Source organism: Hemibagrus wyckioides, linkage group LG15, assembly GCF_019097595.1.
Source record: "Hemibagrus wyckioides isolate EC202008001 linkage group LG15, SWU_Hwy_1.0, whole genome shotgun sequence".
NCBI lineage: Eukaryota > Metazoa > Chordata > Actinopteri > Siluriformes > Bagridae > Hemibagrus > Hemibagrus wyckioides.
In genome coordinates this window covers 19,900,123-19,972,211 of record NC_080724.1, presented here as the reverse complement: position 1 = coordinate 19,972,211, position 72,089 = coordinate 19,900,123, and the positions used below count along the sequence as shown (strand labels likewise).

The following is a 72,089-nucleotide window of genomic DNA, read 5'->3' as shown; positions in this document are numbered from 1 at the left end:
CCCCTGAGAAAAATCAATATGGTAAACATGACAAGACAGTTTTTAGCACAAGAAAAGGATAGTTGTGAAAGCTCCTGTGAATGTTGATATAGATATAGCAATGTGCCTTTATAGGCATTAGCAACTAGAATAATGTTACAGTTCTAGTCATATTTTTTGCCATCGCACATCTAAACAGTGTCTGAATTTAAATGAATAACTCCACAAGGCGGTGTGTGATGATTTTGTTGTGCTAAAGCTAGATTCGAAGCCCCAGTGCTCCAGTTTGTGCTTTTGTTATGAGAAGGAAAGACAGGTGCCTGCCAAAGCTAGCTATCGACTGAAGCTAATCTAGCTTATCTAGCTAGCTGTTTATTTTAATACTTTTATACAGACAGAAAAGCACACTGATGGTAGAAATGACACAACCTTGTGAATATCAATATTTAACTCAGATGTGATAGTAAATGACTAAGAAAGAACTCTGTAGCATTTGCATCAAATGGTAACCATAGATAACCATCCATTGAGGAAAACCAACACAGTGCTAAATATTACAACAGTGAGGAATTAAAAATATGACAAGATTAGCAAATTGACTTCCCTTTAATTCTGTTTTAAAAATTATAGTTTGTGTGACAACTCCTGTGAATATTGATAAAGATATAACAGTGTGACAGTTATAACGGTATTAGCTAGCATTAACTAGAATTAACATTACAGTTGCATTTTATTAGCAGGTGTTATTAGCATGACTTATCTAAACAGTGTCTGAATTTCCTCCAATAACTCAGCAAAGCTGTTCAAGGTGAGTGTGTAATGATTTCCTATGCAGTCAGCACCATGTTAAATGTTTTGTTGTAAACATCTTAGCTATGTTAGAAACCCCATTAAAGAAGCCTCATTAAAGAAACAAACTTCAAACATATCTTGGCTCTGGACCAGGACATTGTGTTCCAGGTAAATGCTCAGCCATTATGTTCAATATCTTGACGATTAAACGTTAGCCGTAACCAAATTCTGCCCAGATCTCAATAATGGGCACATGGCTACATTTATAATTGGTCTAATCTCACTGAGAGTGTCAATGTCCCAATGTTCCATTTTCATGAGTAATACAGAGTGCTCATATTCAGCCATATTTAATGATATGGGAACAGACAAGCCGAGTCAAAGTGACAGCAATTAGACAAGATTCCTGACATGCCATGTCAGCCCACAGACTCCTGCAGGGCAAATAGGGACTTCTTATTCACACACAGCCATGTTGCCCTTTAACCACATGCCTTTTCTTTCTTTCTCTATGAGGAAGCAAAGAAAAAAAGTCTTCCACTTGATTGCCCATAGTTGTTTGCGGATGTTTTGAGAAATGGATAGGGAAATGTGGTTAGCATTTAGACAGGGAGAAAGTCTGTAATTCTTTGCAATTCCATGAATACTTCAGTGCTCAGTGTTACTGTGGGACATGACCGCACTTAAATCTGCCACCTATTCAATGCTTATTGATCCTTTAATGTTTTTTTTTAATGTCCTATTATTAGTGTGACACATCTAATAATACGATAGCATGTTAAGCCTTAAGTGTGTGTTTGAACTACTAGCCATGCATTTCTATTTTTAGCTAAATTTCTGGCTGTTACTTGATTTTAATTGTTAGCTACAATGCTAACAGGCTACATTTAGAGAAAGATGAATGCTGTGTTACATTCACAGGTAAATGTGTAGGTAGTGATAACAGTCTAATGATTCTATGAAGAATCTTGTCATAAATATGATTAACATGACATGATTAATTAGAAAAAAATTAGAAACTAATGTTGAACAGAAGACAATTCATTGAAAAATTAAGCCTAATTTTTATTATACTATATCACTGCTGAATTCTGATTGGTCAGATGGTGTTGACTGATTTTCTGTAACCTCAGGTCTGACTATACACTCTAAATGAAATGTTCCCTTTCGAGAGAACTCGACACTACGTCATGTCTGACGCTATGGGAACACTCCTTTACAAAAATTATGTCTGGACCTCTGTGTAAAATCACGCTGATTTACCGGCAAGTGTCATGTGACGAAGCGGAGTGTGCCAGCAAGACCATAAAAGGGCATCTACGTCACATTACTTCAGCTTCTTTGTCTTCAGGCAGGGAAAAAGATTGTTTTTCAAAAAGATCAAAAAGATTGCTGCAGATTGTTTTTCCTCTGCACACCCATTAGGGAAAAAGAAGATATATATAAAAGATTACAGGAAAGATGGCAAGTAAACAGTTCAGAAAGTGTGTATATCCGTACCCCCGCTACATTACAGAGGACAACTCGCATTTTTGTTGTGTTTTTTGATTGGTAGCTTGCACTCACGGCTCTTGAGGGAGCCAACTGCGTACACTGTGAAATTTTTCCTTTCCGTAAGCTCTGCTCCCGCTTAGCTGTTTTCTCCAGCCAAGCACCTGCACCTCATGGCTTGGGTCCCATGTCTGCTGAGGCAGCATGTCGACGGGTCTTGTAGATCAAGTTAGCGGAGGCGGAGCAAGAGATGGGTGATCCCCTTTCTCTTGTCTTCTCTCCCAACTCGGATTTCCCTGCTTCAGCTCTGGGAGCTCACTTTGCGATTTCTTCTGACCTGAACAAGGAATTATTATTGTCTTCCTTGAACTCTGAGGAGCTCGATGTGGGCGATGGTGAGTGGTATGCCAATGATTTGCTTCCTGAGAGGAACAATCAGTGGCATTTGTGCTGTTGAAAGCAAATTCGGCTGCTGTCGCTAAGCTCATTCCTTGCTCGCTTGGCTATATTTCCAGTCAAGCGCCTGTGTTGCGTGGCTTGAGTCCATTGTCTGTCGAGGCAGTGTTCCAGCTTCAGTCATGGAAGTCGCAGGTTGAGTTAGCAGAAGTCAAACAAGAGACATCCCTTTCTTTCGTACTCTCAGGTAACTATAATGCCTCCATCAGTCGAATTGCCACCACATTCTGTAGTGTATTGTTGCTAAGCTTACATTAGCCTGATGAAAAGATTAGCATTGTCCGCTCTAAGCTTGATGACCACTACCAAACTTTATGGAATCCCATGAATGCACGAGGGCTACTGTTTCTAGGGATGTCCTTTTAGGACCATCTCCACTGCTGCCTACCCCACCACCTCCAGTGCATCGGGGGTCAGCCATGCCTACCCATGCTCCTGCTCCTTATGTTTAGCTGCATCCTGGGTTAGCACCTGACAGCTCACTGTTCCAGGACATCGGGCGAGGTGAGAACAGTGAGAGGCTAACACTTCTTTCAGACCAACTGGCAGCCTGGTTAGTTTCTGTCAGGTGTCTCGCAGTGGGTTCTGGATACTGTGCTACAGAATCCAATCTCCCTTATGTCCTCCTTCCTTCTCCTTCCACTGTTGTTGGCACAGACTAAACTTCACATCTGAGAAAGAGGCTGTAGAGCATATTTCCCTCCCAGATTGAGTCTCTGGCTTTACAAAAAAAGCTTTTCTTTTTTTCCAAGAAGGACATTGGGCTGGGCCAATGCCTCTCTGCTACCAAGATGCAGAGGGTACTCAGATCATGGCAGTAGCAGCCAAAGCTATTCATTTGGTTCTGCTACACGAGACCATATCAATTCTGGCTCAGGAGCAGGGTTTTTTTTTTACCCCTGCAGACATTTTCAAAGTCACAAGGTTTACACATCACAAACATATTTTGCATCACAAATATATTGCAATTTTTGGCCAGGGCAGAAGTGGCTTTGCTCACTTCTGAGGACTTGACCACGGTCCCCGTTGGCTTTCTCTTTTCAGCAGACCCTCTGGGGCTGGATGCCATGGTGAAAATGTAGCCAAGGCTCCATCTGTATTCTTTCCCCAATAGCTCTGCTTACACTGTCCTAGCCAGGGTACACCACAACTGTTATTGATAGCTCCTCATTGGCCTACCTGAGTCTGGCTTGCAGACCTATAATTTCCCTTCTGGATGGTGCTCCTTGGGAGATTTCTGTCAGGAGGAACCTCCTCTCTCAGGTGCAGGGGGCGATTCTCCACCCCCACTTCAGACCTCTTGGTCTGGCCAATGAGTGGGACCAGCTCCTAGACACTGGTCTCCCAAAAGAGGCTGTGGGGACTATGTTGAACTTTCGCCTCTAGTGTACTCTGTGTCGTCAGGATCCAGATCCAGGCTAAAGTTCTTGCAGACACACCTTTTTGAGGGCCTAGCACCCTCTTCATTGAGGTGTATGTGGCAGCCATTGCTGCGAGGCACATTCCTGTTCTATGGTCTCTCGCATTCTGCGTGGTGCCAGGCTTCTGAGGCTTTATTGCAGACCATGTCTCTCAGTGTTCCTGGAGGGGCTGCTCTAAGCCACCGTATGAACCAATGGAGTCAGCCCTGTCTCTGGAAACAGCTCTGCTATTACTGTAGCATTGGCCTCCCTAAGAATTTGTTGCCCCCTCATGCATAAAGTCTGCTCCTGGCATGGAAAGGCTGCCCTTCATCTCAGGGTGGGATACATTCCCAAAAAGCTCCTTTATGGCTGCTTGTTCAGTCTTACTGCAGGCCTTCTGCAGACTGCACCTGCTGTGCACAGTTTGGGTTCTCAGCACTTATGGCCATTGCTTAAGCTTGTGGTGTAAGCCCTCTAACCTTTCCATCTGATTTGGTGGCTGCATCAAAAGCAATCAGGTCACCAAGCAGCACCTTGTGCTGGGTAGTGGTAGCTATCTCCGAGGTCTACAAGGGGCCTATGCTGTGTGGCTTCGCCTCTAGGGATTTAAGCTCACTTCACTAGGTGTATTGCCTTGTCCAAGACTTGGGGCATTTCCCTCCAGGATATTCGTGCCGCTGCAGATTGTTTTTCCTCTGCACACCCATTTCAGGTTCTACCTGGACCTGGATCCCACTTCTGGCTTCTAGGTCTTACAGGGCTAATAGTACATATGTAAACCAGAGACATAGATGCCCTTTTATGGTCTTGCTGGTGCGTCCACAACGTCACATGACCTACCCAAGCTGATAAATCAGTGTGATTTCACACAGAGCTCCAGACACAACTTCCACAAAGAAGCTTTCCCATAGCACCCTCCATGACACAGCGTCTTGTTCCCTTCACATGGAACCAAGTTACATACGTAACCTGGTGTAGATTATATATAGGGTCTAAAATGGTAAAAATGATTCTTCTAAAATATCTCATTCCTAAACACACCATCCCCCAGCGTTATCTACATAGATATACAACTTGAAAAAGTAATAGCACTGATTTCACCTTATGCAGTATGCTACATTTTAATATAAAATCTTGTACAGTAAAAGTTCCATTGTACAGCCCAGTACAGAGCCACAGGGTTCTATATAGTAATAAAACAACTATAAACAATGGTAACCATAGCAACCAAAATGTCATTTCAATTCTTTTGTTATTTTCTTATTACAGCTCAAGCCTGACATTTTCATCTGAATTTCTAGACATTTCTAAACTGACTTAGTCCAACTCCAAACCACATCTCAGAGCAAAACCCAAGAGACGCAATGCATTACAGGTACACATTATGGATTATGCAATCTCTCACAAGCTGAGAATAAATCTATATGAACAGAACCATAAAGAAGTTACTAAAAGTAAAACATTTTCAGTTCACTCCAGCATTTGGGATATTTCTGAAAAATACTTTAAGTCTAGGAAGAGCTCAAAGTAGATGTGTAGCCTGAGCCAGCAGCATTACGTTTCATTTCCTTCCTTAAGCTGAAATAGTTTTCTCTTGAATTCTCAGTGTCTATTTTTATCAAATGAATCTCTCATACTCTTTATAGAAACAAGTCTCCAGAGCGGGTGTGCTCTGCTTTCTTGCACCCTTGAACCTCTTGAATTGTTTTAGAACAGGGCCAAGTTTTGGCATTAAGATATTCAACCCATGCTCCCAGCCTTGTACACACAATAATGCGATTTTCCCTGAGAAAGTGCAGTTTGCGAGTTAAGGCATCTTGAATGAATTTGAGGATTGGGACTCAGCCAAGAGAGGAAATAGCAGCCTTTGTGATCTGTAGCTCCTGTATGTGGTGTTGTGACAATGCTGGAGTTTCGACACATGCATGCAATCCAAGCTGTCGGTTGTATTAAAGAGCTACAGGTGAGTTTTACCTGTTCTGAGTCAAATACTGAGGCCAGATGCATACAACTTACAGTTGAAAACACAAACCTTTATGTTTTTGTTTTTCATAAAGGTCATTTTTAAGCTAAAATAAAAATGTCTATTTGTCTATTTTGTGGTGGTAACATTGACTTGGCTTACTTTATATTGAATCACAACAATGTCATTCCATCTTAGGGTTTTGTTCACACACAGAAAAAAAAATCAGATTTCTGTATCATAAATTCTATTATAAAAATTACATTCACGTTACAAGCTTCTTTGTACAATTCTGCTCAGATCTGATTGTTGTCGATGTTGATGGCTGACATTCATTCCCATAATATCCTTTATTTTTTCATTATAACCATATACATTTTTTAAATGAAGAAAATTCATTTGTTTTATTTTATTTTATTTGTTTATTTATTTTTAATTTATTTATTCTTATTCTTTATTTTTTATCCTATTTTTATGACAGTTGAAAAGCATTTCAGTACATGTCACGCTGAATATGGGTGTGTATGTGAACATCTAAATTTTGAATTTGAATTCAAAGTGAATATTATTAATGAGAACTCACTTATCCCCTGAAGCTATGGCTGAAAGACTCGAGTCTGGTTTCTCTTTTGACTTGGATTAGTAAATGATTGGTATTTGTACTGCAGTATGTCTCAATTTTAGGTGTTGGTCTTGATAAATAGAACAGAAGTCATTCTTTCTTTCTGAAAGCATATCATTGGCAGAGTGTACAAATGAAGACACCTATTAGAAGTAAAAACTTCGGCCTCATAAAGGATTTGATGGTTTTCTGTCTTGATCATGTTCTTGACTCAGTCTTACATTCATTCGGACTTGATCTTGATTTGACCTCCTTAAAAAACAGTCATGACTCAATTTTGGCTAGTCTTGGACTTGGATTTGTCAATGCCGGCCTTGACTGCAGCTCTATCCAAAAAATGGTCCGTATCCACATATTAGTGTCTTGTGAAATTGTTCCAATACATTACTCAGTTTTGGGAAATAAGAAGTTTCTCCTAGTTTTGCCAAGTAAATCGTTCATTTTCCCATCCTTCCTCTGAGAATTGTTACTGCTTATTGCTGCAGATGCTGTAATACACTCAGACTAAAGCACTTTTCTACTTGGATTATCTCATAGACATCCATAATTATCTAATTCCACTGTGATGGACAGGAGAGAGAGTGCATGCTGTCCTTTCCATCCAGACCACATGGTCAATTTTGCTCTTTCGGACTGATTTATCTTCAGCTTGGTAACATGAACAGATCTTAATTGACCAAATCCTGTTGTTTCAGTGAGTGTAGCTAGAATATGCTTTCATACCTACACTGGTTCCTGAAGACAATTACTAGTTGGCAAGCAACTAAAGTGGCGGTTTAGCCATAGATTACTTAATCTATAAGCAAAATCAGCCTGTTTAACACAGACAACACTGATTAAAAAATAAGTAGATTCTTCTTCAGACTTCCTTTGTTACTGCCCCACACCCAGGCTCCTTCACTGACCTGACTTGCCCCTTCATGCTGGCTCTCATTTAAGATGTGGTTCTTGTTACAAATGTCTGACATCTAACAGGAAGCACATAAAAGAAAAAAGGCACAAAGCCTGATTTTACAAGTAATCGGATTTGAACCACATTCAGATGTGGCTTGGATCTGATTGGAAAAAGGATTTCTTGTGTTTTGATGCTGTTCAAAGGAAGGAGGCTGCTCTTGAGTTTTCGTTGATCTGGTGTTCCACATTTGTAACAGGTTTCATTCATGCTGTCGGAACGAATGGCAAGAATCATGAAGTGTGGTGCAGCAATTTAAAAAAAACATGAAATCTGATTTTACAGCAAGATATTTGAATCGTTTGACTTTTTGCTGCAAAACCATCGTGCTCAAATCAGGTATGAAAAAACAACAGATTCTAGTCACTAATCTGATCATAACCGTATTCGTCTCATTTCATCATCACTATGTAGGTTACTACTACAGAGCATCTCAGTTTCCATAAGCACTGTTTCGATTGATCATCACCACGAGGAAAAGCTCGATCGATACGGCCTGCAGCGATGCGGCAAAACATTACGTGGGAAATACACACACACAATGTATATGATGATCTGGTTCCTCCACTTGCTCGTGTGTTATGGACAGGTGTGACGGATCCGAGCTTTCATCAGCCCTGTGCGTCAGCATCGTCGCCATAGTTACGGTGCCAAACACCGGAGGAAGTGTTTATGACACGCCTGGAATAAAACAAAGGATACCGTGCAAAGTCGGCCTTGAGAGCGAGCCGACAGCTGGAGCGCTTCACAGGTGGAAAAAGCATATTAAAGAGCCAATACATCCGAACTGTGCATTATTTCATTTTCATTTTCAGTTACGTTTCTTTATTTCTTACATCAGTGTGAAACTCCTAGGCATATCCGACTAACTGTTTATCTATGACAATGCTAGGCATGGAATAATGGTGAGAAATTAGACAGTAAATTGCTTGAGTTTTTAGGCTGCTTCTGCATGAATACCTGACTGGTTTTATATATATATATATATATATATATATATATATATATAGATATAGATATAGATAGATAGATAGATAGATAGATAGATAGATAGATAGATAGATAGATAGATAGATAGATACTTCTTCTAATGCTTCTGAAGAAATCTCACGTGTTACCTTTATTTTGGTACCAGTAATTATTCAAATACACCTTGTAGTTTTATAATATCATTTTAAATAGAGCATGTCTCAAAAATAGGCATAGTTGAATATTTTCCTATAACATCAAATTTGCAAATGGTTTTTTATCCATTTATTGTTACATTTTACATTATAACTAAAAGCAGTTGTTTACTAACTTGTTTCCTTTCTCCTGAAGTTTTTTTAAAAAACAAACAAATACCTTAAATATTAAATGAATGCCTACATATAAACAATTCCACGATTTTAACCACAAGTTTATGTACAGCATCTGCCTTATAAGCTCTCATTACTATAGAAACACTAACATTATTTTAAGTGTGTTAAAATAAACCTGTGATATTTTGTTTTCTTGCTGCCAGAAATTCTGTCAGAGCTACAACCCCTTCTGACCAATCAGAATTGAGAATGCGATAGCACTTTGGTAAAATCTCTAGTGTCATGAAATCTAACTAACTAATGCAAGCTAGCATGATATTCACAGCCTGTGGCAACGCTTGCTGGATCACATTATGGCAACTAAATAAATAAAAATAAACTATCTATATAAAAATGATTAGCCTCCTTTTATTTGCAGTCCAATATTTTTGAATCATTCATGATTTCTAGATTGTGTCTTCAGTAGCATGGACCATACCATGAAAACACTATGTCTGATCAGTTGCCAGATGTTTATTATTTGCTTATATTGTAAGAAATGCTAAAAAAATAATTGCAGTTCTAAATCCATGCAACAATTGGTAAGTAAGAATGAAATTTAGCATTAAAGCTTTTTGTTAGACTTACAGTATATATACACGTACTGTGGAACCTCAGCATACGAATGCAGAGGATTTATGAATTTTAGCCTTAAGAATTAAAACTGCATCGACACAAAGTATTTTCAACATACGAACTGAACCAAACCAAACACCAACTAAGTTGCGCGTATGTCCGGGAGCTGTTTCACACTTGTTTGCGTCAGTGGAAAGCCAAGCGAAGCCAACCTAAGTAAGTTTACGAATTTTACACATTTTTTGTCAGTCAGTGAAGGCTGTTTAGAAAGAATCAAACCACGATAACAATGTTGCCTTCGGCATGCATTCAAAAGCTAGGTGATTTTTCGGGCATTTTTTTGTTGGAAGATTGGTGGCTTGGTTGGTCTGATCTATTTTTAGCCCAAGCTTGGTGGCACGACTTCCTGTGAGGAGCCTTGACATGGAATGTTTGGCTTGGGTCAGATCTTTGTAAGCAGCCATACAGTTTACATACACCTCGTATTTGGAATATTGGTCATATTTTTGGGTGGCTGGAACGGATTATCTGCATTTACATTATTTCTTATGGGAAAATTAATTTCTCAAAACTCACCTCCAGAACGAATTAAATTCATATGCTGATGTTCAAATATGAATGAATTATGGGCTACAGTGCATGGAAATGTTTTAACTGAAAGCAACAAAACCCAAAGCAACTAAAGCAGAACCACAGCAATAACAGGGCCGCAGGGAGGAAACACTGATATTGTTAATTCTATAGAAACAGCCTCAGGCAATAAAAAACAAAATTGCTACGGAGTGAGAAGCACAGGAGGGATTTCGGAAAAACTCTTTGCAGATAGGATATGTAATACAAGCTATGTTAAACATCTATACTTCTTATACGGGACTGAAAATCGGTTGTATAGTTGCCGAGTGCTTGTGTTGAGCCTCCTACACACAGGACCGAGTGAAAATGTGAAATATCACTCCCTCCTCTTCACTCATTCACTCCTCAGCACCATCCTCCCACTGCACGGCACTTCAGAGCCGCCATTGTCCTGTCAAGGCCGAGCAAACATCCACACAGGGACGAGATGAGAGAGGGAGAGTAAACACTATGATGGAACAAAGGGAGAAGGACGAAGGGGGGAAAAGATCAGTATGAAGAAGCTGTTACTGTTGCTGTCTATTTGTCTGACTGACTGTCTGTCTGTCTGTCTGTGAACTTCATAAAAGTTTTGATTTTTAATAGACATGTACACCAAGCCTTTAAGCCACATTTAGTCTTTCATTATTATCATCTTTTTCGCAAGTTCACATACCAGATCTGGTAGCTTTGAAAGTGTAAAGTTACAATCAGCTCTTATTTATCCTGTCCATCAGTGGAAATAGGATCACCGCTGACCAGATGTTATGTAGGTGGTGGATCATTCTCAGCACAGGAGTGACATTGAGATGGTTTTGTGTGTGTGTGTGTGTGTGTGTCACTGGGATGAGTGTATCAGGCACAGTAGTGTTTCCGAGATGTATCACTGTAATGAGAACAATCCACATTTAAAATTCTCTGAGGTGATACCGAGAACATAAACTGAACCTCATGTGCAGTTGAAGCTCATCAGCCTCATATTTTAACATGACGTTCTTTCTGGGATCCTTTTCTGCTCTGTAAGATTGTAAAAAGTGTTTATTTGAGTTACCGATTACCATTTTCTTTCCCTTGCAGAATTAACAATCTCTGGATGCTTTTGCACCATTCTGTTGAGAATGCTGTATGAAAATTTCAGGAGATCAGCAGTTTATGAAATACTTAAACCAGCTCATCAACCATCAACCATGATAAGGCCAAAGTTACTGAGAACACATTTTTCCTCTCACTGATTTGATGTGAAAATTTGATGTTCTGATCTTGACCTGTATTTGCAGGATTGGCTGATTGGATAAATATGTAAAAAGTTCCTAATGAAGTGTCAGATGAGTGTAATTTTTTTCAGGTTGGAGGGGTGTTTCTCCCTCAAATGGAGGAGTTTAAGTATCTCAGGGTTTTGTTTACGAGTGAGGGAAAGATGGAGCGTGATGTTCCGGTCTGTTGTGGTAAAGAAGAAGCTGAGCCGAAAGGCGAAGCTTTCAATTTACCAGTCAATCTACGTTCCTGCTCTCACTTATGGTCATGTGCTTTGGGTCATGATGGAAAAGATGAGATCCCGGATACAAGCGGCCGAAATGAATTTCCTTCATAGGGTGGAGGGGTGTTCCCTTAGAGATAGGGTAAGGAGCTCTATCACCCAGGAGGAGCTCGGAGTAGAGCCGCTGCTCCTCCACATCGAAAGGGGCCAGTTGAGGTGGCTTGGGCATTTCGGATGCCTCTTGGATGTCTCCCAGGCGAGGTATTCCGGGCATGCCCCACCGGGAAGAGACCCCGGGGAACTTTGTCTCTCGGCTGACCTGGGAATGCCTTGGAATTCCCCCGGAAGAGTTAGAGGAAGTGGCTAGGGAGAGGGAAGTCTGGGCATCCCTGCTTAGACTGCTGCCCCGCAACCTGGCTCCAGATAAGCAGGAGACAATAAATAAATGAATGAATGAATGAATGAATGAATGAATGAGTGTAATTTTAAAAGTGTAATTGTTTTCTTTATAACTATTTATCAGAGCGCACTGGTTATTTGCTTTTCCGGTACCAAAAACTACAATAGGTTACCTGGTTCCCTGAGAAGGGAACGAGATGCTGCATCATGACAGATGCTATGGGAACACTTTGTCGAGGAAGTGTGTCTGAAGCTCCGTGTGCACACACGGCAATTCATTGGCTCGGATAGGACACGTGACGGAGGAATATGCACCAGCATGTCCATACAAGGGCATCTACGTCACATCCATTCAGCTTGCCTTTTGTCTGAAGGAAGTGCCAGAGGATGCTCGGGGTGTAGCCAGTGATGCAGCATCTTAGTCCCTTCTCAGTGAACCGGGTTACATACGTAATATCCAATACCCACGCCGCCACACACCAGTCAGTGTCTGTCCCAGGGGCTGTGAGAGAGCATGAGCAGAACACCCATTAGCCCTGAAGGACCTGAGACCCAGGAGTGGGGTCCAGGTTATAAAACCTGATAAAGAAAGCAAGAGACCAGAGGGTGTCTACCTAGGGAGGCACTGATGACAAGGGCGTGATTCGTAGCAATGGCGGCCAGGTACACCTTTAAAGTAGAGGGGGTCAGGCCCCGAGAAAGGCGAGACTGTAGGAATTACATCACCCAGTGGAGGGAGCCCTAGCATTCAGCAGAGTCTCCACAACCTCTGATGTGTGGCCTGCCTCTAGGAGCTGGTCCCCCTCAGGGGCCAGACCCAGAGCTTCCACATCTCTGGGCAGGGTTGGAGAATTGCCCCTCGCACCTGAGAGAGGAGATCTTTCCTGACAGAAATCTCACAAGGAGTGCCGTCTAGGAGGGAGACAAGGTCCACGTAAAAAAAACAGCAGGGAGCCACTAGAAGGACCCCGTCGTGGTGCACTCTGGCAAGGACTTCTGGGAGCAGAGCTACCGAGGGGAAAGGTGTAAAGACGCAGCCTCGGCCAGCTCTGTACCAGAGCATCCAGGCCCAGAGGGGCTGGATGAGAGAGGGAGTACCACAGCAGACATTTTGTCAACTCCTTGGAGGCAAACAGATCCACTTCCGCTTGGCCATAAATCCGCCAGACTCAGGTTGGAGCCACCACTCACTAGGCCTCAGCACCTGTCTCGACAGGAAGTCTGCCTCCCGATTTCTGTGCTCTGGAACGAAAATCACTCTCAGTGAAAGAAGTTTGGTCTCTGCCCACAGCAGGATCTGCTGCACCAACTTGAACAGAGGGCGTGGACGTAGACTGCCCTGACGGTTGATATAAGCAACCACTGTCATCTCCAGGCAATTTATGTGCCACGAGAGTCGAGGGCCTTCCCAAAGACCGTGGGCAGGGCAGGGCAGCCGTCCAAGACCGCTCCCCTGCCTGAAAGTGAGGCGTCTGTCAAAGGAGTCCCACGACGATGACGCACCTCTAGAGTGGGACCCAAGGTCAGAAACCAGGGTCTTCCACATAAGAAGGGTACAAAGCCCACAGCGCGTAACTGTTATGGCACCGAAGGGATGCCCGTGGGGATGAAAGCCTGCACCTCTGAGCCAGAACTGGAACAGCCTCAGCGACAGAGAGGCTTCGGTCTAGCCAAATAGCATTCACTGCTAACAGTATGGAAAAGCCTGAGTCTCGGGCTGGGGAACATGTTCTATGGCCCCTTTTCTCAGAAGAGAGAGAAGTTCCTCTTGAAGGGACATAGTTTGGTGTGTACCGACGACTGTGGGCAACACTGCCTGAAATGGAGGAAAGAGGATGGGTGGATAACTGGATACTGTACCCTTACCCTACAGTATCTAGGACCCACTGAGAGACAGCTGGCAGAAGTTTCCACGTTTCCAGGCTGTCAGAAAGAGGTGTCAACCTTGTGTTGTCCCCCCTGGCATCCCGAAACAGTGAACTGGAAGGCACAAACCGGGGGAAATAGATTGATGAGGGGAAAACGGGAGCCCTACCAACCCCCAAAATGCAAGAGGCTAGCCCTCAGGCATCAGGATTCCTTGATGGCCCACCTGACCGAGATGCAGATTTCAGGCCTAGTCTCGCCTGATGGGCCTGGGCCCGAGCGCAGGCTTTTCGCTGCAGCATGTCCTTAATCCCTGTAAGATTAAGCCACAGGTGCCTTTCCATGGCAACTAGTGCAGCCATTGAATGGCCTATGGCGCAGGCTGTGTGCTTCGTGGCATGGAGTGCAAGATCTGTGGTTCGAAGCAGCTCAGAGACTGCATCAAGTCCCTCGCCGCAGTCAAGCTCCCTCAGCAGGTCAGCCTGGTAGGCCTGCAAAACTGCCCTGGTGTGCAGGAACCCTGGTGTTGCTTGGACCACTGCTGTGTAGGCCTTCCCCCCAAGGGCTGAAGTAGAGTGGATCTACATGTTTTAGAAGGGAGTGCTGGCCTCCTCCATGCCAGTGATGTAGGGGAGAGATAGCTCGCAAGCATCTCTTCCACCTTGTGCATAACCATGTTCATCCAACCACATAATGGCTGAATAAGTAGAGGAGGCATGGGGAAAAAAGGCGTACCAAATATGGTAGGACCTTGATACCTCAGCATTGTGGTCCGGAAAAAAATGCATGAGGGGGCACGCGGCCCTAAGTCAGGAAGCAGTTGTCAAGCTTAGAACAGATGGTGCTAGCTTCCTGCCCGGGTCAGTTTAAATTTAAATTTAACTTACCTACAATACGCAAGGAGCTCCTTTACATCGAGGAGCTCCTCGGATGACACTGATTGTGGTGGCAAATTAACAGAGGAATTCCCCTCATTGTATATCCACTTCTGGGTCGGGAGAAATCGCGGCACAAGCTCCCAGAGTCGAAATGCAGACATTGGAGTCAAGAGAGCGGACAAGAAAAAGGGAAAGACCCGTCTCTTGTTCCGCTTCCAAAGTGCAGAAGCGTGGCTGGTAAACAAAGCCAAATGGGATCGGAGTTTGCAAGGAGGAAATCTCTCACAATGCACGCAGCCGGATTACTCAAGAGCCGACAAGCGCCTCCTGAAGACTCCTTCCTCAACAAAACGTTCCCATAGCTTAAGAGTCGAGTTCCCTCAGAAAGGAACAAACATTATGTCCAAAAATAATCAGATTTTTTTTTATCTAGTATGCTTTAAATTTATTGGGTGTTTGTTTTTTTTTTTAATTAAAAAACTTTATTTACTTTTAATTGTTATTGATTTTCTTAGGATTTGTATCATTTTAATTTATTATTTATTTATTTGTAAAAACAAATAAACCCATAATATCACAATGCAGTTGCATGCAAATAAATTTGTAATTAGCTAGCTACTCCCTGTTGTTCTGATAAAATGCTGTTATTATCATGTGACCTACTTCATGTTGCTTTACATTACGGTACAAGAAATTGTATGTTATTTCAGCTTATGTTTGCAAAACAATCTAGTTATATTAGGTCTCTTTTTTTCTCTTATTTTTAATACAGAATTTTTCAGAATCGAGAATGATTAGTGGAAAATAAAGTCCAATGTCATTAGATTTGTCAGTAATTTGTCAGGCGTCTCATTTGATATGAATGAAGTAATTAAACTTAATCAGGTAACAAAACGATGAGCTCCTCCCCCTCACCGTAACTCTAGTCATTCATAAATTTACACACCTAAAGATACACAAGGCCAGGACTCACACTAAGCAATATTTAATTATTTATAATAATGATCTCTATTTTTAAGGATTCAAATTTAAATGACTGCATTAAAATGATTTTTTAAAATATACATTATTCAAATAGAATAGAATTAATTCAGGTTTTAAATGAAAGTTGGTCCTTTTTCTTGTCATAGAAAATAAAATGAATAATACGTAAAAGATTTTACCTTTAAATTAACAGAGAAAAGAAACCGAATCTGTCATCTGGTATCTTCCCACATTCCGTAAACTGCCTTTAGCTATTTGGCAACACTCCAGGAAAGGGAAAACTTCAAAACATCAGTGTTACCACACCTGGATGATGTAGAAACACACAGACACACACACACACACAGACAAGACTATGTGTTCCTAGATTAAAATAGTGATACAAGGTACAGTGTGAGATTAAGATCAAGATTCCACCCAAGCATTAGAAAAGGCATTTAGCCAAAATCTAGCTACAGGTAGCAATTAAATAGTAAAACACAACAGTGTTGTTATTGCAATAACACCCCTAATGTCTGTCAGGATTAGGCAAGTTCATACAGCAGCCATGCCTTCGTTTCTGTAGAAAATGATAGGTGAAGGTAATATTACAGAACATCTTTCGAGTAATTTCATACAAGAATTCGAAGATGTAGTCATAGACTAGAAATGAGTCACAATAGATAGTGAAATATTGACATACAGTATAACAAGGAAACAGGCAAAAACAAACAAACATAATGGAAAGCTTAGATTTGTACAACGGACATATAGCAAGAAAAAAAAAAGATTTAGTAATAAACTAACAAGTATTATATATACAAAGCTAGTAAATAACAGGTAAGATAACTGACTGGACTCGTGGTTAGTTAGCCAGCATATAAGAGTGCTGGAGTCAAAAGTAGGACTGGACTGGAATGTGACATTACCCCCTACTCCTTGCCGTGTGTCCCCAGACACCCCAACCTGGGGACTAGCTATGTGACTGGTTCAAGCTGACAAAAAAGAAAATGTATGTCTCTGATAATATACCTAGCCTGTCTGAATTTGTGAATTTAAATATAACATGAATTAGCCATTCATTTAAGAAATTTAAGACTGTGCAACAGCTAATTGATAAACACTTCTCAAAGCAGTTCATAATTTATTTATGGGGGAACGTGGTAGCATAGTGGTTATGGCATTAGACATTGGAAGGTTGTAAGCTCTAATCCCAGGTCCACCAAGCTGCCACAGCTGGGCCCTTGAGCAAGGCTCTCAACCCTTTATTGCTCAATTGTATAAAATGTCAGTAACTCTGTATAAGGGCATCTGCCATGAATTTAAACAAAAACAGCATTTTCTTAGTAAATATTAACTATATTTATTGTAAGTTGATACAGTGGCCAGAATCATGTGGGCCATTTAGGATGTCAAGCATAACGTCAACATTAAGCAAGAATAATAGGGTGAAATCAGGCCAAGCAGACATGCCCATTATTATACATGACAACCTGTCCAACCACTTTCCCTCAATGAGCACAAATACACACATGGATTAGCGCAAACAGGAAAACACGAGATTCTACTATCAAAGCCATTCTATTGAAAATCCTTCATCCACTTAGCTCTGGCATGGCCACTCTTATTCAAACATGAGTATCTAAATAAATATCAGCCAGCTGGAACAGGAAATAATGGTCTGTCTCCTTTACAGAGAGAGTTAGCATGTGTAACCTCAGTGAAGATCAATGGTTTCTGATTTTGCTGCCATCACAGGAATGTGTTGCTCTGAGATGGCCCACACACCGGGTGAAGACGCACCAAACAGACTGCGTAGGTGTGTTATAGTTTGATGGTCAGGGATCAGTAGGAGATCTTATCACAGACTTTAAGGAATTTTGAAAAGAAAATTGAAATAGAATTGATTTAAAACAAGCCTAATTTACACGGCTTTTGCATGAGGTTGATTTAAAGCTGATAAACGTTCATCAGAATATTTGAGAGGAGATCGAAAATGCCACATTTTGTTTTCAGAGCATGTTTTGCACCTGATCTGCCTATGGTCTTGTTTTTTGGTTTAATTTTTTGTTTAAATAAAGAAAAACCCACCTGCACTTGCATCCACAACCTCTATCCGTCCCCGAGCACCATGTGGCATAAGGTTATTATAAAGTAAAAGTGTAGGAGCTTGATATTTTTGCACTAACAAATTTAGCAGAACGTTCTTGTGCACATCTTATGCATGAGCGGCATATTTTCAGATATTTTAGCATAGTAAGGATGTCTTGTTTGTAGAGACCGCTCTCTGGTGCGAAGGGTGTGTGATACGTAGTTGTGCAAATGTGGTCAAGTACCAGGACATTTCTCTGAATTCTGAGTAGAAACAAATGGCATTATAAAATACATTCTGAAGATGCCTGACCTTCAGAAACCTCAGAGGTGCTACAGTTGGAAGTCAAGAATTTTTTATTAAGTGTACAGTGGAACCTCAGCATATAAATTTATTTCATTCTGGAGGCAAGTTCTTAAGGCGAAAATTTGTATTGCCTCTACTGTATTTGAGTCATGTCTAAAGGATTATTAACAGTAGTAATACAGTGGAACCTCAGCATACAAATGCCTTCCCTTATGTAATTTCGCCTTAAGAATTGAAATTTGCATTGGCACACGAATGAACGAAGTTGCACGTACATCCAGGAGGCGTTCAAAACTTGTTTGCGTCAGTGGAAAGCCAAGCGAAGCCAACCGTCAGTGAAAGCTGTTTCAAAAGAGTCAACCCACGATACCAACATTGCCTTCAGCATGCTTTCAAAAGCTAGGTGATTTTTCGGGCGTTTTTTTGTTGACAGATTGATGGCGTGGGTGATCTGTTCTATTTTTAGCCCAAACTTGGTGGCACGACTTCCTGTGAGGAGCCTTGACATGGAATGCTTGGCTTAGGTCAGTTCTTTGTAAGCACCCATACAGTTTCCATACGCTTCATATTGGGAATATTGGTCATATTTTTGGGCGGCTGGAACGGATTATCTGCATTTCTGATGGGAAAACTTGTTTCTCAATACAAATTTTCGCCTTAAGAACTCGTCTCCAGAACGAATTAAATTCGTATGCCAAGGTTCCACTGTATTACCTGAGGCAGTTAATTAAGAAATTGATACAAATCTGTGTGAAAATTTAGAAATGAAGTCAGCATGCAGGTGATACTGCATAAAGCATTCTTCTCTCGCACATACACGTGTCTTTGAGGGAGGAGCTAACAGAAAGTCGGTATAAATAAAGGCTTTAGAAGTGAGGCTGAGTGTGCATTGTGTTCAGTACAATAAACTTTGGGTGATTTGCGGTGGTGATTTGCGCTATGCCTTTCTAGTGTGTATTCACTACGTATTTCACTATTCAATGTGTTGCCAGGTGTATCACACAATTCGGGTGGTGAATTCTGACAATGCATAATAATATGAGATCAAATTAAGACCTCTGGGGAAACTCTTAAGGGAAACGATGTGTGTTTTAATATGGCTTAGAAATTGGGAGGATTTTGCCAGGAAAATCTGGCAACTCGGCAGTAACACATATCAATTTCCTCATGTCTAACCACAACTCTAACTCAGAGACAGGACGTGGTGATGTTTATATAAGAAGTGGTTAGAGAACAGTCAAACTAAAAAAATTGCATAATTAAAGCCTTCTCAACAGTTTTCATCATCAATTTTATCAGAAACATCATTATTTATCACATTAACTTGAAATGAAATTACAATTAGTCTGTCATCCTGAGATTTCTGACATCTCTGTGGAAGTCTACCAGTGCTGGGAAGTTCTGGAAACTGATCCAATGAGGAGAATATAATGAATATTACACAAAGATATTCACAATATTCAGATTATTCATCTTAACCACTAAAGCAGTGGTGGGTCAAGTGGTTAAGGCTCTGGGTTGTTGATCAGAAGGTCAGAGTTCAAGGGACTCAAGGGAGCCCTTAACTGTCTTTGCTTGAGGGTGGCTGACTTCTTCAGCTGAGATAAAGCACTCCACTCTTCTGTATTGTATGTGTGGCAGTAATAAAACTTTATCCTGTCATAGTCACAGTCTATCCCGGGAATGCTGCCACTCCATCGTAGGGCATCATAAGCACATTCACAACCCCCCGCCCCCCTTCCCACAGCCACCATCCACCCCTCACACACCCCCCACAGACACACAGTGTGCATACAGGTGAATCGAATACTTCCTGTTTCATTGCAGTTCCTATTTAAATGCCATTAAATTAAATTATTTCTAAACATGAAAAAAAACGACTTGTCCAGTGAGCATTCAAGTCATAGAATTTTTGTACTGGACTGAAAGAAAAACTTGTTGGTCTTTTAGTCACTCCTGAACCATTTGATATCTCGTAATGAGGTATATCTCCAAATCCTGTTCTCTCTTTCCTTAAAAAAAACAGCAGTCAGAAATGTAAAGTAGGCGCAGAGAGGTTTTGTTGTGTTGTGTAACGTGAGCAGTGTGTGTTCAGTGTTTAGCGCTGGGTGTGGTGCGACAGCACTCTATAGATCAGTACATTAAAGCTAACACACTGAAGACAAGGGATTAAATGCAACCGCACAATAATCCTCAGTCCCATGACATCCGGTGTAGGGGATAAGTACAAACTCTACACCGATGGACAAAATATAACGAGACGGTGTAGTGAAATACGGGAAAATTTCATTTATCAATTTCATTTTTTATAATAATATAGTTTTAGTGCATATATTCACTTTAAATATCTGACTTATGACTTTGTAGTTATAAACATAAACAAAAATGTATATTTTCACAAGCATAAATAATATGTTTAATCAATGGGGTATAGGGAAAATAGGAAAAAAAATATGTACATGCTGTAAATTTTTATTAATAAATTTCTAGATATAAAAATAGTGGAAAAAGAAATATTCTCAGACAAATTTCGTCTGGTGCCATTTTTTAAAAAATGTTACATTTTGTATGTTATATTTTTCACGCAAATGTTGATACCAAAACCATTTAGGCTCTCTGAGAAGTGCTTGTTCATAAACAGCAGAAATTGATCTTCAACCATTAAGATTCTGTGTATGGTTATCCAACAGAGGGAAAAACGCACGTTTAAAACACACTGAAAGCCAACATAAAGCAATAAAATAATTCATTTCTTTAAACTGATTAAAAACATCCCATAAGGCATTTCCATTCCATCACCAGAACTCGACACCGGTACTGGTAAAAAGTGTTAAAATCACCAAAGTCTTCCCCAGACAGGTTTCCATACCACATTTCAGAACAAGCTCTTCGACTAATGATGAAGAATTTAAGAGAGAAAGTCAGCAGTCACAAAAAAAGACCTGAGAGAAGCAGGAGGAACAATCAAACAAGCAATCATCTCTGGTTCTACAGCTCACACTAAGCTACGCTCCTCTGCTAAAAAAGAAGCACAGAGATACTTCTGTGTGCCTGAAATGTACACCACAAGCATTTAGACAAATCAGATCAGTTACACAACTGAACACTTCAGGGTTAAGGGTCTTGCTCACGGGCCCAAGTGGAACTCTGAGTCAACATCTGAGCAACTGAGTTACTGCATCCTCATGTCATGTGTCTGCTTTGCACCAGGTTCATGTTTACGTTAATTAGCTCTAGCACTTAAGTCACACCTTGTACAATTTACAACACTCACACACGTGTCTAGATTTTTTTGTCTTCTGTTATCAGGATCACACCTCATTCTCGCCAAACCTCACAATTCCACAACTGGTGGTGGTAGAAGCTCGAGTGGTTAAGGCTCTTGGTTGTTGACCAGAAGATCTGGGTTCACTGCCAAGCTGCCACTGTTGGGCCCTTGAGAAAAGCCCCTAACCCACCCTACTCCAAGGGCGCTGCATTATGGCTGACCATGTCCTCTGACCCCAACAATTAAGGATGGGATATGCGACGAAAGAATTTGACTGTGCAGTAATGTAGATGTGACAAATAAAGACAACTTTAACCTCTCTGTCTTTGTACACTTTGCTCACAAAATAAACAAAATTTGCTCTCACATCCGTATCCTTAACAATTACCTGACACCAAGAAATAAGGGTTGCACATTAAATCCACACACAAACACACACACACACACAGACACACAGTGCAGCACAGAAGTAAGACGATCATGATATGGAATGGGTCTGATTCTTTATAAACAGCACCGGGGTATCAGACATCATCAGCGGAATCCCATGATGAAAGGAGTCATGTACAAGAACTTAAAGCCAGCTTTTGATTTTGGAACACAGTCGATGAAATATTCAGAGATGCCAGAGATGTTTAGTAATCCTGCATTTAGTAATTGATGATTAGAAACAGAGCCGATCAAATATTCAAAGGCTGGATGAAAATGCTACAGCCATTAGGAGCCTTGAACCCAACCAGAGGATTTTAATCAATGGGCTTTCACTGTCTAGTGTGAGGAAGTTTCTTGTGTAAGAGCTGCAATGTTGTAAGAGTAGCAGTAACAGTAGCAGAAGACCATCTACAGTCTTGCTTTTGACAGGCCTAATGATATTTTCTGCATATATTAAAGATATTAAACTTTTTTTGCAGCTTTTGTGATCAAATAATAATCACAAAAATCACATCCTCAGAACAAAAGGTGGTTCTTTGAGTCAGAAGCAATACAGTGTCTATAGAATATAGTTAAAGTTTATGGAAGGGAACTCATTGATTACATACACTATATGTCCAGAAGTATGTGGACACCTGATCATCACATCCATATGTGTTTGGATGTCACTTCACTTTTCAATTCTATTCTCTGAAGGCTTTCCACCACATGTTGGAGTTACATCAGCTACATGAGCTTTAGTGAGATCAGACACTGATGTTGAAAGGAGGTCTGGGGTTCAGTCATTGATCCAGCTCATCCTAAAGGTGTTCAGTGGGGTTGAGTCAGGGTCAGGACTGAAGGAGAACACTCCAGTTCTTCCAGTCCAACCTTCACACACCATGTCTTCACAGAGCTCTGTGCTTTGTGCACAGGGGCATTGTTATGCTGGAGCAGTGTTTGAGTCTCTTAGTTGCAGTACAGCATACAATTTTGCATACAAAAACTACAGCATACCATAAACTTATGGCTGTATAATGTACCGTGATCTGAAGGGACGTTTTAGACAAGCTTAAAATGTCTGTAATATTCTGCATTGAAGAAAAAATATGTTTAATAAATAAATAAATAAATAAATAAATAAATAAATAAAGTTGTTTTGTTATTTTTATTATTATTATTATTATTATTATTATTATTATTATTACAATTGTTTCAGCTTTTTCACTGGAGCTTCAGTGCCGACTTTAAAACAGCTTTAAAACAACCATTATTTCAAATGAAACCAAGTCTGATGTAACCAATTCTGATTAGTCTGTAGAATTCTCAGAAGACTTCCTACATCAGCAGCTATGACCACCTGCAAAGCACAGCTTTATATTAATGCACTGATTTAGATACATAATCATATCTGGAATCACAGAGAACATCTGATGCACCACAGAAACACATCAAAATAAAATGTGTATTCGCTGATATGAAGTTTTCTGGGATGTTTAACATTTATGGAAGGAGTCTCCAGCGTTAGAGCTTTGTAAAAATTAAAAAAAATCATAGGTTTGGGGAGTAATTTGTCAAACAGTGGCGTTTACACCTTGTGGTTTCTCTTTGTGTTTTGCCTTAAGTGAGAAAAGGATGATAGACTGGTGAGGAAACGGTTTGTAACGGCTGTAACTTAAGTGATAACAGGAACAAGTTTGGTCACAGATGCTCCAAAACATTCAACGTAAAAGAAAATTGATAAAATGTGTTTAATATCTAAAACCTGGGAAATCGCTGTGGTGTAAGAGGTCTAAAACATTCGGGGACATGCTGTTAGAGGAAAATAATCAGCTTCATGGTGGTAATTGTAGTTGCTTCACTTTATCACAACTGCTGTTGGTTGGTTTCCTAGAACAGCACGCCCCCAAGTGTTTTATTCCTTACATACTTCAAGAAAACATGTAATCACATGATAATTGCTTGAGGAATAAGTGTGTGTGTGTGTGTGTATGTGTGTGTGTGTGTGTGTGTGTGTGTGTGTGTGTGTGATTTAGTGCTTAAGGCATCTATGTTCACTTCACGTTTGTCGCTAAATGTGAGCATAAAAATAATTTTAAAAACTACCGCAGACACCACTCCATCTTTCTGTCTGTTGATTTTCATCCTCTCTTCTACACTCAACTGAAACCGAGATGAGAGGAACAAAAAAGCCCGGTGTGGCGATCGGTGAGTGTGTAGAGCTTCGAAATAAAACTCTGTCAGAGTTCAATCAATGTGAAATGATGAGCTGCGGGAGGGGAGGAGCAGCTGAAACAGAGGGAGGGAAGAAGGGAAGAAGGGAGGAGGAGGAGGAGAAGTGAAGGCATTAGGACCTGCTGGCTCATTCTGTGCAAGTTCAGAGAGGAGAAATGTACGAGTGCAACTTTCGCAGCCATCAGTTTTCCTAAAGAGACAGAGAATCGAGCCTGGATAATCAGATTATTGATTATAGAATAGGAAAAGAAAGAAAGAAAGAAAGAAAGACAGAAAGAAAGAAAGAAAGAAAGAAAGAAGCACACAACAAAAAAGAGGATTCTGAGTTTGGGATAAAATAAAAAGAATAAATATTTTAAAAAAAAATTAATAATCAAGCTGGACTATTATCAACTTTGGGACTTGTTTTAGTTTTTTAAAAACTTGCAAGAGAGGAAAAAGAGAAGAGATCTGAGAGATCTGAGGTAAGGGACGACGGCTGATCTGTTCCTCGCTGAGGTTCTGTGCGTGTGTGTGTGTGTGTGTGTGTCTGGACAGTGTTTTGGCTGCTTTCTCTACCTGTCCGTGCAAAACGAGACGTCTGTCATTATGTGCATGAAGCAGAAAGACCTGAAATGCAAGAAAGAAAATAATATAATAATATCAGAAGTATATGGCTACAATAGTGTGTGTGTGTGTGTGTGTGTGTCAGGTTGATTGATTTATAATGCAAATGTTGGAGTTTAAAAATGAGATCTAAAGTTCTAGAGTTGTTAAGGAGGCGTGTAAAGCTGTGCTGTTTGTTCATCTAATTGGAATAAAATTCCACAGCTTAAACAAGAATAAACTGCGGTCTGGGACAAATTCCCTCCACTGTTTAAGTACGTGTGTGTGTGTGGGGGGGGGGGGGGGGGGGGTTTGATGGTTTCCAAGGTAAAGTGGGATCTTCTGAAACTTTTTATTTTTTCATGGGAAGAGAGACCCCCTGAAACATCAACCATCAAATCCTCCCTAACCCCCTTCCCCCCTCTCCCACTACCACCCCCCCCCCACACACACACACTTTTTCTGTCTTTCTCTCTTTTTCCTTCTATATGTGCTGATCGTGTTACACAACCAGAGAGGCTCGCTTTCATTGCAGACATGGAACACGTTACACGCTCTTAGCGTTTTGAGCTGGGCGGAGTCGAGGGTTAGCATGTCAGCCGGATGACACCGGACAAGCAGCCGGGGGAAATCAGCACCGGGGGGGGCTTTGGATCATCTACTAACCAAATGTAACCCATCAGCATGAGCTCAGGGTCTCATCAGAGGTGGCTTTGAGACAGGAAACTAATCATTTTGTAGTCATTCATTTAAAGGTTGAATAATAATAATAATAATAATAATAAATATATACTGTATGTACATATTATACATTACACATGTGGCTCAAAATATGTAACAATATGAAGTAAATGATGTGTAAATAAATACAGTTTATTATTATTATTATTATTATTATTATTATTAATAATAATAATAATAATAATAATAATAATAATAATAATGACTGTAACAATATAATGCAAATAATATAATTTGTAATCTGTATAAAAATGGAATAAAGATACAAGAATTGAATGTAAAAATGTAAAAATAACTAAACCAAAGAAAAAGCAGTAAAAGAAATCAGTGAAAAAGTCTTTAATGTCTTTAATGCTTCATGCAAGAATAGTATGTGTATATATATATATATATACATATATATATATATGAATACACACAAAACACCAAAGACTAACATGACAGCAAAAATGATGTGTGTGGGGGGGGGATTATGTGATAAATATTATCAAATTATTTAACAAAAAAAAAGAATAGAAAAGTAAAGGAAAGGAAAAAATGAATAGAAAACCTAAATAAATAATACTTGCTATTAGGAAATTGTGGTAAAAACATAATAATAATAATAATAATAATAATAATAATAATAATAATAATAATAATAATAATAATAATAATAATGTATAGCTGGGATATTTAAGCTCTGAAAATTGATCTCAGTACTTTTTTGTTACATCATTTTCTAAACCAATTTAGACTCCAAGCAATTCTTATGTTTTAAAAGTTGCCAAAATACATGATGGTCAGAAATGTCTGTAATGTCAAAATCTGACTTTAATACTTTCATCTCTCTGAGAAAGTTCCACATTAATGAACTAACACTGTTCTGAAAGCAGCATTGTGTGTAGAGGAACCTTGAGAGAAACCATGTCATAAAAATACTAAAAAATGTTATTAACATTATTAGAAATATAAAGTGTAACTACACAGGTTAGGGATGCTTAAAGCCCACACATCAAAACCCATGAGCTTTATTTCACAAACCCGAAACGAGCCTTTTTTATTACCGAGTCTTCCGCATGAGACCCGAGCAGCCCTGTTAAGCGTGTGAATGTAATACGTTCGCACAAGACACTGATGAACTCCAGCCAACGTCTGTAAAGGATAAAGATATTAATCTTAGATCTCTGTGCAGCAAAAGCTTCACTCGTATTGACTTTTATTACATTTAACTCCCACTTTTCTGCCTGTAAAAAAATGTCAATTTCTTTCTAATCTTCAGATCTCTGCTCATATAATTCCCGACTGTTTGATTTCATTCAGCTAAACTGAATGTTAATATCTGACTTTAATAATGTAGCCCAATGGGGGAGAAAATAATCTCACTGAAGACAGAACTATATCCAGAGCTGCAAACCAAGACCTGCCGTTTTATTCCACATACAATTTGTCAGATGATATTTATGTAGACTTGAGAGCCTGAGAAACTGAGCAGATGTCTTATGGAAGTTAAATGTAATAAATTAGCATCATACAACATGACAGTCGGGTAGAAGTGTCCCTAAACACTGTACATCAGTCTGGATTTCACAGTTAAGTTGCCAGAGAAAGTAAAACACAGGCGAATGTTCTCTTCAGACTTGCTGCTAAGCATACAGTATATCTGTTTATAGGAATGGAATTTTTATTTTAACTTTACAGTTAAACATGATTAGTGTTAGAAAGCAGAATAAACACACTGTGGACACACTGCTGAATTCCTGGTGAAGGATATATTAAGGTTAAGATAAGATCATTTGGTTACTGTATAAATGAGGATTTTTAAGAATATTTAGAATATTTTTATATTATATTTATAATATATTATATTATAATATATTTATACTGTTATATTTATATTTTTTATTTATAGTTATTATAATATAAATATATATATAACATGTGTGCATACATACAATATGTGTCTATATAATACAATGTATGCATACTGGCTAACACAAGTAGTGTTCTTTTTCATAGTATACGATTCTGTATTGAATATTTGAAGAAAACAGAAGAAATCTGCACATTTCTTTGCAAAGCCAAATTTAAGTATTTTGTCTTATAATATATTATCTCAAAAAAAATTTTTTAAATATTAAATATAATTATTCAATTTATTTTTATAACATAAAAAAATTACTTATTTGTTAAGTATGATTTATATATATATATTTTAATTAAAATGCAATGTATTTATGTATTTCTAGAAACAGAGAATATCTAGTACTCCCTATAAAGGAGCTATATAAATGCTCTAAATGCAAATTCACTTTACATCATATTACAGAAACCCAAACAGCTCAAGCAGCTTGTTACACTTGAGTCTGGATTTGATCAGTTAGCTGGAGACCACCAAGATCTGCATTTATTCCATTTTAAAGACAACTTGTCAAATTAAAAAATTTAGTCCTGAGAACCTGAGCAGCCTCTCTTACGTATTTGAAATGTAATAAATAACCATCGAGATGTTCTTTGGAGAGAAAAACCATAGCTGGCTTTGATAGTTTTGTTGCCTGAGAAAATAAAATCCTGCCTCAACTAACAGCCAACATCTGTAACGAATAACGGGGACTCTCAGCAAGCGAGCATGGGGTTTATAGAGGAGGAAAAATCCCATTTTGTTCCAATAAAACCCGACGATGCCATCTATCTCCTCTTCCACGCTATATGCCATCTCCTCAGTACAGATTTTATGGCATACGATGTACCTGTTGGTAGAGTTCATGACACAACTCTCCTTACTGATCTACCATCACAAACAAGGAAAAAGCTCATATCCTTAGTCTGTACCACATTGTGTACATTATCTGTCCAGAATAATGAACAGATTTGGGCTAACCAGCTCCAGTCTTCTATTTATGTTGCCTAGCAACAGTGTTCCCAGAGGTTTAACAACATAAAAATGTTGCGTGTGGATCGGAAACACAGATTCAACAATCCACCATGAACACATTATAATGCGTACTGTGATACATAGCGCACATGATTCTTCTGTCTAATGAGTAAAGAACAATTTCTGATTCAGGATAAGAAACGAGTTGAGTTCATTGTGCAAAGTCATTTTTTATGTATCTTGCGTATACAATTTATGTGCATGAGCAAATATCAGAGTTGTGGGATCTTCTGGATTAAGCCATATTGCCCAAATAAATCCAAACTGTGTAGTGATTATTGTAAAACTATTCCTTAGTCTGCATTTTCTATACCAGATTTGAAAGCAAATGCTTGTGGTGCAGATGCTGCTGATAAACCCTGTCTACTAAAGTCTACTAAAGAAAACACTGGCAACCTCAGAAAGAAAATACATGCAGGGATAATTTGAACACCAGATACAGCAAATCAACTTAACCAGCTGCGTAACTCAACTCTGAATACGTGGAACTTTCCCTGAATAAACATCACTGCGACTGTTGCACAATAGAAAATGCTGGAGAAATAGGATGTTTTATCTTTATTTAAGAAATTGAGACAGTTCTGGCAATGAGGGATTTACAAAGCTTTTAACAGAGGATGTTTTGTGCAGGGTTGCCAGGTTTGTGTAACAAAAACAGCCTAATTATCGGTTAAATGTCTCCACCTTTTTATCGAGATTTTTAACCAATATTTTCATCAAAGGGTTAACATGTTATACTGATAAATAGAGCAACACTGTGGACATTTTATGCCAATTCATATCCCCTTACATGGTCATTAGAGCATGTAATAAAAATAATAAGTGTTTTAATATCATTTTGTTGATTTCAAGCTGTTTTTGGATTGAATTCTGTATCGGTAATTTTTTTTATTTGAATGCAAATGTTATGAACACAAAATATGAACAAGGTGGGGGGGGGGCAAAAGCGAAAAAGAAAGAAAGAAAGAAAGAAAGAAAGAAAGAAAGAAAGAAAGAAAGAAAGAAAGGAAGGAAGGTCTACTTTGGCACTACTGTAAATGTATATGGTCATGCCAAGAAAGCTTGCTGAATCGAATTAGGGAAGAAAAAAAGCAAGCAGGGAAAATGGTATACAGGGTAACACTGATCTGAGGTATGGAAACAGATGGACAGTGGCCCTCTCCTCCTATACAATGATGTGTGTTGTTATTATTCATGAGGCTTCTCGGGTTTCCCATTGAACCTGAGTTAAAGGTCTCTCTCTGTAGATATGTGCTCATGCAGCGTAGCACGCCGCTGTGTAATGAGACGTAATGAGGCCTAATGAGAGCAGCTGGGACGCTCACACACACTCTCAGGGGAGTTACAGTCCACTTCATTCACCTGGCTTCCAGTTCACGTTCAAACAGTCCGTCATTCAGTAATATTACTGTATCTACAGATTAGCGATGCTACTGTAGCTAATGTTTTTATTGCTTTTTGTGGAATTTTTGTCTGTCACCGGATATCAGATGGTTGATTGAAGCTAAAAGATATATGTTCGTCTGAACGCATGCTAATACCGCGCTAATCTCACAAAGTCTTCAAACATATACACAATATTAAATAGAAAAGCACACACGTTTTACACCGACTTATGTTCTGGAAGTTTCTGATACTTTAGCTAATGTTAAAAAAGCTCAGGTTAAGTAAACTTTTTTTAAACAAATGTTCAATATTTTATTAACTAACATAGTGAATATTTGTTAAAGGAACAAAAAATGCAAAAAAATAAGTAAAATAAACACTACACACAATATCAAGCAGACAAGGACCCACTTCTATCCAGTGGCTGATGTTCTGGAAGTTTCTGATAGTTACTTCAGGCAAAAATAAACTTTAAAAACATTAAGCTGCAGTTTAACAGTCATGCTAATCTGACCTCATGCTAATTTTATGCTCATCTCTTTGTCTCTAAACATTTCTGAAATAAGTGCGAATTACATAGAACAAAAAAAATTAAGCAAACAAATGAAGCTGATTAGCCAAGCCATGCTAAGCTAAGGTTCTGCTTCTGGGTTTAATAAAGGTGCTAAAAATTTAATATAGCTAGCCTGTAAAGGAAGCGTGTAGTAGATTAGATATAAACAGCTGTTGTGTTAATTCCTGATCTTTCTTAGCAACAAGAGCTGCAGTAGGGAATTTGTTTGTGTATTTGGTGCTGGTTGCGCAGTTCCACAGCGATGTGTGTGTGTGTGTGTGTGTGTGTGTGTGTGTGGTTTGCAGCACAGACGTGTGTTTAGGATGAGATTCACCCTGTTTTTCTTGGCGAGTCCGAGCTGAGTCAGAGTTCACGTCACTGAGAATCTACTGAGCCGGAGACGTTTACTCACAACATGTTTACTCATGAAAGAGAGAGAGAGAGAGAGAGAAAGAGAGAGAGAAGAAAGTTAGAAAGAGAGACGGAATGTGAGAAAAAGAAAGAGAAAGTGAGAGAGAGAGAGGGAGAGAGAGAAACTGAAGAAAGAGAGAAAGAGCAAAGGAAGTGAAAGAGAGAGAGGATTGAAAAGAGAGAGAGAAAGAGAGAGAGAGAGAGAGAGAGAGAGAGTAGTCCATTATTATAATATTTTGATTCCCATAAATCACCATCACTAGCATATGTGGATGCCATCACCCCAGACCTCAGAACAGAAAGAAAGAGAACAAATATTGCACTTGTGAGCTCTGAACAGTCCTGAACAGGCATTTTTTCCCTTTTCCCGCATTGCAATTCAGGTCATCTGGCCAGTTTAGTTTGGCACCTGAAACTCTTGTATGAAATTTCCGAGACGTCTGTAACGGTGATTAAGCTCCAGAATAAAGTCAACTTCACAAGTGAGCACTTCCTGTTGTACTTGGCCGTGTCTGTACCTTTGTCATGTATTCCTGAGGTTCTTATTGATTCTGCTTTGCTATGGTTTGATAATTGCAAACAGACATGCACCATTTAACTGACTCTGATTCAATAAAGCAGGATTTTTATATCCCTGCTACTTTTTCTCTACAGTGTGGGAGAAGAATAACTGGGACAGAAACAGGCATAAAAAGGATCGTTTGTCATAATGTTGTTAAATAAACGTGCATTTTTATAGAATGCAGAATAAATTCCCGCTTTGCACGGGCGTTCGAACGAATGCTGTTACATGTTCAGAAATCCTCGCTTCCATTCAGCCGCTGCACATTTATTTCATCTTCAGCGAGCCGAGAAACTGCTCTTCACATCCAGTTTAGTGAATGTAGGCTCACGTCAACAAGTCAGAAGATAAAGGACTTTGGTTTCGCATCAATTATTTAACATTTAAGGAATAAAACATGACAGGGTCATGCGGTTATGGGAAAATAATCAACGATGTGGTGGGGGGGGGTAATGTGAATTATTATTGTTTCCTCAAAGTTAATGGTTTTTAAAATAAAAATCAAAGTGTTTTATTGCTTTTTTACCCGAGCAATTTGACAACTGTTATAGTCTTCATTCATTTTGTCCGCTTTGTCCATTTATAGCTACATTTCAATGTTCATGAAACAAGGTAGCTCCTGTTATCACTAATGTTATAGCAGCTACAACTGCTCTAGTTATTTTTTCTCATCCTTGAATTTAATAAGACAAAGCACTGACACTGGAGACTCCTTCCATAATACTTAAATAATTGTCTCCTCGCAGAAAACGCCACATCGTGAGGGGAAAGGATGAGAAAACTTCTAATATTCAGATTTCTGATTTCTCCTTTGTGAAATTATTTACTGGATTTAAATGGCGGAGGGTTTTCTTTATAACTTTTTTTTTGAACACATAATTACACAAAGTTAATAAATTTAGGTGAAGCATATGCCAAGGAAATTGTTACTATAGAAATGTATTAATTCAAATGATGCTTATAGATTTGAATTAAAGTCTCTGTTTATTTATTTATTTATTTATTTATTTATTTATTTATTTATTTATTTATTTATTATTTAGCTAATAACATCCCACTGAGAAACAAGATCTCTTCAACTAGTTTCAAGTAGTTTTGCATACAGGAACAATTTCACATATAAAACTAAATATATATCATAACAGAAATAGCACTAAAATAGAGAATAGTTACATAATACAACACGAGAAATAGCAAATAAATAAATAAATGGGGGGCATATCAGTGATATCTATACCACATTTCATCTCAGGTCAGTAATTACAGACATCAGAAACATGTTTTATAGAAAACTGTCACTAAACTACTTTCTGATTAATAAACTAGAGAATTGTTCATTTCAGTCTGTTTTATCCGCTGTGGTATAAAAGAGGCTCCCTAAATAGGCGACATGACGAAAATGAGAAACATAAAAACCCAAAAACATGAAGCACGCCACTAAGGAACATGTATGCACCTTTATCTGTCTGTCTGTCTCTTTACTTTTCATATTCCTTTCTACAGTCTCCAGTAGTTTCATTTAGATAGCTAATATAATAGCAGCTAGCATAACAGGCAGCACTACCTAGCATCGGTTAGTCAGCTAATTATGCGCCTCACAACAAGAGCTAAAAAACTAGAAGAAACTAGTGAGCAGAAAATGTTATATATTCATCAAGCATTACCTGGCAGTCAGAGTGTGTACCCAAGAGTTAGCATTTCACTCATTTCAACCCCCTTTCTGCCTACAGGAGCTAGCTATGTTCAGGTGTATTTGTGTCTTAGCTCAGGAGCTAGCAAGTGTGAAAATAGTGTGAATATGTTATAAAATGAGCCTGGGAGTTTAATATCAGTGACTCATCATTGCTTAGTGTTTATTAGATCTTATTTGTCTTAACTTTTAGTACTTTTTTCCTCTTCTTGTTTTCTTTTTATCATTAGCAAGACATTGTATGTACGTTATGATGATTTAGCATGAGGTTCACATGCTAGAATAATTAAAGCGTCATGTCTACTACTGTGTATCCTGACGTTTATCTTAGGTTTGAGCAGAAACTAAATTCTTGAGTAGCATGTAATAAACGCGCGATTGGGGAGTTTTTAAAAGATGTTGGGTTTAGCTGTGAAGTCATTTCTGTTTAGCATGAAACGTTCCAACCACTTTCAGTAACTGGATTAAAATGATGCTTTCATAATTAGCAATAACAATCTTACTAGCAATATAAAGCTGTAAGTATAGCTGTATATTTAGAAAAATATAGAACTTCTTTCTCATCTTAAACAGAATTAGAGCCGTATGGTGTGACTTGTAATTGACAATAAACTAAAATATAAAATATATAAACTAAAATATAAACCAAAATCCTTATTTTCAGAGGATCTATGTAGTTAAATGGCGTACATCTGTGTTTAATCAGAAAAATCGAGGCTGTCTAAAAGTGTTTAAAGTGCCCATGATTTGATTTCCTTCACTGATGAACTTTTGAAACAGGAAGTCAGAGAGGGGGCTTGACAGATTTCTATATACTAATTACAGATTTCAATTACAGAAAGTTATATACTACTCCTTCTGTTGAATCAGCAGTGACTTAGTAAGAGTGGCTACATTTTAAGGTGTTTAAATAGAGCTTATTTTCACCTCTGAAGGGGGGGGGGGAGCTTAGTGGTTAAAGTTGAGATATCCCATATCCATATCCCAGGTCCATCAAGCTGCCACTGCTGGGCCCCTGAGTAAGGCCTTCAACTCTCAACTGCTTAGTTATATTAAGTGAGAAAAATATAAGTCGCTCTGGATAAGGGCGTCTGCTAAATACCATAAATGTAAATGATATACTTGAGTAAAGACTTCTATCCCACTGTTTGTTTGCATTTAATAAAGTTCTTAAGAAGATTTAAAAAGGTACGTGAGATTTGGTTGGTCATTTGGTGAAACTTGTATATAACATTCATTACAACAAGCTTAATAGAGGCTTTATTTATTTTAGATTGAAACAACTTTCTTTCCAAATACTGACAGAACTGACAGAAATTCTAAAAACTATGAGCTCTCCATGATGACATCATAATAATTTTTTACAGCAGCTGGCAAATCCACCACTTTGCTCAACCTTCTCCTCATTGAAACAGCACAGTGACGCAAACGCCTCTCCTCTAATCCATCTCGTTCTGTTTCTTTCTTTCTTTACTTATTTATTTCTTTTATCCCTCCATCACTTTCAGCTATTTGCAAGCACAGTATTTCCTACAGGAAGTGCACGTCTAATTGCATATATTGATTCACAAATGGACTTCAAATGGTATCTGGACTACAGTAAAGCAGCACTGGCTTTATTAGGATTTCATATGTTGACATTGAGTACAAAGATAAAAACGAGGGCGATTGACCTTGAAACATGACCTTCCGGATTGGTTCACTTGTTTGGACACACATGGAGGTTAATTCTGCTACTTCTTGTGTCATAATTGTTATATATCTCAGTTTTGTGAAATTGCACACAGCCTGTTCTTGAACAGTTCTTTTTGGACAGGATTTAGAGAAAAGACATATGGAAGCATTTGATCAAATCATTCTTTTATATAAAACATTTGGGTTGTTTTTTTTTTTTATAATAAGTGACTTAATAAATGAAGATCAGTAGATGTAGATGTCTGGGTTGCTGATGGATGGAAAGTTTTACTGGATCTAATCAAACAAATATTGTCCTCTAACAATGCATCACTTCTCTTATTGCTTCAGCTGCCCTGAGCACCATGAGCTGCTCTACTGTCTGTTCATGTTCTCCCATCATCCACGTGGGTTCCTACAGGGTTTTCAGGTGTAGTCTTCATGAGGAGAAGGTTAAAGAAAGGTTTGTTGTTTTTTGGATCAAGGCATAATAAGTTCAATATTTAAAGAAAACATTATGATTTAATAGAAAACTACAGGATAACGATATCTTGTAAATTCCCATTCAACTTTGTTTTCCTTCTCATTTGTTCCATATTCATGTTTCCTCTCCCTTTCTAATATTTTAAATGATAATCTTATCTCGATTTTCAAGCATGTAACATAAAAGTGTTATAATTTTTTAACACAAAAAGATGCATTATTGTAGGACAGATCCTTACACACTTTCCATTAGTTAATGATGGATTGCAAAGTCCTTAATCCATTTAAAATCCTGTTATACTCACTGACTCACCCCGAGCTGTGTGTGTGTGTGTGTGTGTGTGTCAGTGTTGTTATAGTAGCGTCTTATTTATTTAAGAAGTGATTACCGAAAGGCCCCGAGGCCTGTGGAACACTAAAACCCTTTATAGCAGTTTGTGACCTGTTTATTTAAAATGTGTGTGTATGTATTATTGAGCACGTGCAGAGAGGTGTAAACTACCACCACAATGTTTTTTAAACAGCAATCTACAATTTATATCTGTATCTCTGGATCATAAATATATTTTGTTAGCGGTTATACTCATCTTATTTCATTGCTGTAAGCATTGATTATCATGATGATTGAAAGATAATGGTTCACACAGGTGTGTTACAGCTGCACAAACAGTGCTGGAAGTGCACATGCACACACACACTTACTTTAGTGGACTAGTGTGTGTGTGTGTGTGTGTGTGCGCGCATGTGTCTAGCATTGTTTGCACAGCTGAAATGAAGGAATCATCTGTTTTTGTTTGGTTTTATCCCATTTACTTTCCAAATTGGTTATAGCCTGTTTCCACCCACTAGTTAGTTCTCTGCTATTGCATGACACCTACCAAGCTGGAAGATGTCTAACATCTGTGTGTGAAGTGTGTGAAGTAAAATGTGAGTGTTGGGATGTGTGTGGGGTAACAGAAGTGTATGGATTAACAGAAGTGTGTGGATTATTAGAAGTGTGTGGATTAACAGAAGTGTGTGGATTATTAGAAGTGTGTGGATTATTAGAAGTGTGTGGATTATTAGAAATGTATGGATTAACAGAAGTGTGTGGATTATTAGAAGTGTGTGGATTAATAGAAGTGTGTGGATTATTAGAAATGTATGGATTAACAGAAGTGTGTGGATTATTAGAAGTGTGTGGATTAATAGAAGTGTGTGGATTATTAGAAATGTATGGATTAACAGAAGTGTGTGGATTATTAGAAGTGTGTGGATTAATAGAAATGTATGGATTAACAGAAGTGTGTGGATTATTAGAAGTGTGGATTAATAGAAGTGTGTGGATTATTAGAAGTGTGTGAATTAATAAAGGTGTGTGGATTATTAGAAGTGTGGATTAATAGAAGTGTGTGGATTATTAGAAGTGTGTGAATTAATAAAGGTGTGTGGATTATTAGAAGTGTGGATTAATAGAAGTGTGTGGATTATTAGAAGTGTGTGGATTATTAGAAGTGTGGATTATTAGAAGTGTGGATTAATAGAAGTGTGTGGATTATTAGAAGTGTGTGGATTATTAGAAGTGTGGATTATTAGAAGTGTGTGGATTATTAGAAGTGTGTGAATTAATAAAGGTGTGTGGATTATTAGAAGTGTGGATTAATAGAAGTGTGTGGATTATTAGAAGTGTGTGGATTATTAGAAGTGTGGATTAATAGAAGTGTGTGGATTATTAGAAGTGTGTGGCTTAATAAAGGTGTGTGGATTATTAGAAGTGTGGATTAATAGAAGTGTGTGGATTATTAGAAGTGTGTGAATTAATAAAGGTGTGTGGATTATTAGAAGTGTGGATTATAAGAAGTGTGTGGATTAATAGAAGTGTGTGGATTATTAGAAGTGTGTGGATTATTAGAAGTGTGAATTAATAAAGGTGTGTGGATTATTAGAAGTGTGTGGATTAATAGAAGTGTGTAGATTATTAGAAGTGTGTGAATTAATAAAGGTGTGTGGATTAATAGAAGTGTGTGGATTAACAGAAGTGTGTGGATTAATAAAGGTGTGTGGATTAATAGAGGTGTGTGGATTAATTAAAGTGTGTGGATTATTAGAAGTGTGGATTAATAGAAGTGTGTGGATTATTAGAAGTGTGGATTAATAGAAGTGTGTAGATTAACAGAAGTGTGTACACTAATAGAAGTGTGTGGATTAATAGAAGTGTGTGGATTAATAGAGGTGTGTAGATTAATAGAAGTATGTGGATTAGTAGAAGTGTGTGAATTAATAAAGGTGTGTGGATTAATAGAAGTATGTACACTAATAGAAGTGTGTACACTAATAGAAGTGTGTACACTAATAGAAGTGTGTGGATTATTAGAAGTGTGTGGATTAATAGAAGTGTGGATTAATAGAGGTGTGTGGATTAATAAAAGTGTGTACACTAATAGAAGTATGTGGATTAGTAGAAGTGTGTGGATTAATAAAAGTGTGTACACTAATAGAAGTGTGTGAATTAATAAAAGTGTGTACACTAATAGAAGTATGTGGATTAGTAGAAGTGTGTACACTAATAGAAGTATGTGGATTAATAAAAGTGTGTACACTAATAGAAGTATGTGGATTAATAAAAGTGTGTACACTAATAGAAGTATGTGGATTAGTAGAAGTGTGTGAATTAATAAAAGTGTGTACACTAATAGAAGTATGTGGATTAGTAGAAGTGTGTACACTAATAGAAGTATGTGGATTAATAAAAGTGTGTACACTAATAGAAGTGTGTGGATTAATAAAAGTGTGTACACTAATAGAAGTATGTGGATTAGTAGAAGTGTGTACACTAATAGAAGTATGTGGATTAGTAGAAGTGTGTGGATTAATAAAAGTGTGTACACTAATAGAAGTGTGTGAATTAATAAAAGTGTGTACACTAATAGAAGTATGTGGATTAGTAGAAGTGTGTACACTAATAGAAGTATGTGGATTAATAAAAGTGTGTACACTAATAGAAGTATGTGGATTAATAAAAGTGTGTACACTAATAGAAGTATGTGGATTAGTAGAAGTGTGTACACTAATAGAAGTATGTGGATTAGTAGAAGTGTGTGGATTAATAAAAGTGTGTACACTAATAGAAGTGTGTGAATTAATAAAAGTGTGTACACTAATAGAAGTATGTGGATTAGTAGAAGTGTGTACACTAATAGAAGTATGTGGATTAATAAAAGTGTGTACACTAATAGAAGTATGTGGATTAATAAAAGTGTGTACACTAATAGAAGTATGTGGATTAGTAGAAGTGTGTGAATTAATAAAAGTGTGTACACTAATAGAAGTATGTGGATTAGTAGAAGTGTGTACACTAATAGAAGTATGTGGATTAATAAAAGTGTGTACACTAATAGAAGTGTGTGGATTAATAAAAGTGTGTACACTAATAGAAGTATGTGGATTAGTAGAAGTGTGTACACTAATAGAAGTATGTGGATTAGTAGAAGTGTGTGGATTAATAAAAGTGTGTACACTAATAGAAGTGTGTGAATTAATAAAAGTGTGTACACTAATAGAAGTATGTGGATTAGTAGAAGTGTGTACACTAATAGAAGTATGTGGATTAATAAAAGTGTGTACACTAATAGAAGTATGTGGATTAATAAAAGTGTGTACACTAATAGAAGTATGTGGATTAGTAGAAGTGTGTACACTAATAGAAGTATGTGGATTAGTAGAAGTGTGTGAATTAATAAAAGTGTGTACACTAATAGAAGTGTGTGGATTAATAAAAGTGTGTACACTAATAGAAGTGTGTGGATTAATAAAAGTGTGTACACTAATAGAAGTGTGTGGATTAATAAAAGTGTGTACACTAATAGAAGTGTGTGGATTAATAAAAGTGTGTGGATTAATAAAAGTGTGTACACTAATAGAAGTGTGTGGATTATTAGAAATGTATGGATTAATAGAAGTGTGTGGATTATTAGAAGTGTGTGGATTAATAGAAGTGTGTGGATTAATAAAAGTGTGTACACTAATAGGTGTGTGGATTAATAGAAGTGTGTGGATTATTAGAAGTGTGTGGATTAACAGAAGTGTGTACACTAATAGAAGTGTGTGGATTATTAGAAGTGTGTGGATTATTAGAAGTGTGTGGATTAATAAAAGTGTGTACACTAATAGGTGTGTGGATTAATAGAAGTGTGTGGATTATTAGAAGTGTGTGGATTAACAGAAGTGTGTGGATTATTAGAAGTATGTGGATTAACAGAAGTGTGTGGATTAACAGAAGTGTGTACACTAATAGAAGTGTGTGGATTATTAGAAGTGTGTGGATTAATAGAAGTGTGTGGATTAATAGAAGTGTGTACACTAATAGAAGTGTGTGGATTAATAAAAGTGTGTACACTAATAGAAGTGTGTGGATTAATAAAAGTGTGTGGATTAATAGAAGTGTGTGGATTATTAGAAATGTATGGATTAATAGAAGTGTGTGGATTATTAGAAGTGTGTGGATTAATAGAAGTGTGTGGATTAATAAAAGTGTGTACACTAATAGGTGTGTGGATTAATAGACGTGTGTGGATTATTAGAAGTGTGTGGATTAACAGAAGTGTGTACACTAATAGAAGTGTGTGGATTATTAGAAGTGTGTGGATTATTAGAAGTGTGTGGATTAATAAAAGTGTGTACACTAATAGGTGTGTGGATTAATAGAAGTGTGTGGATTATTAGAAGTGTGTGGATTAACAGAAGTGTGTGGATTATTAGAAGTATGTGGATTAACAGAAGTGTGTGGATTATTAGAAGTGTGTGGATTAACAGAAGTGTGTACACTAATAGAAGTGTGTGGATTATTAGAAGTGTGTGGATTAATAGAAGTGTGTGGATTAATAGAAGCGTGTGGATTAATAGAAGTATGCAGATTATTAGAAGTGTGTGGATTATTAGAAGTGTGTGGATTATTAGAAGTGTGTGGATTAATAGAAGTGTGTGGATTAATAGAAGCGTGTGGATTAATAGAAGTATGCGGATTATTAGAAGTGTGTGGATTATTAGAAGTGTGTGGATTAACAGAAGTGTGTGGATTAATAGAGGCGTGTGTATTAATAGAGGTGTGTGGATTAATAGAGGCGTGTGTATTAATTAAAGTGTGTGTATTAATAGAGGCGTGTGTATTAATAGAGGTGTGTGAATTAATTAAAGTGTGTGTATTAATAGAGGCGTGTGTATTAATAGAGGTGTGTGAATTAATAGAGGTGTGTGGATTAATAGAGGTGTGTGAATTAATAGAACTGTGTGGATTATTAGAAGTTTGTGGATTAACAGAAGTGTGTACACTAATAGAAGTGTGTGGATTAATAGAAGCGTGTGGATTAATAGAGGTGTGTAGATTAATTTGAAGTGTGTGGATTAATAAAGTGTGTGTGTTAATAAAAGTATGTACACTAATAGAAGTGTGTGGATTAATAGAGGTGTGTGTATTAATAGAGGTGTGTGGATTAATTAAAGTGTGTGTATTAATAGAAGTGTGTGGATTAATAGAGGTGTGTGGATTAATTAAAGTGTGTGTATTAATAGAAGTGTGTGGATTAATAGAGGTGTGTGGATTAATTAAAGTGTGTGTATTAATAGAAGTGTGTGGATTAATAGAGGTGTGTGTATTAATAGAGGTGTGTGGATTAATAGAAGCGTGTGGATTAATAGAGGTGTGTGTATTAATAGAGGTGTGTGGATTAATTTGAAGTGTGTGGATTAATAAAAGTATGTACACTAATAGAAGTGTGTGGATTTATAGAAGCGTGTGGATTAATAGAGGTGTGTGTATTAATAGAGGCGTGTGTATTAATAGAAGTGTGTGGATTAATAGAAGTGTGTGGATTAATAGAGGTGTGTGGATTAATTAAAGTGTGTGTATTAATAGAGGCGTGTGGATTAATTAAAGTGTGTGTATTAATAGAGGTGTGTGGATTAATAGAGGTGTGTGGATTAATTAAAGTGTGTGTATTAATAGAGGTGTGTGTATTAATAGAGGTGTGTGGATTAATAGAGGTGTGTGGATTAATTAAAGTGTGTGTATTAATAGAGGTGTGTGTATTAATAGAGGTGTGTGGATTAATTTGAAGTGTGCGTATTAATAAAAGTATGTACACTAATAGAAGTGTGTGGATTCATAGAAGCGTGTGGATTAATAGAGGTGTGTGGATTAATTAAAGTGTGTGTATTAATAGAAGTGTGTGTATTAATAGAGGTGTGTGGATTAATTAAAGTGTGTGTATTAATAGAAGTGTGTGGATTCATAGAAGTGTGTGTATTAATAGAGGTGTGTGGATTAATAGAGGTGTGTGGATTAATTAAAGTGTGTGTATTAATAGAGGCGTGTGTATTAATAGAGGCGTGTGGATTAATTAAAGTGTGTGTATTAATAGAAGTGTGTGGATTAATAGAGGCGTGTGGATTAATTAAAGTGTGTGTATTAATAGAGGCGTGTGGATTAATTAAAGTGTGTGTATTAATAGAAGTGTGTGGATTAATAGAGGCGTGTGGATTAATTAAAGTGTGTGTATTAATAGAAGTGTGTGGATTAATAGAGGTGTGTGGATTAATTAAAGTGTGTGTATTAATAGAAGTGTGTGGATTAATAGAAGTGTGTGGATTAATAGAGGTGTGTGGATTAATAGAGGTGTGTGGATTAATTTGAAGTGTGTGGATTAATAAAGTGTGCGTATTAATAAAAGTATGTACACTAATTAAAGTGTGTGTATTAATAGAGGTGTGTGGATTAATAGAAGCGTGTGGATTAATAGAGGTGTGTGTATTAATAGAGGTGTGTGGATTAATTTGAAGTGTGTGGATTAATAAAAGTATGTACACTAATAGAAGTGTGTGGATTTATAGAAGCGTGTGGATTAATAGAGGTGTGTGTATTAATAGAGGCGTGTGGATTAATTAAAGTGTGTGTATTAATAGAAGCGTGTGGATTAATAGAGGTGTGTGGATTAATTAAACTGTGTGTATTAATTTGAAGTGTGTGTATTAATAGAGGTGTGTGTATTAATAGAGGTGTGTGGATTAATAGAGGTGTGTGGATTAATTAAAGTGTGTGTATTAATAGAAGTGTGTGGATTAATAGAGGCGTGTGGATTAATTAAAGTGTGTGTATTAATAGAGGCGTGTGGATTAATTAAAGTGTGTGTATTAATAGAAGTGTGTGGATTAATAGAGGTGTGTGGATTAATTAAAGTGTGTGTATTAATAGAAGTGTGTGTATTAATAGAAGCGTTTGGATTAATAGAGGTGTGTGGATTAATAGAGGTGTGTGGATTAATTAAAGTGTGTGTATTAATAGAAGTGTGTGGATTAATAGAGGCGTGTGGATTAATTAAAGTGTGTGTATTAATAGAGGCGTGTGGATTAATTAAAGTGTGTGTATTAATAGAAGTGTGTGGATTAATAGAGGTGTGTGGATTAATTAAAGTGTGTGTATTAATAGAAGTGTGTGTATTAATAGAGGTGTGTGGATTAATAGAAGTGTGTGTATTAATAGAGGCGTGTGGATTAATTAAAGTGTGTGTATTAATAGAAGTGTGTGTATTAATAGAAGTGTGTGTATTAATAGAGGTGTGTGGATTAATTAAAGTGTGTGTATTAATAGAGGCGTGTGGATTAATTAAAGTGTGTGGATTAATAGAGGTGTGTGGATTAATAGAGGTGTGTGGATTAATTAAAGTGTGTGTATTAATAGAAGTGTGTGGATTAATAGAGGTGTGTGGATTAATTAAAGTGTGTGTATTAATAGAGGCGTGTGGATTAATAGAGGTGTGTGGATTAATTAAAGTGTGTGGATTAATAGAGGTGTGTGGATTAATAGAGGTGTGTGGATTAATTAAAGTGTGTGTATTAATAGAAGTGTGTGGATTAATAGAGGTGTGTGGATTAATAGAGGTGTGTGGATTAATTAAAGTGTGTGGATTAATAGAGGTGTGTGGATTAATAGAGGTGTGTGGATTAATTAAAGTGTGTGTATTAATAGAAGTGTGTGGATTAATAGAGGTGTGTGGATTAATTAAAGTGTGTGTATTAATAGAGGCGTGTGGATTAATTAAAGTGTGTGTATTAATAGAAGTGTGTGGATTAATAGAGGTGTGTGGATTAATTAAAGTGTGTGTATTAATACAAGTGTGTGGATTAATTAAAGTGTGTGTATTAATAGAGGTGTGTGGATTAATTAAAGTGTGTGTATTAATAGAAGTGTGTGGATTAATAGAGGTGTGTGGATTAATTAAAGTGTGTGTATTAATAGAAGTGTGTGGATTAATAGAAGTGTGTGGATTAACAGAAGCGTGTGGATTAATAGTGTGCATATTAATAAAAGTGTGTGTATGTTATTATAAGTGTGTGGATTAATAGCAGTGTGTGTGGTAAAAGGACAGAGCTCACTACCATAATAAAACCTATAACTATTAATAAATGTGTGAATTCAATGAAAAAGAATCATCTGCGTAAGCCAATCACATCCAATCTGAATTAGTTAGTATGAATGTATGAACTTCATGATGCTAATCATTTTTAAACTCCTTCTACATGATCAAAGTTAAATTAAACAGGCAACTGAAAATGGCCAAAAAATTCCAAGTACTTCCTTCACTTATATAAACTCTTTAATGTGTCACATGTGAGTAATATACATTTTGGAGCAGCATGTGTGGGCCAGATGGAATTATGTCAGGTCAGAGATAGTGTGTGTGTGTGTGTGTGTGTAGTCCAAACCATGCTGTATTATCTCTGCTGCTACTAGTTTCTAAATTTGCTACTAGTTTTTAATATTTAGTAGCTACTCACATTTCCTATGTTTTATAAGACCATTTATATACAGTTTGATGTATTTTTCATTATTCCAGATCAGCTGGAAAAAAAATTACCTCCATTATTTGTTTAGGTTTGAATACAGAGTGTGCAGACAGTAGAAGGTCGTTTTCAAAGCAGCAGATGTGAGCAGGAGTGGTGAAAGATGGTAAACTCATCGTTGTGAAGCGCAGTGGCGTTTAGCCGAACAACGACTCGACTGTCATGAGAACATGGTTGAATGTCAAGGTCGTAAAGCGATCTGGAAAATGCGGTGGTGTAATGCTCAAGGTCTTTTACTCCCCCGCTACTTCTGCTGTTATGTACGAGTTTAATTTGATCAAACAATCACAAACATGATCGTGTAACGTGTAATGATTAGCATAAAGTAGTGTTTTTAGGAAATTTAGTCAAGAGGTTTTAGCCCAGGAACTTTAACCAAGGAACTAAACTCCAGTAATTTACAGCTCCAAATACAGATCAGGAACTATAGCTGAGACATTTTACTCAAGGAACTTACGCCTAAGAGCATTAGCCTAGGATATTCAATTAAGGAACTTAGGAAAGTCTAATTCAGACCAGAAAGTATAGATAAAAACCTTCAGCTAAGAAACTTAAGCCAAGAACTTTAGCCGTCTAACATTTTAGATTAGATTTGAATTAGAGTTGTAGATTAGAAACTATAGCTGAGGAATTTCAGCACAGGAACTTAAGCTCAAGAACATTAAGCCAGGACCTTTAGTTGAGCAGCTTTAACCCAGTCATCTATACCTCAGATATCAGGAACTATAACTGAGAAAATTCAGCCATGGAACTTTAGCCCAGGAACGTCAGCTCAGGAACTGTAGCTGAGAATTTTCAACCAGGGAACTTCAGCCCTAATTGAGGAGCATTAACCCAGTAATTTACAACTACGAAATTTATCCTAGGAACTTCAGGTTTAGTAAAAGTATAGATATAGCATTGACATTTTAGCTGGGGAACTTCAAATCAGGAACTATTTCTGAGGAATTGAATCCAACAAACTTAAACCCAAGAACTTTAACATCAGGAACTATACCTGAAGAATGAACCAATGAACTTAAACCAAGAAACTTTAGCCTCAGCCTACAGTTTTGCCATTTATACACTCAGTATCCTGGTTGATATATTGAAAGTATCATGATCTTTTACACTTTTATCAGCCTACATACAATCCCATATGATCTGAACACAGAGTAATACCTGTTTAGTCAGATACTACTACTTTATCTTTGATCCTGGTTTTGCTCATAAAAACTTATGTCCATTACTTATAACCATGTCATCCTTTCTGCCAAGGGACAAGTTCTGGAAGAATAAAACTCCCACAAACTGTTATCCTGCACTTATATCCTGATTTATGTTAATGTGATGCCAGTGGAACAGGATCATGTGTTATCACAGCAGACCCTGGCACTGATATGTCATGGCACCTCTTCTCCAGGTCATGTAGAACAGTTCATATTAGCAGGGCGTTACACCATTATTTTTGAGGTTCACTGGTCATTAAGTTACTATGGGACTCCTGAGGAAGAAGAAACATAATTACATTTCCATACACATACTGACGCTTTAACATGCCGGGACTGTGCGTTTTCAGCTGAGTTTATATTGGAATCTTAAATTCGTTCTGTGCTAAAAAAGGATCCTCAGTGTAGTTCTAGGATCTCCAGTGTGGTTTCTTGATCCTCAATGTAATTCTAGGAGCCTCTGTACAATTCTAGGATTCTCAATGCAATGCAATTTGCTAGTAGGATCCTCAATGAAGATTTAGGATCCTCAATCTAGTTCTAGGATATTCAGTGCTGTTCTAAAATCCTCAGTGTAGTCCTCATTGCATTTCTAGGTCTTTCAGTGCAGTTCTAGTATCCTCTGTGTGATCTTTGGTGCAGTTCTCTGTCTCTTCTAGGATGCTCAATGCTGTTCTAAGATCCTCAGTGGAAGTTTAGGATCGTCAGCATGGTTGTAGGATCCTCAGTGGAAGTTTAGGATCCTCTGTGTGGTTTCAAGATCCTCAGTGTTCTAAGAGCTTCTGTGCCATTTTAGATTATTTAATGTTGCATTACAATCACATAATGGATCCTCAATGGAGGTTTAGATTCTTCAGTGTGGTTGTGAGATCCTCAGTGGAGGTTTAGGATCATCAGTGTAGTTCTAGGATCCTCAGTAGTGGTTTTGGATCATCAATGTAGTTCTAGGATCCTCAATGAAGTTTTAGATTCTTCAATGTGCTTGTAGAGTCATCAACCATCAACAGAGGTTTAGGACCACCAATGTAGTTCCAGGACCCTCAATGGAGGTTTAAGATCCTCTGTGTGGTTCTAGGATCCTCAATCTGGTTGTGTGATCCTCAGCGGAGATTTATGATCCTCTGTGTAGTTCTAGGATTCTGAATGTGGTTGTAGGGTCTTCAGTGCTGGTTTAGGATCCTCAGTCTAGTTCTAGCATATTCAGTGCAGCTCTAGCATCCTCAGTGTGATCTTTGGAGCAGTTCTCTGTCTCTCAGTGCAGTTCTTGGAACCTCAGTGTGATTTTAGGGTCTTTAGTGCAGTTCTACGTTCTCCTGTGCAATTCTAAGATTCTCAAGATGCTTCTACAGTAGCAGCTGTACGCTTCTTAGTACATTTTTCAGAACCTCAGTGTTTTTTTGGTACAGCTCTAGGATTCCCAGTGTGATCCTTGGTTCCTGACTGCAGTTCTAGGCTTCTTTTTAGGATCTTCAAGCCAGTTTTATAATTCTCATTGCAGTTCTAGGATCCTTGGTGCAGTTTGAGGATTCTCCTCTGTGCAGATCTAGGTTCCTCAGTTCAGTTATTAGAACCTCAGTGTAATTGTATGGTCTTCAGTGCAGTTCTAGGTTGCGCTTTGCAATTCTCAAACTTCTCCATGTTGTTCTAAGGTTTCAGTGTGGTTCACTCGTGTTTTTTTTTTTTTTTAAGATTCTCAGAGTGGTTCTAGAATCCTTACAATAGTTTTAGTAACCCTAAGATTGTCCTTAGGGTGGTTCTATGATCCTCAGAGCAGTTACTGAGTTTTCAGTGTTGTTTTAGGCTAATCAGAATGGTTCACAAATCACTAGGATGGTTCCCCAGGTGGTTCTAGGATAAGAAATTGATTTGATTGGTTGCCTGATTGAGCTAATCAGGATCATATCAGCTCTGGAAATTTTTTTTTGCAGTGTTCATTGCACTGTGATTGCTGATGATTGCAGCAGCTTGATAATGTCAAAACAAAACAAAAAAAAAAAAAAGCTAACATTCCCATAATCTTATCATGGCTCTGAGCTCATTTCTGTCAATTGTCACAATCGGAAATGTTTCACTGTGTTTATTTTTTCAGGCACAGGTCATGAAATTGCAGAAACACAGTGCTTTAGTGCCGAGTGAAACTGATTACACATGAGGGACGACTGAATCACAGAACTAACTATAAACTCTGTCCACCATACTCCATCTGCTTTCACTGTTAGACATCTCAACGATTTTAGCAGCTGACCGTCCAGGAAATCTTCACTGGTCTCGGTCTACATTTTCACTGAACCATGGGAGAAGAGATGATGCTGTATAAAAATAATCCACAAACAAAAACATATGAAATTCTGTCCTTTTTTATATAATTACTATACCTTATTTATATTACTTTTCTATCTCTTTTATTAAATAAAAGCTGGAATAAAACAAGTTATTATTGTCATCATTTTTAAAATAGCGTTGTTCTTCTCTGTTTTAAAATGAATTAACCATGTGAGAAATTTTTAATTTTTTCCATTTTTTAAAACAAGCGGAATGATTTCCTGCAGACTTCAGTATTTTTACTCAAGTAGATATAATTAAATTGTATTATATTCTTTATTTTATATTTACTCCCTTCTAAAATTAAATATACACATTAACAACCATTATATAAAAGATTATTTAAAAAATATTAAAAATATATAGAATAATAGAAATATATGTGATGCACACATTTGCATGATTGCTTGGGGAAAACACTGCACATAAAATAAATAAATAAATAAGACATTCTGTAATGAGCCTAAAAACTACACACTTTTTCTGAACTGAAATATATTTCCTTTTTTCCCCATATATCTCAGTCTAGCGTTTTGAGTTCATCCGAAAGTGAAAACAGAGACATTGCATTTAAAGATTTTATTTTAACTATAGTGCAAGAGCAAAAGATCAGACTTGTCTATCAGACTATGTTTCTCTATGAAACGTACTGCAGCTATACAACAAACTGTGTTACTCTATGTGTGAGATGAAGAAATGACGCAAAGATTTCACCGCCTGTTTTTACTGCTCTGTTTATTCAACATGACACATCGTGGCCTTTGCATGAACTTAACCATAGCAATATTAATAAATAAATAAAAATACATTTTCAAATCAAGTGGTGAAAAATATTAATGTTCTTGAAAGTTGAGGTGTCAGAAATAAGACAGAAAAAGTCACTTTTTGGACAAAATGTGATCGTTTGTGCTATGAAGCACCGCTTCAGCGTGAAAATTAAACGCAGAGCTGGACTAAAACACAACTATGACAGCCATGAAAGCAACATCAGCTGCTGATTTGAGCACAACATGTACGATGGAGAGATATACACTATATTGCCAAAAGTATTCGCTCACCCATCCAAATAATCAGAATCAGGTGTTCCAATCACTTCCATGGCCACAGGTGTATAAAATCAAGCACCTAGGCATGCAGACTGTTTTTACAAACATTTGTGAAAGAATGGGTCGCTCTCAGGAGCTCAGTGAATTCCAGCGTGGAACTGTGATAGGATGCCACCTATGCAACAAATCCAGTCGTGAAATTTCCTCGCTCCTAAATATTCCATAGTCAACTGTCAGCTGTATTATAAGAACGTGGAAGTGTTTGGGAACGACAGCAACTCAGCCACGAAGTGGTAGGCCACGTAAACTGACGGAGCGGGGTCAGCGGATGCTGAGGCACATAGTGCGAAGAGGTCGCCAACTTTCCGCAGAGTCAATCGCTACAGACCTCCAAACTTCATGTGGCCTTCAGATTAGCTCAAGAACAGTAGCAGAGAGCTTCATGGAATGGGTTTCCATGGCCGAGCAGCTGCATCCAAGCCATACATAACCAAGTGCAATGTAAAGCGTCGGATGCAGTGGTGTAAAGCACGCCGCCACTGGACTCTAGAGCAGTGGAGACGCGTTCTCTGGAGTGACGAATCGCGCTTCTCCATCTGGCAATCTGATGGACGAGTCTGGGTTTGGCGGTTGCCAGGAGAATGGTACTTGTCTGACTGCATTGTGCCAAGTGTAAAGTTTGGTGGAGGGGGGATTATGGTGTGGGGTTGTTTTTCAGGAGCTGGGCTTGGTCCCTTAGTTCCAGTGAAAGGAACTCTGAATGCTTCAGCATACCAAGACATTTTGGACAATTCCATGCTCCCAGCTTTGTGGGAACAGTTTGGAGCTGGCCCCTTCCTCTTCCAACATGACTGTGCACCAGTGCACAAAGCAAGGTCCATAAAGACATGGATGACAGAGTCTGGTGTGGATGAACTTGACTGGCCTGCACAGAGTCCTGACCTCAACCCGATAGAACACCTTTGGGATGAGTTAGAGCGGAGACTGAGAGCCAGGCCTTCTCGTCCAACATCAGTGTGTGACCTCACAAATGAGCTTCTGGAAGAATGGTCAAAAATTCCCATAAACACACTCCTAAACCTTGTGGACAGCCTTCCCAGAAGAGTTGAAGCTGTTATAGCTGCAAAGGGTGGACCGACGTCATATTGAACCCTATGGATTAGGAATGGGATGTCACTTAAGTTCATATGCGAGTCAAGGCAGGTGAGCGAATACTTTTGGCAATATAGTGTAGATGCATCAGTTGTCAAAATTTCAATCACTTAAAGACTTGTTAGTCATACAACAACGAAGTGTTAGCATTAATATTGCAGTTCCCGGGTCTGCCTCACAGCCGACGTCTTTAACGTTCTACCTGCACACCGTGGAAGAAAATCCGGGAAGGGCAAAGGAAGGGTAACTGTGTTTTAACATGGCCTGTGACATCTATTATCTCCAAGCATGCACAAACATGCCAGATATTCATTTGAAGTCAAGTGCACTTGATTTATGGATTGTTTTAAACTTTTCCACAGGCTGTGCACTTTCTTTACTGAGAGAGCTGCCAGAGAAGCCTGGCTTCCACAAGCTAAACCCATGACCACTTTCTAATGAAGTTAAAGTTTGCAGCACAGTCTGCAGCACAGTATCTCCATGATTGTTTGACCCGTTAACATCTACATCGACTGCAGCACAATGTTTTTCCACTTTCTGCTGTAAAATGGGCGGGGCAGATGCATTGTAAACTCTGTAAATGGATAAGTCGATACATGCAGGGTTAACCAATACTGATGCTTAATGCTTGAGTTATTTTTAGTTCTGTGGTATAGCAGGTCTAGCGGCATAGCGGGTCTAGTCACAGATTGTGGGCTGTCAGGTGTGCTTATTAGAATATCAGGCCACACCCACCTGGATCATTTTTAGATTGAGTTCGGCTGCTACTTAATCACCTGTTATATATAAATATGACACTTTAAATCTCTATTTTAAACACAGTAAAGCCTTTTTATTTGGAAATCTTTACATGAATACAAGTCTCTCAAGTCTCTTTGTGCAGGTTTTGTTGACTTTAATTCGATTTTAATGTATTATAAATAATTTTAGCAATAAGTAAGGTAAGCTTTGGTTGCTAAGCAACATAATGGACAAAGATTAACATAGTCTGCGGACAGAACAACGGCTTGCATGTAAAGTTCATTAAACTTGGTGCATTAATACAGAATTCAGTTATGGTGATGTGGTCACATGACCTCTTGAGTGCAGCTCAGCCAATTACATTTTTAGAAACAAAATGATTTATAGTAAAAATAAATTTAGCCATCAGTTTTTATGTTGTGATGATTGCAGATCTTTCAATTTAATACATTTCGCAGCAATGATGTTGGAAGAAAAAAAAACAGATCAGCTTGAAACATTTCCAGAAATAGCCCAAAACTGACCAGAGTTTCACTGTAGGAACTATTTATTGTCTCTCCTGCCTCACATTAGCTCTGTATGCAGTCTGTTGAGAGTTTCAGTTAATATTCACATCACACTTCATTCATTTCATTCACGTGAATGAAGAAAAGAAAGACATATTACCCAAACAGGCTTAAACTTAAACTCAAGCAGGACACTTGAGATTAGTTGGAAAAAATCCAGTCTTCAGCTATCCAGTTAGGGTTAGACTGTGCTTAGTATAGCCTCAGTTTCCTGGTCCTGGCTGTCAGGAGAGGAACCTGATGTTATCTTCTGCTGTTGTAGCCCATCCATCTCAAGGTTTGATGTGTGGTGAGAGTCCTGAGATGCTTTTCTGCTCACCAAGGTTGTAAAGAGGGCTTATTTGGGTATCTGATTCTTATCTGATTCTCATTAACCAGGTGTTGCAGTCTGCAGACCCTCTGCTTACAGGATTTTTTCACTATTCCAGAGGTGCTGTGTGTGAAAATCCCAGGATATCAGTTGTTTTAGAAATACTCAAACCAGAACATTTGGTACCACCCACCATGGTCACACTTTTCCCACCATTCTGAAGTTTGATCCGAACATTAACTCTTTACGTGTTTCAGTGTGATTGTTTGCATTGTGCTGCTGCCACATGCTTAGCTGAGTGGATAGCTGGTGTATAACGGTGGTTTTTTATTATGTTGTAAACGCTGCAAAACGGATTAACAGTAGGTTAACAGTATGCTTTGGTTGCTAAGCAACAAAATTACTAAATGTCTAAAATGTAAAACCTGGCACAATAATACAAATGTACAAATTACTGAGGATGGCTTAGGTAACAGCTCAGCCAATCAGATTTTAGAACTGATATAGTCATCAACATCGAACAGAGGGCGGTTTGACATCTACATCTACATCCAGATTTCTCTAAAGCTGCATTGTGACAAAGAATATACAAATGAAACTCAACAGAATTGAGAACATGAGAACATTTACTTTTCAGAATCCTGTATAATGATATATAACGATGTATAATTTCACTCTTAATGCCGGGCTTCCTCGAGTTATTTACAATAGTTCATTCGGTTCATTTTCTATCCCTTCACACTATAGCATTTCAGTAAAGCGTTCATTCACCCATCCATCTCTCTCTCTCTCTCTCTCTCCACAATACTGACTGATTAGAAGGACCTGTTTCTCATTACCTAGGATATAAATATCCGCTCCAAACTTGATCTGCTCGATTTCCTGTTTCTGTTGTTTCCTGACATTTTGTCTGATCTGATTATTGCTTCTGACTCAAGCTTGTTAGATTGTTTGCTATTCTTTTTCTTCTGCTGCTCGATTTTTAACGCTCGTCTTTGGTCTTTGAGCGGTAGGAGCTGCTTAAGGTCAGTGGTTATGGTTAAGGAGGTCATGATTAGCAGGTCAAAAGACAGGACTGTGGGGAGTTTGAGAAAAGCTGTTATGATTTTGTTTCTTAACCTTTTGGGAGAAGTTATGATTCATTAGTTTCACTTCGGTAGTGTTTTTTGTACAACACTCACCATTTTGTTAAATACATATTTTTGGATTAGATCTACTTTTGGAGCAGGTTGGATGTTTATGGAAAAGTCTGTCTGTGGGAAGTATCTGTTTCTGTTGTATTCTGACTCAAGGAGCTTATTAAAAAGATGTAGAAAGATTTACTGATGCTGTTGAATTGTTATTGCAATGGCTACAGTTTCTGTCTAGCACACCACGAAAGTTCTTTCAAGATTATTTTAGCAAGTTCTGCCATTTTATCTATCAGAAGGACATTGGCCAAGTTCTATTTTTTTGTCATTTGACATGTCATGCATCTTGTTTTGCAACACCAATTAAGGTTTGCTTAATGGCTCCAGAATACTACGAATGCTGGACAGAGATTGAAAAATCATCTGGGAAAAGCAGAATTCATGCCTGAGCTATTTTGTTTTGTTTTTTTAATATAGTTGCCTGGCAGACACGCATATCCAACAAACAAGAGAAGGAACATTAGCTCTACTTCCTGTCGATATTTACAAATCAAGTTCTCATTTGCGTTCCATTCAAATCCACTTCACGGTGGTGGGATGCACCTTCATGCACATTCATATCTTCTGAACAGTTTAAGGCTGCTGCACTACAAACCTGGGCATGTTTTTTGTTGTTATTGTGTTTTTTTTCTGAATCAGGAACAAGTAAATATGTAGAAACACTGACAAACCTGAACGGATATATCTCAAGCTCACAAAGTTTATCATGTGAGGATGAAGAATAAAGAATTAATATACTTAATTAGTTCTATCAATTTACATCGATTCGAGTAATATAACTAACTAGCTCACCATTTGTTGTTTATTTGCAACTTAATCAGTTTCCAGGCTGCAAAAACACAGAGCATGAACTTGATCCATCTGCACAACATCCAAATCTTCTCAAAATCATTTGGCAAGTTCTCATTCAGCGATTCGTTGATCCAAATCCATAACCTCAGCTCCAGAAAGCTATAAGTGAGCTCTAAACAAACGAAAGCTCTTCTTTCTCCTTTACGCTTTATTTTACACCTGTCACCTCTAGGCTTTCAACTTCAGTAGTGCTCTAAAAGCACGTCCTAACTCTGCTGAACGGCAAGGAATAACGCTGACAAGCTGTCAAAATCAATAGACATCTAGATAAAGCTTGTACTGCTGAATGGTTGTTGCAGTTCACCTTTGACCTTCAGCAAACCATATTACAATCCCCTAGAGATTATGTATTCGCTAGGTCCTTTCATTCGGTCACTCAGCGAACCATTCTGCAAGTTCAAACATATCGTTATTCAGCAAATCCTATCTAAGTTTCAAAGAGAAATTCATCGCAAATCATTCACTCCAGTAAGTCCTCTCCATCATTCTGTCATTCAGCATGTCTTTAGCTGACTTTTACATCATACATCAAAGTTAGCCTACAGGCTCCAAAATACTGAGTGATCCCTAACCAAAGGAGTTCCTTCATCTGTACTCTTTATTTTACAACCATCTACCTTTGTCTTTTACCTTCAATAGCATTTATATGCTGAATGAAGTGCAGGATGTCTTGGATGGACTAGGTCTTAAAATGAAGTGACAGTTCAATAAGTTCAGTCATCAGTGAGGGTGTAAAGGCTCTAGTGTGCAGGGGATGTGGTAGCTTAGTGGTTAAGGTGGCGGACTAATGATTGGAAGGTTGTGAGTGTGAATCCCAGGTCCACCAAGCTGCCACTGCTGGGCCCCTGAGCCAGGCCCTTAACCCTCACTTGTATCAAATGATATAAAAATGTAATTCACTCTGAATAAGGGCGTCTGCTAAATGACAGAAATGTACATGTGTCTGACATGCATATTAATCATAAACTAGCGTGGTAAAATTTTGGGCCATTACTAACTAAGCTACAATTGTCCGATAACACCATTCTCTTGATTGTTCTTGCTGAAGAAAAGAGAAAAAATGGCTCAAACAAGATAGCATCACATAGCAAGCATCAGCACAAAGTCATAAACTCTTGCTTCAATGAATAATGAAATAAGAAGACATTGATACTTCAGCAACAAGACCTGGAAGGAAAGTGGGTGAAGTTGCAGCTCAGTGGTTAAGGTGCTGGGTTTCCGCTCGGACATTTGTGAGCTTCAGTCTCAGCACCACTAAGTCGCCACTGCTGAGCCCCCAAGCAAGGCCTTTAACCTCAAATTGCTCAGTTGTATCAATGAAATGTAATTGCTCTGGATAAGGGCATCTGATAAATGCTGTAAGGGCATCTATGTAATGCTTAAGTCTTCACAACATCATCTCACTAGAGTTGATCTATATGAAGAAGCCATTTTTTCCAGGATGCGCTACAGTATAAAGTTTCCTGGTCTGCTTGGGAGAGTGAACATAACTTATTCTCAGGGGCATTTGCAAATAGTAAACTAGTAAAAGCTGCTTTACAAAATAAGAAAAATAAGTAACTTATCTGCCAAAAGGTAGCTTTTGGTTTTGTGCCTTCAAGTTTCTTTTAATAAAACCTCCAGATGATTTAGTATGTGTGAGTATGGGGAGACACATGTAATAAATAGAGCATGCCAGATTTGCAGTCATGGACTATCACTTATGAAAAAGAGAAGAGTTCTTCTTTTTTATTGTTGCTCATAGACCTTACTAGGATAGACCTATATCAATTTCACTACTAGTCCTTGGAAATCCTTCCATCAGACATGTGCTCCTGACCCAACATTCTTGGTGACACTGCTAAGAAACATTGCTTATAGTTACATTTTTTTGGTGTCTATGTTGCTGTGGGTATTCTGGAATTGTCATTTCTCTGCCTTACCATGGGCCTGATTTTGTTAGCATCCAGAGATATCTTACTTTTAGAAAACTGTCATTGAAATTAGCATTGAAACTTCATGGATGTTAAGACTGGCTTCAGAGGCGATGGAGCAATACATTGAAAGATTAGTCAACTATCCTTAGTCGACTTAGACCGACTTAGTCAACTGTCAACACTATTCCTTTTTTAAAGTAGCAGCAAACCTGAGGTACAAATGGACAGAAATCAGATCCAAGTTGTAGTTTGGCCCAGTTGCCCAATTGCCAATGAAAACCAAATGTTCTCTATTCAATTCAGGTCCACATGCTCCCCCCCTTCACTTCTTTATTCTACAAAACATCACAATTGCATGTGGACTGTTCACCCAAAGTCACTTCTGTTGCTATTCTCAAATACCTAGACCACATACTACGGTTTAAAGCGGATTAATAAAATCAGTTCATGGAATCTGGATAAGTTTAAGGTTGTATGTTGTTGGGCATCACATGAGGTACCATGAAATGTTGTTGGTAAATACACCACTTTATAGTTTCTCATGGTGGTCTTGTTTGTACCGCATGTTCTTGGCCCCACTTCATAGGCGATTTAGATGGTCCAACACTATAGCCTTCATGGGCAGGTTTTCCAAATCTTTCTCATTTATTTATACTGGCATATCCCCCAGTGATTCAGAAAGTAAATTTAGAGTATATTGCATTTGCATGTCTTTAGACACCATGTCTTTTGGAGTGCCTGTTAGAAGATTTTAGTATGAACAGAAAAACTACAAATTGACAAATGTACACAGATGTTGGGTTTATTTCAGACAAATTGGGCCAATTGAAAGGTAATTATCCTAACATATCCTTGTAGGGGATGCCGAGGTGTACAATTAGTGAGGATTTACAGTAATGTAGGTAGGCGATCTGTAAACCTAGGCTGTAATGTTTAGGAAATGCAGAACATTTTCCCTTTATTCATTCCTTAAATGTAAGGTCTTGGCAGCTGAAATTAACTTTCTTGTTGAAACCCATCCATCATGGTACCTAATAGAATCTCCTAAAAAGGAGTCTATTCATTTCTTCTCCAGTTAGCACACTTTCTCCAGATTATTCTTTAGATTTATGCAGAGCTATAAACGAATATAGGATGGATTTATTGTTTATAGTTTTCAATTATAATTCCGTACAAAGTACAACCAAAATCAGTGTCTACTGGTAGAATTGGGATGCTGGTCATCTGTTTGACTTCAAATATAAACACCAGCTTTCAGCTTTAAACTATACATCATCATAGTTTGTGGTGAGATGTAAGCATTCTTGCCTCCATTTTGTTCCACTGTTTGAACCTTTACCACTACTCCTTTTGAGTGCTTTTAAAATTTTTAGTGTGCTACTCTCAGTCACAAGACGTTGTTCTGTGAAAACTTATTTGCCTGCACATATTTTTTTGCAAACTCACAAGTGTGAAACATTTACTGTAACATTTACATTAATTACTCTGCAGCTCAGCTGTGAAGTCCTATAATCGCTTTACAGATTATTCAAGATAATTCTTTACAGTATTACTGTATTTGGATTACTACATTGTATTACTTTCCAGTAGTATACTGAATATTTTGTAAGTAAAATACTAGTAGATTTAATAATAGTATAAAATAAAACATAAGCTCGTTTGGCCGATGCTTGGCGGCACTAGGACTTGAACACACAAGCTTCTAAACTGTATTCACTGTGAATTCAGGGTCTAGACAAGGAGCATTTTTACCATTCTCCCCCCTGTCTAAACTGTTAGATATTCCACTATGCATTCTGGTATTTTTCTGTAAAGCAACACATTGCTCTAATTTCCTAATGACCCACAGTACAATCCTGTAAAATCCAGCAACAGGATCCTGTGCTCTCATTGCCATGGCCCGGGTTCGATTCCCAGGCAGGGAGCTAACCCGACCACTGAAGAGTTAACTCTCGGTGCTGGTCCCAAGCCCAAATAGAATGGGAGGATTGTGTCAGGAAGAGCATCCAGCGTAAAACATATGCCAAATCAAAACATGCGGACCAAATGATCTACTGTGGCGGGCCCGAGCAGGGAGCAGCCGAAAGAACAACTATTTTTCTGTAAAATGATACTGTAAGTCATTTACAGTGCCTGTTTGCATCATACTTCATGATGTTTTTGTTTCACTCCTCACTATTTTCCTAGAAGTTTAAACTTAGGCATAAATTCGATGATACAGAATTTGAAATTGATGTGAATATAAAGCTTTAAACCCATATGCATTATTTTAATCTCCCATTTAATAACTTGTTAGATCTCGCATGCTAGATTAACTTTATTTCCATCTTCCATTTAACGGACTCAGTCATCAAAACGCTTTACAATACAAGAATCAACATCTGCTTGTAAAATCAGATGTACATCCGGGCAGGACTGACGTTATCAGGCCACGCTTGAGTTATTTTGCTATCAAGGTATTTCAGGCTGAATTTTTCTCGAGGGTGAAGAGAAGGAGACGGATCCAGACGGAAATAAAATCCCTGAATATCACCTGAAAGGGAGCGTGGCAAGCCACATACCACACATCAGATCGCACTGTAATGGGGGTATGACTGTTTGATCCCCCTGTGATTTCTGGACTCCATCTGCATTAACATTTGAGCGTATATTAACTTGTCATCAATCACTGTGTGTTATGTTCAGGCCACCATAATCGCTATGGAATAATAGCGCTGTGTATTGACTGAAACGTGTGTTTAGAATAACACATGGTATTAATAATGGCTTTGACCTCAATATAACCACAAGGAGGATTTTATAGACCACAGAGAGAGAGAGAGAGAGAGAGAGAGAGAGAGACTGAATTGAATAAGTAACTCTTATTATTTATGCATGTGATAATCCTTGAATTAAGGATATTTTTGAATATATATTTTAATATTTTGAGCTGCATACGACAGAACAGATCATTAAATAAATGTGTTTTACCGTGGAACACAAAACATTATTACTGTAAATTTATGCAGCTGGCAGGATATTCTGCAGTTTGGTTTACTACCAAATGCAAATTAATAGAAAACCACATATTTTCCGAGTTAAGGCTGATCTTTTATGGCATTTTAAAGAAGCTGAGCCTCACAGTTTGCAAGGATCATAAATTAGTTATAGCTCAGAAGGGTATATTTTATCTAAAATAAAAAATGTGTGGTTTTTCTATACAATGCATTTTACGGTTTCTGTTAGAAGAGGAGTTTTAAATACCGCTGAAGGTTTCCAGACTGTAATTTTAATTTAGTTAAAAAAAATAATACAGTCTAAGAGCGTCAGTGAAAATGCTTCAATTTTGCATTTGTTTCTCATTTAATATTTTAATACAGTTTATGATTGACAACTAAGGTAAAATTACTGTCATCTTTAAGCCAGCAGGAAGGTAATGGACTTATGGGACATTTACAATCAGTATAAATAAATGAATGATTTTCTGCAAGATTTTCTTTCAGGCTGCAAGTCTGATATAAAATGAGTCAGGACTCTGTTGGCTTTCAGCTTTCAGTGTGTTTTTCCCTCTGTTGGATAACCTTACACAGAATTTTAGTGGTTGAAGATAAATTTTAGATGTTTATGAAGCACTTGGGGCATCTCAGAGAGCAGAAATGGGTTTGATATCATCATTTGAGGATAGAAACATTTGTGTGGAAAAAAATATCCGTTTTTATTTTTTGGAACTTTTTTATGAATATATTACCCCTAGTAGACTAGGAATAAACAGAAATAGTTCTGAAACACTACAAATTCTTAAAGTTCTGAGTGTCTACTTTCATACGAGCTTCATATTAACCACCAGTGTGGAGTGAGAAATTCAATCATCAACATGGAAACAACAAAAAATTCCAGTTTTTTGGTCCCTGGATAAAAGAGTTAATGACAGTGTAACTTGAGTTAGCATGGACTTCACAAGTTTGTGCAAGACCTGATAATCCATTTTAGATAAAATCCATCAGCATGTCTGAACATATGCTTCATATCGAAATAGGGACCTAGAAAGGGACCTAATATTCATGCAGCATCATGAACATTAAATAACCCGTATATATACAAGAGCAAGAGCTGTATATATACAACCACACAAGAGCTGCAGTTTTGGAGATGCTCTGATCCAGTCGTCTATCCGCCATCCGCCAATTTGTCCCTTCTCAAATTCGCTCAAATCCTTACGCTTGTCCATTTTTACTGCTTCTAACACATCAACTTTGAGGACAAAATGTTCACTTGCTGCCTAATATATCCCACCCACTAACAGGTGCCATGATGAGGAGAGCATCAGTCTTATTCACTTCACCTCTCAGTGCTCATAATGTTATGCCTGATCTATATAAATTTTTCAATATTTTAATTTTGAATTAAAATATTCAAAAAATTCATTGTGGTCTCAAATTTTTGGACTGTACTGCATACAATGTAAATATATTGTTTGTGTCAAATTTCCATATTTCCATATTTCCCTTAAACATCAAATTAGAAATGAATTGAGCACAAATAACAGCTCTGTACACCTCTGAATTTCAGTAAAACTCTATAAGTTTACCTGACGTGTAGTGAGTCAGAGAATAAATCCCTGGTGTCTGTCTGCTAATTGTTTGTTTATTGTGAACTGGAGCCATGAGAATTATGCAGCTAACAAGATTTGATCCTTTAGTTAAGCATCCTGCAAAAGCACGCTATTTTATACCGCTTAATCACATTTCAGCTTGCAAATTTCTAACCAGAGGCACAGTGTTTGATTTAATGTAATTCAAACGCAAACTGATTAGTTTTTATTACTGTTCGAATCACTAATACACTCAGGGTCTCTCTTCTTAATGACAGAAATGAGCCATCAGTCTTTAACACCACTTCATAATCTTATCGTTGCTGTCAGCGACACGGTGAGCATGTGTACTTTGGCAAAAGCAGCATGTCGACACCCAACACCCAATCAGTTAACACGCTGCTCTCGGTGTGTGAGACGCAGCACTCAGTAGCAGGATGTTTGAGTTTCTGAAGGACGTTAATTTATCCGATGCTGGCGATCTATTAGCGCAGGATGCCGTGGGCTAATTGCATAGTGCGTGTACGCTACGTTTGTGACAACATTATTAAGCCTCATATCTATAATCACCTTGTGCTTTATTACTGCTAATGATGTTATTACAGTATAATCACTGTGACATTTGTTGATGTAGAATCATTCACATGCTTCTCAGATTAGATAAACAGATGAGGCTCTTATTATATAAGAGACTAGCCGTCTAACACAGCTAGCTATTTTACTAACACCAGCTAGTTTTTTGCTTTAGTCTAGCATGCACAGGAAAATGCTCTGTTAGTACTTGTTTCGGTAAAATCTCGAGCTAAACCTAAAAAAATACCTGAAACTAGCCCCAAAATATATTATATACATATATATAAATATATATATATATATATTGTTATCCTGGGAAGTTGTATATATATAAAACATAAGTTGTTTTCCTCACCTTCCTTGAAAACACATGACACCTTCACATCATTTTTTAAAATGAGCAACCTTGTTCCTAGCCCAAAGTGTGCAAAAATCATATCCCTGGCAACCCTGGGTATGTATTATAGCAATAGTATGCTTGCATTTCAGCTTAGAGAAAGACACAAGTAAGTTTTTAACAAGCATTTACATTAGTGCATAAATAGAAAAATGCAAATATTCATTTGATATATTTTCTTGTTTGTCTTCTTTTCATTTCATTTATATATTTTACATTTTATTGCACAATATGTTTGGTTATTTATCATTTGAATACATCTGCATTACTGGGTTATGAAAGTTAATTGATTGACATCCTGATTGGTCACCTGATCATTACACCCATTCTTCTGTGAAGGCTTTCCATTAGATGTTAAAGCGTCACTGTGGGGATTAGTGATCATTCAGGTACAAGAGCATTAGTGAGATCAGACACTGATGTTGTAAGAGTGAGGACGTCTGGGGTTCAGTCGGTGTTCCAGTTCTTCCACTTCAACCTTCACATACCATGTCTTCATGGAGCTCTGTGCTTTGTGCACAGGGGCACTGTCACGCTGGAACACTGTTTAAGTCTCCTAGGTCCAGTAACTCCGGCATACGATCGTCATATACACTTGCTTCGAGCTCTGTCGCTTTTTTCAAACAGAATAGAAAAGGCCCACATATGGGTGTGATGGTCAAGTGCCCACAAACTTTTGGCCCTACACTGTGGAGTACATTTCATCCAAATGGACATGTTTATGTGCAAAGTTTCCATTGTATACTGTGGGAAACGAGGTCTGGGTTTTTTTTCTTCTGCCGTATAAAGAAACTCCAGGAAGCACGCTTTTCGGCTTACACCAAAACCAAAATTAAGCTCATGGCCGAGTTTCAAATGCAGAACATGAACATTTCCAAGGGATTTAGCTAGGTTTATATTATAGCAGACCTCTCCTCACACCACAGGAAGGCCTATATACGGAATATCACCACCATCACAGCTGCCTTCTGATATTTCACTGCAAAATACAGTTATGTGAAAGGAATCATTCATGTTCAGTTCAATTTAATGGGCTGATCAATCACTTGCTCCTCACTGAGATTTTCTCCAAACCAAGTTCATGTCAGTGAAATACATATCCTTCTATTAAGATAAATACTATAGCAAGTGTAATTGTAAAAAGTACAAGTATTTTACTTTCTACAACTGATGTGACACACCCAGTTAAAGTGGTACATTCTGACACTTCATATCAGATGCTTAACTGTCTTTATTTTTATTTTGCACTTCATTTTCTTTATTAAGTAAGGACGGATGTCTGGGCGCTTACATCTTTCAAGGCTAGAGTTTCAATACTCTTCATTTTTTTAATTGTCATTAAATGGAAGTACCAATAACGTCCTCCCACAGTCCAAAGACATGCTTCTAGGCTGATTGGAGTCTCTAAATTGCCCGTAGTGTGTGATTGCATGAGTGAATGAGTGTGTGTGTGCCCTGCAATGGGTTGGCACTCCGTCCAGGGTGAGTCCTGCATTGATGCCCGATGACATCTGAGATCACAGGCTCCCTGTGACCCAACGATAGATCTGTACAGACAATGAAATGAATATACATATATACATATATACAAATTTGGATACACCACCTAATTCCATGGTCTTTCCTGATGTTTATTTCTTTCTACATTGTAAAACAATGCTGAAGGCGGCCAAAATTCACAATAATGTCCTTTGAACAGTTGATATTGAGATATGTCTGCTACTGATGCTCTGTAAAGCCTTCATAACGGCTCTAATCTGAGGTGCTTTTAATTGGTGATTTCTGAGGCTGGTATAACTCTAAATGAACTTCCCCTCTGCAGCAGAGGTCAGTTTTGGTCTTGCTTTCCTGGGATGGTCTTCATGTGAGCCAGTTTCATCATGGTGCTTGATGGGTTTTGCAAATGCACTTGACAATACTGTTCTTGCAAGAACTATTCCAGAACACCTGACCTTCGTGTCTTAAAATAACAACTGACTGTTGTTTTTTGTCATTACATATGGATTACTGAAGTCCATGTGTGTTATTTCATAGTTTTGAAATCTCCAGTATTGTTCTAGAATGTAGAAAATAAATCCCTAAACAAAAAAACATTGAATTAAAAGGTGTGTCCAAACTTTTGACTGGTAGTGTATGCTATAGTATCAAATATTTAACAGATTAATGGAAACGGTTAAACCTCTGAGATCACATGACCATCACAAAGAGTGACCTGTTGTTTGAGGGATATGTGTGTCTTTGTTAATTGTTAGTTCATTTAATGCTAGTGTTAATTTGCATTAGTGTTTATTTTAACAGCTAATTTTAGTCTGTTGGTCAAATTGGGTCAAAAGTCAAATTTTAGTCTGTTGCTTATTAGACTAGGTTGTTAGTCTAGATTTAGACGATGAAAAATTACAAGACTGTGTGTGTGTTTACTCGTTGCTTTTTGATGACATCATCTTGTTGTACCTCTTCGAAAACATAACCAATTCTTAGAAATGAATCACATGGCTGTTGGTATGGAGGAGAACAATAAGCAAACTGTACCAGTGTGTATCTCTGGCTGTGTTTTTTGTCCAATGATTGATGGCTGTAGTGTTTAGGGGTAGTGTGGAGTGTGCATTGAAAAAAAAGCTGTCAGAAAGATTGGCTAAACCACTTTGACCTTCTGTGAGTGAGCCGGTGTGTTTTTACAGAGGGGAGCATGGAGCGCACATTTCAGCGTTAAAGTGCAACTCGCACTCGTCGTAATGTAAATACAGAACCCCCCCCCCAGCGTTTTCATCCTGCATCCATCAACTGAGTGTGTGTTTGGACGGACAGCACATGTGCCGCATGTGGAGGGGAAACACCACAAGAAAGTGACCACTTGCACCAAAACCACACTTGGAGAGAAAGTCTTAGAGAGAATTTTTTTTTTTTTGATGTATTAAGCTTTCACTACTTCTTCTGACAAATTGGATTACTCCAGACACAGTCATCCCAAACCGCATAGAAGTGTACTAAATAATCGTCTGTTCCCAAATATTATGATACCTGTAATGCGTATTATGTAGCAAGCAATGCTAGTTGCAAGAAATGCAAGATGGCTAGTTTAATATCTGTACAATAATTCAGAAGATGATACATCAAAATGCATCTAAACAGAACTAATACAAAGATGCCTGTAAAAAGATCGTTTACGGCTTTGAACTTTGAGGGCAGGAATATGTTTGAAAATGTTTGAAAAGCTGGACAAATGTCTACTCTGTCATTAAAAAGGGTACTACATTGTACCTCACCTTCTCACTGGGTTCGTACCCTTTTGTACCTTTCTCGTGTATCTTTTCAGTTCTTTGAAAGTATTACAATAAAAAGTAAAGTAGTACTTTAAACGCTTTATAAAGTTGCAAGAGTGGTTCTTAAGCCCATATTAGGTTTCTCAAATCACATTGTACTTTTTCTACACCAAAGATACAACCGATAGAAAAAAGGGAACCGCATGACACACATTGTACTCTAATTAGGCTAATTTGTACTAACGGTGAAGGTCTGAAATAAAGAAAATTTGTCAGAAACTGAATTTAGGTTAAGATTATTTCAAGTAGCACACATGCCATAGAAAGAGACATAACTGTAAGGGAGAGACACGATGTTTAGATAACATTTAAAAAGATTTTATTGGAATGATTTCAAATTTGTTGTCACTCAGCATGGACTGAGAAAAAAGAGGGAGAGGGAACAAAAGAAGAGAGAGAGAGAGAGAGAGAGAGAGAGAGAGAGAGTCGTTTGCATTATTCGATACGAATCGATTCTTTTAGTCGGCTCTTTTAGAGAGACAGAGAGAGAGACAGGTGGAGAGACAGAGAGACAGAATAGGGGGAGAGGAGAGAGAGAGAGAGAGTCATTTGCATTCTTCGATACGAATCGATTCTTTTAGTCGGCTCTTTTAGAGAGACAGAGACGGAACAGGGGGAGAGGAGAGAGAGAGAGAGAGAGAGAGAGAGAGAGAGAGAGAATCGTTTGCATTCTTCGATACAAATCGATTCTTTTAGTCGGCTCTTTTAGAGAGCCAGAGAGAGAGACGGGTGGAGAGACAGAGACAGAACAGGGGGAGAGAGAGAGAGAGAGTCGTTTGCATTCTTCGATACGAATCGATTCTTTTAGTCGGCTCTTTTAGAGAGACAGAGACGGAACAGGGGGAGAGGAGAGAGAGAGAGAGAGTCGTTTGCATTCTTCGATACAAATCGATTCTTTTAGTCGGCTCTTTTAGAGAGCCAGAGAGAGAGACGGGTGGAGAGACAGAGACAGAACGGGGGGAGAGAGAGAGAGAGAGAGAGAGAGAGAGAGTCGTTTGCATTCTTCGATACGAATCGATTCTTTTAGTCGGCTCTTTTAGATGAACACTAAGAGCCGACTTGTACATATATGAGTCGCGTTTTTTCCTTTCATTTCTGTCGCAGTGTATCAGTAAATACGTATTTTCTTTTCTTTTTAAAGATATTTTTGTTCATTAGTCTGAATATTAAGGTGTTTGCCTGTCTCGGGTGTGTGTATGTGGCAGCGTAGTAGGGAGTCCGTTAATGTAGGCGCATATCGAATATATTGTAATATATTTTGTAAAGTAGTTTTGTTTTGTTTATTTAAATGTAGTGCAACATTTTGTGAGGAACAAATGTCCAAACATTAATAAGCAATCAACAAACATCGCGACCTCGAAAGCTGGTAAGATAAATCATTCGGAGATGAAAGAGTCGACTCTTACTGGCAAGCTGAGCCGAAAGATTCGACTCACTGAAATGAGAAGGAATTCCCATCGTTTAAATCATGGCAAACTTTGATTTGTTTATAATACTACCTAATGTTGGATTTGAGACAGACTGTGTGTGTGTATGTGTGTGTGCGTGTGTAAGAGAGAGAGAGAGAGAGAGAGAGAGAGAGAGATTGCTAACATTTAAAGATCTTTACTGCCCTCTAGTGGCCATCTGACTATAATGGGATGGACAGGTGGACAGGTACAGTCTTTTTAGGCGGACAACTGGAAAGACCACTCTATTTCACACTTTATCTATAAAAATGTCAAACCATTGGTTCAGTAGTTAACCATCAATTTACTAGAGCAAACTAATACATACCGGAATTCATAGTTTAACTGAAGTCAGTGATGTGCGTCAAAATGTCAAAAATAAATGAAAGAGTGCAGACTAGAGGCTGCTAGCCTGTCATAACACAGGTTAAAACTACATTTCGCTTAAATCTGCTTGTTTATTGGGCCAAGAGATCATTCTTTGAGAAAATGCTTAGTACTAACCTTTGTGTGTACATTTTCTGCATTTTCTTCAACAGTAGCTGTGATAATCTAAATATACTCTGTCTTTGATTAGTGAGCTGTGGTCAGGATGTTGGTTGCTTGGTAACAGGGATGTTTTTTTTAGGCATTAGTGTGTATTCTAGGATATGGCCTAGGTTATGTGTTCTAAGATATGGCACATGAAGTCTATACACATAACCAAGAGAAAATGGACAGGGGAAGATTTGTACAATAAATATGTGTGTGTGTGTTACAGAGAGAAGCAGACACACAGGCCGGTCCTGATGGCAGGCTCTCGGGGCTCAGCCAGCACTGGACACTGGCTTTAGGAGCCCACGAGACGTTCACTTCAACCAGAAACATTTCACAGGTGAAACAGATGTATCATATCAATACCTGAGCTGTTTGCTTATGCTTAAGTTAGATGTTTGAGCTGCATTGTCTCATACACGTCATTCTTTCTCTCTAGCTCGTGTGCCCATGAGGTCGTCGACGCCGGTCCTGCTCTTCCTGATCAGCGTCCAGGCTGCACTCAACACGGTGGGAAACGCCCACTCACAGGAACCAGCCAATCAGAACGCAGGAACCCAGGACTCGACCCACGATGACCTCATCCCCACAGTTGACGCTAAACTGTTCAACAAGTGGCGTTACCTATCACCTCGTGTGCTCTTCAGCGACGTAGTGCCCTCCGATGGCCATTTCGAGCCTCGAAGTCCGCGAACACGCCGGAGAGCGCGCGACTTCCAGAACCGTGGTGAATATTCGGCCTGCGATAGCGAAAATCACTGGGTGGGAAACATGACACGTGCTACAGACTTAGCGGGAAACGAAGTGACGGTGCTGCCTGATGTTCGCATCAACAACGTGGTCAAGAAGCAGATGTTTTACGAAACCACGTGCCGAGTCACAAACCGTGGCTCCACCCACCGTGGGATGAAGGCAGGAACAACCGGGTGCCGTGGGATCGATAACAAGCGCTGGAACTCCTATTGCACCAACACACACACGTATGTCCGGGCGCTTACCTCTTTCAAGAATCAGGTCACCTGGAGGTTCATCCGAATCAACGCCGCCTGTGTGTGCGTGGTCAGTCGAAAATCGTGGAAGCACTGATTCACAAGTCCTTTCCCCTGTTTCCTGAGTGAATCAGTTGATTGAATTGTGGAAGTAGGGATTCATGATCTGACTTGCTTGTTTCCTCGACACGTAAATCAAGTGAAGCGGTTCGTGATGATACTAATTCACGATTCGGTTTGCTACTCATTCAACAATCATTGAATCAAATTGACGTAGTATTGGCTCGTTGATGCAGACAACAAGTCATTTGAATGGTAGAAATTCGCTTGTTTCGTTTGACAAGTCTGTCAAACGGACCGAAATGTGGAAGTACTAATTAATCATTCCATTCATTTCTTTTCTGAAGTGAATCGACAAATCAAATTGCAAATGCACCGATTCATGATCCGATTCACTAGATGAATCAATGAATCCAACAAAGTAACTAAGCAAATCAAATCGTCTCTGTGCTTCCAGAGAAAGCTATTTCACCAACATATTTCTCTAGAAGTGCTGATTTGTTTTGATTGTTTGTCCAAACCACCACCCACCCATCCACTCCTCAGACAAACGTCGTACTGCCAATTCAGCATACCAGACTCCTCCCCTCCTTTTTTTTTTCTCCATCTACAACACCCTACCCCTGTCCTACCCTACCTCACACTGTAAATTATTGGTCTGTTAAGTTATGATGACTGCATGACATATTTATATAGTTTATACAGGCAAAAATATTAAATATGTATGTGTATATACAGTATACATCCAGAAAACAAGCATATGTTGTGTCATTGTTGTTGTTCATGCTGTTATTTATTAAACACTTCAGTACTTCAGAGCATGACGTCTCCTTTAATTCAAGTGGATTTTATTGTCATTGCTTCATTTAACCTTTACACATGGGAAGGACCACAACAACACAGAACAGTGTGCGCTAACTATTGCTAACTAGACAGAAAACTATTCATCTGTGTTGATCATTAGCATTACTGACAAACTAGCATAAATAAACTTTTCACTTTTAGATGTTCACACCACAATAATTCACTTTTTAAACTGAATGAAGAAGTATAACATGGTCTTCACACTTGCTTTAAATGCTAGCTTGTTAAGCTTAGCATGCTTAATGGACTAGCAGGATTATTAAAGATGTTTAGCTTTAACTCTAGCTAGATTACAGCCCCCTGCCATGAAGCATCTAATATAGCTAGCTGTCTAGCATTATAACAAAGCCCTGCCTTGGAAGTATGCTAGCTAACTTGGTAGTGTAGCTTATTTTTCTCTGAAACAAAAGAAAGTATTAAATAAAACAGTGTTACTTCAAGAAGTCACTGAAGCGACTGAGGTTCAGCATTACCTACAAACCGGAGCACGCTAGCTCCAAGATGCCTTCAAGATTTAAGGCTAAGATACAATATTTATTACCACAGACATATTCCTTCTTAATTTTATATTGTGTTAAATAGTGTAAATAAACTCCACACAGCCATTTGAGATTATGATGCATGCAGTTTATACAGTGTGAAACATGGTAGCTATAATAAGCTTCCTGTACTTTATTAGCTGCATTAGCTTGGTAGTTTCAGCAGACACCAAGCATGTCACGGCTGATCGATTACACTGGGGCTAAGGGGAATAAAACGCACAATTTATTCCTGTATGAAGTGTTCCTTTAAAGATTTACATGTGCGTCAGGTGTGGAACCGGGTCGATACGGACATCTGGAATTGTGAGCTATGGAATTAGCGAGCTCTGGAGCGCCATGTTTTATCCAAGAGGATGTTTACACATCCTGGGGATGATGACAGAGAGGAAGAGACAGACAGATGAGAACCTGTGGGAGCTGTGTGTGTGTGTGTGTGTGTGTGTGTTATTAAATAAATCAACACTATGTGACACAGTCTTTTGTCAACTGTTTGTCAATGTCAAACAAGACTCATTTATTACCAGACATGAGTCAATAGTTCATATTCTTATCAAGGACATGTCAAAACATTATTATTTTATGTGACACCACTAGATTCTCACGTATCGTAATCTAACTTGCCAGCCACTAACCTTCCTTACACCACAGTCATGTTGAATTAATCTGACTGATTGGGAATTTTTTGATTAATTTTCTACAACTGTCCATGTAAGGGAACGATTTTCTATAGCTGCCATACCGTAAGTGATAACAGGAACTAACTTACACAACGTTAAATTCTATAAACTATAAACTGATAGCAATATGAAATAAAAGAAAAATTAATTAGCATCATGGTCCATTAGTGTGAATATTGAGATGTGTGTTAAATAAATTACAGGTGATAATTGTTGGTAAACTGCAGAAAAGTAAAAAATTACGATAAAATAAATTTTAAATAAATAAATAAATATCCAAACAATAAATAAATAAATACCCAAACAAACAACAAATAAATATCCAAACAATATATAATTAAATAAATAAATAAACAATCATTTATTAATACCACATCTTTTATTCTTTTGTGTTAAGTAAATTTCAGAAAAGTATAAAATTATAATAATATAAATTTAAAATAATATCCAAACAATAAATAAATAAATACCCAAACAAACAAATATCCAAACAATATATAATTAATTAATTAATTAAATAAATAAATAAATAATTATTTATTAATACCACATCTTTAACTCTTTTGATTTTAAAAATGCAAAACAATTTGGAGAAGACAGGTATTGTTAGACATAATTAACAGAATTATACTGCAAATGTAAACCAAATAAATAACGACAGAAAGTAACACGTAAATCAATGAATAAGGATTTTTATTATGTAACATTAAACAAAAGGAGGTGTTTTCTGACTTCCAGCCTACAGACAGATGACAAATTAATGGAAAAAACCCAACATAAAGTGCATTAATAAGGTGTTGAGCCACCGCAAAACCAGAACAGCTTGATCCTACAAGTCTGTGGAAGTCTGCTGGAGCGATGAAAATCATCCAAAGGTTTTCCCTCAGTTGCTGTTTTGATGATAGTTTCTCTGTTTCAGTCCAAAACTGGAAAGTATTAAAGTTCGATTAGGAACACAGCTGGCCAGCGATTTGTATAACAAGTTGTGTTCAGTAAGGCAGTGCTCGATGATTGGATGTCCAGCTGTCTTGAATTTCACACACACACACACACATCTGGATCTTTGCAGACTGATTCTCACTGATAATGTTAAGCCTGAAACCTGGGGAATGTGTGCAGTAAATTTTACAAAGTGTGGTTGTGATTCCCTCTGAAAGAAAGCAAGCAGCTTGTGTTTGAACTTTTGCTTTTCCCCCCACTGAGGAGCCTCATGTAATAAAATAACTCTGGGAGAAAACCCGAAACTGTCAGCTCTAGTCATAGATCTGTTACAAGTGAGTTAGCTAACAAGCTAATACAGATAAAGTGCTTACTGGATAGTTTATCGTTAGTCTTTAGGTTAACATTACTAAAAATATCAATTAATGAAAATGCTAGTCACGAACGTTGCTAGCTAACTATCCACCAAGCTAGCTAACTAACTAATGTTTAATGAGTTAGGTCGGGTGATGGTTTGTAACCTAAGTAGTTAGGTAGGGTTCGTAGGGTTTGTTTGTTTTTTACCTTACTATTAAGAATAAACAAACATGCTAGTCAAGTAGGTTAGCAAAGGTCTAGCAAAGAGTAACTGCTCACCGAGACACATATCAAGCCAACAAGCTAATATTAAAAGTCTGAAAAATATCCACATGAATAAAGCAGCTTTCTTGTTTAACATCAACACTACAAATGAACAGACACGCTAGTCAAGAAGATTTCTGTCCAAGAGAATCTGTCCTCCTAGCTACTTATCTAGCTAAAAAGCTAACATTAGAAATTAAAAGTGTACAAAAATTATCTATGTAGAGTTCTTACACCGTTTTGTCATTGTTTGTTATTTAACATTGCTGGAAAACACAACATGCTAGTCAATAAAGCTTTAACAATGAATAATTCTTCACCTAAACACCTAAGTATCTGGTTTATATACTTTATTGTTCTAGGTAGCCTTCACTTTATTTTTCTTGCTCAAGATCACTACTAAAATTAACAAATATGCTAGTCAAGAAAGTACTAACACTTCCTAGCCAACAACCTATTAACAAGCTAACAACTAGCTAAATATCTATACGCTAGTTCGCTTTCATAGTATTTATTAAAGACAAACAAATGTGCTAATATAGGTCCATAGAATTTTTTAAGTCAAGGTAGCTTTTTCTAATTTATCTCAACAAACCTTTTTATTTATTCATTCATTCATTTATTCACTCATTTATTTGTTTACTCTAATGGCATGTAAGTATTTTATTTGATATACTGTACATGGGTGACATGTTCTCATAATTCAGTAATTCATTTTAAACAAACATGCATTAAAATTAGTGAAGCTGCACCTTAACGTTAGTGAACACTGCCCTCTTGTGGAAAATCTGTGGAATCACAGTTAAATTACGAAATGGCTGAAAGGCGATTGTTAAGCTAATCACCATTTATGATTACCTCAACACCTGCATATACACTATATTGGCAAAAGTTTTGGGACACCCCTCCAAATCATTGAGTTCAGGTCTTGTTTTTCAGGGGTTGGGCTCAGCCCCTTAGTTCCAGTGAAAGGAACTCTTAATGCTTCAGCTTCATACCAAGACATTTTGGACAATTTCATGCTCCCAACTTTGTGGGAACAGTTTGGGGATGACCCCTTCCTGTTCCAACATGACTGTACACCAGTGACCAAAGCAAGCTCAGTAGAACAACTTTGGGATGAATTAGAGCGAAGACTGGGAGCCAGACCTTTCTGGCCCAGCATCAGTGTCTGACCTCACAAAGGCACTTCTAGTGCAATGATCAAAAATTCCCATAAACACATTCCTAAACCATGTGGAAAGCCTTCCCAGAAGAGTTGAAGCTGTTATATCTGATAAGGGTGGACCAACTCCATA

At 37.9% G+C, this 72,089-nt stretch overlaps 1 protein-coding gene across 1 annotated transcript; it reads left to right on the top strand.

Moving 5' to 3' along the window:
* Nucleotides 1-24,216: 24,216 nt before the first annotated feature.
* On the top strand, nt 24,217-67,963 carry ngfa (nerve growth factor a (beta polypeptide)). Its single transcript, XM_058409865.1, has 3 exons — nt 24,217-24,545; nt 66,326-66,439; nt 66,539-67,963. Exon 3 carries the CDS (start codon nt 66,550-66,552, stop codon nt 67,183-67,185), a length of 636 nt encoding a protein of 211 aa, XP_058265848.1. The 5' UTR covers nt 24,217-24,545; nt 66,326-66,439; nt 66,539-66,549; the 3' UTR covers nt 67,186-67,963.
* Nucleotides 67,964-72,089: the final 4,126 nt, after the last annotated feature.

Coding starts and splice junctions, on each gene's coding strand:
- ngfa (XM_058409865.1), top strand. CDS start 66,550: ATGAGGTCGTCGACGCCGGTCCTGCTCTTCCTGATCAGCGTCCAGGCT.